Source organism: Cryptomeria japonica, chromosome 11 (assembly GCF_030272615.1).
Source record: "Cryptomeria japonica chromosome 11, Sugi_1.0, whole genome shotgun sequence".
Lineage (NCBI taxonomy): Eukaryota > Viridiplantae > Streptophyta > Pinopsida > Cupressales > Cupressaceae > Cryptomeria > Cryptomeria japonica.
The window spans coordinates 683685054-683757142 of record NC_081415.1 but is presented as its reverse complement, the minus strand read 5'-3'; positions in this window follow the sequence as shown (position 1 = coordinate 683757142).

The window sequence follows — 72089 nt, the reverse complement described above, 5'->3', positions numbered from 1 at the left end:
TCTCTTCATTGTCCTGATTTTGTATAAGTTCCTTCCTCCTAGATTCAACAGATGACAACTTCTCTTGTAGGATAAGAATTAATTCCTTGGCAAAATTCAATTCATCTTGTAATTTCAAGTTCTTCATCCTTTCAGCATCATAATATTCAAGTGCTACCTCAAGTTGCTTTTCCATAATCATATCCATGGATTTCAGAATTAGGATCTCCCTCAAGTTGTTAGACTTCCTCTAAGGCACAAGGCTCTAATACCAATTGTTGGAATCCAAGAACACTGTGGGGGTAGGGCAGGGGGGCTGAACCAATGTTCTACCAGAATGTTCAATTTTAACCTTATTATAACATGCATTCACCAATTGGTAAAGTGGTACATATAAAAGTGAAAGAAGTAAATAAAACAATAAGCCAATCACAAAACTGAATACCATAACACCGAGAATTATGTGTGGAAAATCTCAAAATGGAAAAACCATAGAGGGATTTATGACCCACAATATCAATCCACTGGCCATATGAAAAGATATTACATAATATGGGGGCCTGCACATGCAAGAAGGCTTACAACCTAGAGCACACTGCTCAACACAAAGGAGTCTCACTGACTACAGTCACTTTGAATAATAAAACATAAGACTGGACTCATTTAATGCATCTTCTATGCTTGATTGAGTTCCAGTTCAAGCTTTGAGTGTTCTGGTTCAAGCTCTGATTGTTCCAGTTCTGAAACCCTTACCAGAATAACCTTCACATCCAAAAATAGCTACAAATCATTACATAATATCCTCATTACATTCATATCTCTCATATCCTAATATATCACAAAATGACTTAATAAGCTGACCTAAATACCCTTATAATCCTTCATGACTCATGTCAGCTTACATAGATAATTACAAAATGATTATACATGTTTTCTCATTACATATATACATGAATAACAAAATGAATTGCCGATTGTTGGATCTCCTAATGATGTCAGCCTCCTATACTGGTATCATGTATGTGAATCATGTTGACCTTCAATGTCAGTACCCATAGAATCCTTCATACCAGTGTCGGTGAAGAACTAAACCAAAGAATGAAGCCGGAACATGTTGCCATCAATGACAACATATGAAACCAATCAAATGAGTGTCAATTAACAACATAGTCATTTTTCACGAGTGTTGCCATCAATGCCAAAGGGGGAGATTGTTGGCAATTGACACTCATCTAATGGATATTGATGCTTAATTAATGGTCTAGGGTTGTCATTGATGACAACTCTCCTTGGAAATCCTATCCGGTAATCACAGAGTTTGATATCTGGAAGTTATTGTGATCCAATGACAATCTACTGGCATTTCAGGATAAGTAGAGCAGTTTTGGTCTGGAAGCTTTCTGGTGATTGTGGTGGTGAAATTTGTGTATGGGGTGATAGGGATGACTTATTGAAATCATTTTATCATCTTTTGGGTGATTCACATATGTTGTTGATGATCTAGTTCAAGCTGACTCATGATTACATGTTACACTACAACTCAACTTGATAATTGTTTGTTTTATGATTGCAGATATATTAGACTGGTGTAGAAGATCTTTTTGGTGTGTGGTATAATATGGTATGAGTGAGTTGTTATAGAGAAATCCTTTTGGCATAGTTTCACATGTGCATTCTTGATCTGGTAGCTGACTGAGATAGAAACCAAAGCAGAGTAGCAAAGGTGGTACAATCAGACTTTATGCACTTAACCGAAACTCAATCCAGGCATTGTTTGATGATATTTTAGAGCTCAATAATTTTAATTCATCATTGTAAGTGATTTGTAAGATAGTTAGCCTTCCAGATTATTGTATCTTGAATTGTAAGTTTTGGGCAATGTGCTTGAATGCTAGTGCATTCTCCTTTTGTAATATTGTTTTTTTACTAGCCATAGTGGAATAATATTGTGGGTTCAAATCCCACCATGGTTTTTCCCATTTGGGTTTCCACATAAAAATCTTGGTGTTATGATTTTATGGTTGACTTTCTTATGTTTATGCACTTTACTTTCTTGCATATGCTTCCAATGGTTTAAGAGTAAGTCAAAAAAATTGTTTGCCAGTAGATCACTAATTCACCCCCCCTCTTAGCTCAGAATATACCTAACTCATTCGAGTTCATCAAAAATAAAAAAGTTAACAAACTAAATGAAACCCTTATCTTGCAAAGATTTGAAATATGGCTTGAGGTTTCCCATATCGTCAATCATGTGCTTGGTGTAAAGTGATAGCATTTCTACATTTCCAATCTCCTTAATATTGCAGTGGATATATGCCCTAATATCTTCGATATGCAATACCTCGTACGAAATGGATGAGAATGAACCATTTGGGTAATCTTCCATTGATTTGTATGGATGCTTCTTGAATTTTGGCCTTGCCCTATTGGTTATCTTGACAACCAATGGAGTTGCTACACCAGAACCAGATGATGCCATTATTGAAATCTAGGTTATGAACAAATAGCTTCGAACTTCTGAAAATACCTTTTTGACTTCAACCACATGCAAGAAATCTTCGTCGAATTCTCTCAAGCTTTGTTTTAGATACACAATTTTCTTTGCCACACTCCTCTATTCTTTCTCTTTGCATGGAATGTGAGAAATGAAAGTTAAAATTTCTTTTTGTCCTTCAAATACCTAACTTTAAGGTGCAATAAATTCTCAACCCTAAAGTTCTTTTGGATGCCCTGAAACTTATGAACATTGTATCAGAGCATCAAATCAGCATCAACTCTTTCAGATATCTCTCAAGATCATCTATACAACCATCGTCAACTGATTATAGATCTCATAAAGGGGGTTTTAAGGATCTGTTTGAAAAGCTTCCCTCTAAGGCTAGATGCCTTAGTTACCGGATGAAGATCCAACACTAGAATCAGGTGTGGACCCATTCTCTACATTTGAATCATCCTTCTTCACCCACATCTTATTGTGTTTCTCTTTGATCTCTTCAACCTTCATTTTTTCATTATTATCTTCTTTTTTCTTGTCTACCGGAGCATTCTTTATCATATTATTACTTATACAATATTTTGCAATATGATCAGTTTTGTTGTAAGTATAGCAAACAATGTTGTTTCTCTAATTAGGTCTAGAATTACCTTGATTTACTCTAGATATGCATTGGTTAACAATATTCAAAATCTTCCACAAGTATAACATCTTACATTTCTCCTATTTACCATACTTCTGCATTCAACTGACTTATGACCATATTTATGTTGGCATATGCGCAGAGTTTAATGACATGCATGATGATATTTTATGTTGTCATTGATGTCAATATGCTGAAGTATGAACTGTGTTGGAAAATACACACTCCAATGAGAAATTGTAGGTGATTTAAGGTATTTTCATTTATGGAAACCTTACAATCATATGACACTAGTAGGAAGATATAGGCACCGGCACCGACAGACTCTACATCGGCATACAGATCACCAACACCAAAAGGAAGATTACTAGCACCTTGGCCAACAAGAATTTTGTGTATATATATTTTTGTAATTAATTGTAAAATATTTTGTAAGCCAACTTGGTGGATTTTAACATGACTCATATAAGTATGAGATCATTATAGTTCATTTATAAGTGTGAGATATGAAAAGATAATAGAAAACCTAATGTGTGAATTATTGGGATAAGGGTTTATGTATATTGCAGAGCTTAAATCGGTACTGAATCTGGCATAGTAGATGTTGATTTGAAGTAGTACAAGACATTGGATTTGTATAATCCAATTTTGTAATTCAGTGTGACTTGTCTGTAACTGAGCAGTGAGCTCTAGGCACTTGGCCTTCCTGCATGTGCAGGCTCCTATTGTAAATAGTAATATTCCCTTATTGGCCAGTAAGCGAATATTATGGGTCACAAATCCCACTGAGGTTTTTCCCACATCGGGTTTCCTCGTTAAAATATTGTGTTATGGTGTGTCTCTTATGTTGTGGTTATTGTTCTTCTTTACTGCATTATTTTTAGTTTACCGGTACATAGTTTTGAAGTGCTTTTCATGCTATAATTCAAGTAAATTCTTTTATCAGTTAGATACTAATTCACCCCCCCTCTTAGTATCTTTGGGAATCCTAACAAACCAGTATATTGAAGAAAGAAAAATGGCAAGAGAATCGGTATGATGGTATGAAGTGAACCGGTATATGTGAAATGGTGAACTAGTATGTTGGAATGTGAACTAGTATATGCAAAGTTTATATCGGGGTTTCATTTGATATGACTACCGGTTGGTAGTCTCAGCTTCAGGGTTTCCGATTGATGCATTTCAAGTCTATGTGATTCAACCAATGACATCCTATGATGGGTTAGCATTGAAATGAAGATCAGATCATGTTGCCACATTAGCCTTGTGTGTGTGAAGGATTTCCTTGAGGATCTTGCATGAAGAAGATTGATCCTATCTACCTTGAGAATATGCGAAGTCTTAGTAAATGGTGGAGAGCACGTGATGGGTTATCAATTTCTGGAAGTGGCAAAGAATGAACAATGGAGAACATCTTGAGATTTGTTCAAGATTGTTTTACACTATGAAATGTGATTGAACGGTCAAGATTGGACCAACTGTATTAATAACCTAGATGCTTAGGGTTTTAGGTTTTGGCTACCGACCTAATTGTTGTCTATAAGGTCAACGATGATTTGCATTGTGTTGTTGTTGGCAAATGGTTGTGTGTGTATCCAAGTGAAGAGATACTTGATTCTTGCCAGACTGGTGCAGTGAGTAGAGATCTGCAGAGTATGATTGCAGGTGTGAAGGAACTAAAGTGGATCTACCTTGGCATTAAGTGCTATTATCAGATCAGTGTATTACTTGTTGACTTCTAACCATTTCAGCAGTTGGAAAATCCCTTAACCAGGTAGCTTTAAAAAGATTTTTATAAATCCTTTAACATGGAGACTCAAAATCATTGAGTTCTTCAAATCCTCTTATGAGGTAACCTTTAATAGGGTTCTAACCTTTAACCGGCTAATCCCTAGCAGGATTGGTTCCTAGCAGAACCTGTTGTAAGGTCCTTAACCAAACTAGGATCCTAATAGAGCAGACTTCGAAAGAGTTCAAAGAACAACTTGTGGGTATTCATCCCCACCGTGGTTTTTCCTAGTTGGGTTTCCACATGAAAAATCAGTGTGTTATGTGTGATGCTTTTTCATGTGATGTCTTAGGGTTTTCTGTTAAGTGGTAAAGCATGTTGATCTAGTGGTCATTATATTTCTGATGATGTATTACTTGTCTAGGCATATGGGTGAAGTGGAAATGAGATATTAGGTTGTGTGAAGATCTAAGTGTTACCAGTTTATGTCTTTCATAGTCCCATTGTGTTTTACTAGTAGTGCCATGTTTTAGATCAGTGATGCTGTTTACTAGTTAGTGCAGTCTTTGCAGTCAAAGTGGTTTAAGGAAGTTTTTGTCTATACTGATTCACCCCCCTCTCAGTATTTGTTGTGTACTTACTATTCATCATTATTCATCAATTGGTATCGGAGCGTCCTCTAGGTCCTCTATGTTGTAAGCTTAACCGCTTGAGGAAAAGATCCTATTCTAATGATGAAGAGGGAAGGTCCTAAGTTCAATAGAGATAACTTTAAGATATGGAAGGAAAAAATGAAGATATACATTTAAAGAATGGGTTCTCAACACTGGAGCTATGTTGAGAATAATTATGTTGTCCTTACCGGTACTCTCACCGATGATCAAAGAAGAGAAATTCAGGAGAATGGGAAAGTCATGGAAGCTCTTATCAGCAGTCTATCTAATGAGTTTATATATGTTCAGGAAAAAGACAATTTCAAAGATGTATGGGATGCTCTGGACTCTATCTATGGCGGTGATGAGCATGTGAAGCAAGCTAAGGAAGAAAGCCTTAGAGGAAAGTTTGAAGACATGTGGATGGTTGAAGGAGAGACCATTCAACAATATGGGATAAGGATTAAAACTATTGTTGGAGACATCAAGAGTGCAGGAGGTACAATGGATGATTCCATCATTGTTAGCAAATTTTTGAGAACCTTATTACTGGTCTGTGCAATAAGGGTTGACGCTATTCAGGAATTGCGATCTATTGACAAGACAAAGGTGTCCCTAGATTCCATCATTGCTAAGTTGACCACATATGACCTAAACAATTATGATGGCAGTGTTCAAAAGACTGATTCAGCCTTTAGAGCATCTGTTGCACTTACTAGATATGGATGATGAGGAGATTCTGATGGAATTTGAAGCTCTTGTGGCCAAGAGACTTCCTAAGGGAACTAGAAAATACAGAGGTAAGCTCCCTTTAAAATGCTTTTCTTGCAATAGGATAGGACACATTACTATCAACTATCCTAATAGTGATAATAAGGACAAACCAGAGAGGTTCAAAAAGTTAGAAGGAGGAAATAGGAGAAATTGTCTTGTTGCAGTTGATGAAGGTGTCGTTGATGATGAATCAGAAGACAAAGCAAGCGAAGACATAGTATTTGTAGCTATTAAGGAAGATATGTCACACAAGAATGCTCTTATCTCCTACTTTGATAATTCTAATGAGTGGATTATTGATAGAGGTTTTTCTCACCACATGACTAGTGACCGGAGAAATTTTCTATCTCTGGAAGAGTATGATGGAGGTGTAGTCCGATTTGGTAATGATGCACCTTGTATGGTAAAAGGAAAAGGGTCCATTTCTCTAAATGGAAAAAGTAGTGCTGATAATGTGTATTGGGTAGAAGGTCTCAAACATAACCTTTTGAGTGTTGCTCAGTTGAATGATAAAGGACTCACTCTAGAATTCAAAGATGGAGTGTGCAAAATAAAAGGAAAGAGTGGTGAACTAATGGCCACTGGTATGCAGACCAAAGGTAACCTATTTTAGTTAAATACAAATATCAATCAATGTCTGATGGCTAAGTTTGATGAAAGTTGGATATGGCATAGGAGACTCTGCCATGTAAATTTTGATAATATTGTGAAGGCTAGTAAGATCAAGGTAGATAGAGGATTGCCTATGCTAAACAAACCAGAGAATCCTTTGTGTAGAGAATGTCAACTGGGGAAAATGTCTTCCTCAAACTTCAAAGGTAAATCTTTCACAATAGATAGTTTACTTGATCTTGTGCATACTGATTTGTGTGGTCCTATGAAAACTAGGAATGTTCAAGGAGAAAGGTACTTTATGATTCTTGATTGCTCAACAATGATGTGGGTCACATTCTTGAAAGACAAGTCTAAAGCCTTTGGAAAGTTCAAAGCCTTCAGAGCACTAGTTGAAAAGGAAAGTGGTAAGAGGATCAAATGCCTTAGAACCGATCAAGGAGGTGAGTTCACCTCTAGAGAATTCACATCAAGAGGCAACTGTCTACCCCCCGGACTCCATAGCAGAATGGCCTAGCATAAAGGAACAACTGGACTATAGTTGAAGAAGCCAGAATGATGTGTATTCAAGGGAAGGTTGATCACACCTTTTGAAGAGAAGCGGTGAGCACTGCAGTCTACACTATGAACTGGGTACTCATTAAGAAAGGTAAGGATAAAACTCCTTATGAGTATTGGACTGGTAAGACTCCTATAGTAAGATACTTTAGAGTGTTTGGTAGCAAGTGTTATATCAAGAGGAGTGAACACCAGAGCAAGTTTGATGCAAAATGTGATGAGGGAATATTCCTAGGGTATTCCACCAAAAGAAAATCTCTCAAGTGTTTTAACAATAGGACTCAGAGAATTGTTGAAAGTATCAATGTTAGAGTTGATGAAACCTCTAAGAAACCTGAGGAAACCGACAGTAAGCAAGTGGTAGATGAACTAGTTGTAACCTTCTGGGAACTGGTTGTAAAACAACCAAGTACCACTATCAGTGCTCCTACACTAGTAGATGCTGATGAAGATGAGGATGAAGAAGAAAAGAAAGAGGAATCAATTAAGATCATTCCTAGGTATGCAGAGCTACATCATGATCCAAAGCAGATCATAGGAGATAAGGGTGCACGAATTCTTACAAGAAGAAAGGTCAGAGAAAATTCTTGCATGATCTTTGAATTTGAGCCTAAATCATTTAAAGAGGCACACAAAGATGAAGACTAGATTAAGGCTATGGAAGATGAACTTGACTAGATAGAAAAGAATGGTACATGGTCTTTGGTACCCAGACTTGAGCATAAAAATGTTATTGGCACCAAATGGGTTTTTAGAAACAAGCTGAATGAAGATGGCATAGTGGTAAGAAATAAAGCAAGACTGGTATGTAAGGGATATGCTCAAGAAGAAGGAGAAGACTATGGAGAAGCCTTTGCTCCAGTAGCTAGATTGGAAGGAGTTCGAATGCTTCTTGCATATGCAACCTTCAAGGGATTCAAAGTGTATCAAATGGATGTGAAATCTGCATTCCTGAAAGGAATACTTGAAGAGGAAGTGTATATCGAGCAACTAGATGGGTTTGCCCTATCAAAAGACAGTGATATGGTGTGTAGGCTACATAAAGCCTTGTATGGATTGAAGCAAGCACCTAGAGCATGGTATGAATGTTTACACTCCCATCTTATGAAGATTGGATTTGAAAGAACAAGTGAAGATAGCAATATCTATCTGAAGTCAGAAGGAGATCAGATTTTGATCAGTGAAGTGTTTGTTGATGACATAATTTTTGGTGGAGATGACAAGATGATCCATGCATTTGTAGATGAGATGAAGAAGGAATTTGAGATGTCACTAATCGAAGAGATTAAGTTCTTCATTGGACTAAAAATTCAACAAATGAAAGATGGTATCTTTATCACTCAGTCCAAGTATGTCAAAGAGGTGTTGAAGAACTTTGGCATGGAAGATAGCAAACCAGCTGGTACACCGAAGATGACTGGTTGTAAATTGTCAAAAGAAGATGAATCAACATTGGTGAATGAGAAGGAATACCAATAAATGATTGGTAAGTTGCACTATGTAGTACACAACAGACTAGACATAGCACATGCAGTGGGCATTGTTGCACGTTTCCAGAAAAGTCCAAGAGAATCGCACTTGGTAGCAGTCAAGCGGATTCTTAGATATCTGAAGGTAACTATAGATTATGGATTGTGGTATCCATATAGTAATGATTTCAATCTCAAAGTGTTTATAGATGCCGATTGGGCTGGTAATGTGGACGATTGGAAGAGCACAACCGGTGGTGCATTCTTTCTCAGTGGTAGACTAGTCTCATGGATGAGTAAGAAGCAGAGTTGTATCTCTCAGCCTACAGCAGAAGTAGAATATGTAGCAACATTTATGAGCTGTACTCAAACAATTTGGATGAAGCATGTATTAAGTTGTTTCAAATTCCATGTATCTGAACCAGTGAGTATATTTTGTGACAACACAAGTGCAATTAATATTTCCAAAAATCCGGTATTGCATGCTAGAACCAAGCACTTTGAGCTCAAGTATCATTTCTTGAGGGAGAAAGTTCAGAACAAACAAGTTGTATTGGAACATGTTTCAAGTAAGGAGCAGTTAGCAGATATATTCACCAATCCTCTACTGAAGGCTACATTTACCTATTTAAGAGGTGAATTAGGGGTGTTGCCCCTTCAAGAGGTGAACTAAAGGTATGTGCTCCACATTAGTCAAGTATTGCATTGTCAAATATTTTCAGGATTGATGTGTTGAAGGATGCTACTCCTTAGGGGGAGCAGCATAGTGGAACATGGATGTATGTGCCTCCACTTTGGCATTGTTGTCAAATGGGGAGAAGATGTGAAGCAAAGAATATATCTACGGTTTTGAAGACATAATGTTGAAGATATTGGGGAGAAGATGTGAAGCAGAGAGATACCTTTGTATATTGCCATCAATGCCAAAGGGGGAGATTGTTGGCATATGTGCAGAGTTTGATGACATGCATGATGATATTGTATGTTGTCATTGATGTCAATATGCTGAAGTATGAACTGGTATATTGAAGAAAGCAAACTAGAAAGAGAACTAGTATGATGGTATGAAGTGAACCGGTATATGTGAAATGGTGAACCGGTATGTTGGAATGTTAACCGGTATATCCAAAGTTTGTATTAGGGTTTCATTTGATATGACTACAGGTTGGTAGTCTCAGCTTCAGGGTTTCTTGTTGATGTATTTCAAGTCTATGTGATTCGACCGATGACATACTATGATGGGTTAGCATTGAAGTGAAGATCATATCATCTTGCCACATCAACCTTGTGCACGTGAAGGATTTCCTTGAGGATCTTGCATGAAGAAGATTGATCCTATCTACCTCAGGAATGTGCAAAGTCTTAGTAAACAGTGGAGAGTGCGTGATGGGTTATCAACTTCCAGAAGTGACAAAGAACAAACAATGGAGAACATGTTGAGATTTGTTCAAGATTGTTATACACTATACAATGTGATTGAACGGTTAGGATTGGACCGACTGTATTGATAACCTAGATGCTTAGGGTTTTAGGTTTTGGCTATTGACTTAATTGTTGTCTATAAGGTCGATGATGATTTGCATTGAGTTGTTGTTGGCAAATGGTTGTGTGTATCCAATGAAGAGATGCTTGATTCTTGCCAGACCGGTGCATTGAGTAGAGATCTGCAGATTGTGATTGCAGATGTGAAGGAACTAAAGTGGATCTTCCTTTGCATTAAGTGTTGTTATCAGATCAATGTATTACTTGTTGACTTCTAACCATTTCAGCAGTTGGAAAATCCCTTAACCAGGTAGCTTTAACAAGATTTTTGTAAATCCTTTAATAGGGTGACTCAAAATCATTGAGTTTTTCAAATCCTCTTGCGAGGTAAGCTTTAATAGGGTTCTAACCTTTAACTGGGTCTTTAGCAATCCCTTAACTAGGTGATCCCTAGCAGGATCGGTTCCTAGTAGAACCTGTTGTAAGGTCCTTAACCCAACTAGGCTCCTAACAGAGCGAACTTTAGAAGAGTTCACAGAACAACTTGTGGGTATTCATCCCCACCGTGGTTTTTCCTAATTGGGTTTCCATGTGAAAAATTAGTGTGTTATGTGTGTTTCTTTTTTATGTGATGTCTTAGTGTTTTCTATTAAGTGGTAAAGCATACTGATCCAATGGTCATTATATTTCTGATGATGTATTACTTGTCTAAGCATATGGGTGAAGTGGAAATGAGATATTAGGTTGTATGAAGATCTAAGTGTTACCGGTTTATGTCTTTCACACTCCCAATGTGTTTTACCGGTAGTGCTCTGGTTTAGATCAATGATGTTGTTTACCAGTTAGTGTAGTCTTTGCAATCAAAGTGGTTTAAGGAAGTTTTTGTCTATACTGATTCACTCCCCCCTCTCAGTATCTATTGTGTACTTACTGTTCATTATTATTCATCAATTTATTGCAATTGAAACATTATCTGGAGAATGATGTAGTATTATGATTAGCTCTATTTTTGTATTGACTTGCCATATGACCAAATTTATTGTAAACAAAACATTTACCATTGAATTTATAAGAATTAGGTTGTTTTATTGGAGATCTCTTTTTCTTCTGATGATTGCTTTGATAAGATCTAGAGCTTTCTCCTTTCTCAAATCCAAGTCTTCCCATATCACCTTTACTCTTCCGACTTTGTAGAATTTCATCCAGCCTGGTTGAGCTAGCATTGAATGTTTCTTTGTACTCATTAACAATGGTAAGTTCATCTCTCAAAATCATAATCTATCTCTCAAGATCTTGCTCATTATTCTTGGATTGTATCAATTCAAGCTTCTACGGGTCTTTTTCATGATTCAATCTGCAACATTGATCAGATCTATTCTTCAATGACTAAGTCAGACTTGCATTTCATTCTTCAAGACTGCATTATCTCTAGAAATTTTTTTGCATTCATCTATCTTGTCTTTCAGAACTTGATCATCAATGCTTTTCTCTTCTTTCTCCTTGAGTTTGTCCATCAGCTCATTTCCCTTCTCTTTGGATGTGTTCACTTGATCTTTCAATGACCCAATGAAATTTTTAACATCACACAGATTTATTCTCAAGTTATCCTTGCTGCATCTAGGTCTTCAAGCGATACAATAAGTTGCTTCTACAAATTGGAGCATTAACTCAATCTCTCGGATCTTCCTCAAGTTATTAGGATTCATCAGAGGAACTAGGCTCTGATACCAATTTTTGGAATCAATGAACACTAAGAGGAGGGGTGAATCAATGTTATACAATTAAAAACTTTCTTGAACTGATTCTTTAACCACCAGATACAAATGATTAAAGTAAAATGCAAAAACGGAATGCAAACAAGCACAAAACCATCAAACCGGAATTTTTACGTGGAAACCCGAAAAGGGAAAAAACCACGGTGGGAATGGAACCCACAATATTATAATACTGTGACCAAGAGTATAATAATATTACAATAAGGGAATGCACATGCATTTAGGCACATTGCCTAGAGCTCACTACTCAATTACAAAAGAGGGCTACAACCCGAAGGAAGGATCATTGCCTTACAAGTGATTACAAAGGATAAAAAGAATTTTTGAACTGGATAATAGCATCTACACAAGCCAAATTGCAATTTCGGTTGAGCGCAAAAGGTCTTATTTCTCTATTTTATCTATCTACTCTGTTATGTTGTTCTGTCATATACTAGAGCACCAAAACCTTCAATCACAAACACGAAACTTCACACAATCTTTGTACACTCATATCTCATACCAAAATGCTCAAATTAATTCATCTTATATATCCACATCAACAAAATAAATCTATTTCCATGTCGGCTCCAAAAATAGCATAACACACAACATGAAACATGTAGCCATAAGTTGGCTCAATCTAATTACCAATCTATATGTGGACCTAAACAAATTAATAATAAACTTCCCACATGTCAACTCGACCACCTTGAACTCAAAACCAATCACTGAAATCATCCCTAAGATTTCACACAACACATTATACCAAAATAACTCTATTCAACCTAAGTTACCAGATACTAGATATTCAATCTTGTACGAGAATCAATACCAAAGGCTAGGATTGCAAAGTAAGCTACCTTGAGTGTCCAATAAACTACCTCTATCACTGCAACCAAAACTATGGAATGAAAAATGGAGATCCTCACAATGTACTCATACTCTGCCACATATTGTATTCTACCTTCTAGACTTAACCATAAATGAACATCAAACTTCCAGTAGAACAAATCTGCATATACTGGATGTGATCTCTGATCTGAGTTGCCATCAATGTCAATCTCAAAACAATGTTCAAGTATAAATCTCCACCGGTACATTTTCTCTTGCCAACACAGATTTGGATCACATTTAGAAGATCATGAACTAAAAAATAACATCTCCTTAATGTCTGGTTACAGTTCTAGTTAAGCACATAAAAAACTTCTTCTTCTCACACTTCTTCTCTACCTCCAAAAGAGGTATACATTCAATGCACATACATTCTGATTCTCATCCATACACACACATTCAATTACAAAGATATTTCATTTATTTATACATGACATCAACCTTGTGAAGATCATCAAGGTCGACTAAACACTCACCACTTAATTATAAAAATATAACCACACACGCTACAATATCACATGCAGACTAAGCAATATTGGCTAAGACAACACACACCCAAATCTACCACCTCAAACATGCTACACCTCCAAGAATTATGCATCAAACATCTGCAACATGCTACAGGCATCTGGTCAACCAAAAACATGAAGAATAATAATACACAAAGAAAAATCATCAATTACTGTTAGACACAATGCACCACTGAGAGGGGAAGGGGGTGAATTAGTGGTTCTCAAATATTTCTTTTTACTAATCCTATGTGAGCCTAGATCTACCTCAATGCAAATGGACTCATTAGTGGAGAGACAAGCAAATACAATCACACAAGGGACATCACATAACACTAGTATATACGAGGAAAACCCAAGATGGGAAAAACCTCGGTGAGCAAATGCTATTGGAGGCTACTACTCCAATCCAGCCTCACAATGAAAACACAGTTACAAATTGATGGTACCAACCCTTGACTTTAGGGCACCAACCCAAGGAGCTACAACCCCTACCTAATTTATGGGATACAACCCCTACCTGATTTATGGGCTACAACCCAAAGGAGCTACAACCCCTGCCTTTAGGGAATCTACCCAAGGAGCACCAACCCCTACACTAAGCTACAACTCAGTATTCACAATATAAACATCAAATACACAAGTAGTTATCTTGTTACAAGTGAATCTTGCAACCTTATCATATGTCTTAGTCTATCGGTGAGATACCTTCTCTGCTACACTGACTCACTCTTATGTTGCTCTCTCCTGCTGCTTAATTGCTGATGAACTCTATTGGTACTCTTATCCTTTGTTGGATCTCCACCTTACTCTCTTCTCTTCACTGGTATAACACTTAGCCAGTTCTTTGTCTTCCTTCTCCACAGCCTCCTTCACTTCAGCTCTGCCAATATGAACACTATAGGTTCTTCTCTCCTACCAGTTGAATGCTTCACCCAGGTTCTCCCTCACTCTCACTCACTTCTCAGATGCTCATCAAGCACAAGGTTGATTTTCTCTTACCTATAGAAGTATCATACTTCGCAGTAGCACCAATATTCTTCTATTATAGCAGCACCTCATAATGTCTTTTGCCTTCATCTTTATAGATTGGTTTCCCGCCAAAAGACCATTTCAAAAATCAGGTGGTTAGGGTTTATTCACCACCCTTGAGGAAAACCAAATCTAATAAGATCTTGTCTAATCTGATCTTCCAGACTACCAACCTGCAAAAATCTATCATTAGTGCACCTTCTAGATAATGCTTTCCATCTTTGGCGATTTTTGTTTTACCCCATTGATGGTCTCTTGGTCAAACATCAAGATTTGGTTGTGTTGTTTCCTTCATCCACCTCGATCTTCACAATTGCTCTTAGCTAGCTCATAGTTGTCCTGTAGATCTCAAGCCATAAACCCTTGCAACAATCTGTAACATGTCCCATGATTTGTAGGACCTTTTATCATAGTCGACTAGTTCTACACCTACCCCATCGATTGTACATTTCATCTTTATCTGATGCAAGTTTTCCACCTCATGCATGTTTTCCATTTCATCCTCTAGTGGCATCATTGTTAGTATCCACTTCATCACATTGTTCTGTCGGTTTATGCCTAGTCACCAAACATTCAAACAACCGGTTCCATCTACCGATAAACAAACTCTACTGGCATATGACACCTTGCTAGTCGTTCTTCTTTTCATGACCTTCCTTAGTCTATCGGTGTAACCCTCAAACTGATATTTAGAGATGAATGACCTATGCATGCACAGTCCCATCAAGTATTTGCACCTTGTCCATATTAACGGTGGACTTACATACCGGTTACCACTCTTGATGACACCATGTCATCAACCTTCACAAGACTCCATCTTTAATCAGGTCAATCTATTTCTGATTGCATCTGCTTAGCCTTATCTTTTCCCTAATCAATTATGTTTATACCTCTACCAGTTTGTCAAGGTGACAAACACTTCTCACTTCCTCTGAACTGGTATCTCATCATGTCTTCTCTATCGGTCCTGATCTCATGTACTTAAGGTATTCCCTCAATTCAATAGTGGATCCGATGTGAGCCTTCAAGTAATTACCTTTACCTCTTCACACTTATACATAGAGTGCATAGTAGGAGATAATCTCCACTTATCGGTGGAGTGACACCTTATCTTCCACACCCTGCAATGTACTCATGTGGTTTCCCTATTTGTGAAACATTTCTTCAAATAGGCACATGTGATCTTATGTGAGCACATTCACTATCAGTCATTTCTTCTCATGATGACTGCATCTTCATCAGGTGGGAGTCCTCCTATTCTACAACCTCACGACATACTTGTGATTTGTTCATTCTTGTCCTCTAGTGTTGATGCAACTTAGGTAATAATCTACCTCTTCATCGCAAGAAACCTCTCAAACACTCCTCTATCTCATCACACAAGTTGAGCACTAACTTGTGTATAGGTGACTCCACTAGGCACTTTTTCTTGTCTTACCAATGTCCTACAACACAAGGTGATATCAAGGATATCACATCCTATACTCCTTAATAGCCCCGTTGTTCATTCATCTCTTCTACAGATGGTTATCCCATACCGGTTGACATCAATGACAACATAATGCCAACAATCTTCCTGGTGGAACCTAAAATTACAGGCAAAAACTTGGTAATTGATAATTGGATTGCTCAGGTTGGACAATCAAAAAATTATTCTACAGGGAGTATATCTTACCCAAGAATATTTTTTGCAATGTGATTATATTTGGCATATAAATGATTTAAAAATAAAATATATTTTTATAGAAGGGCAGGGAGAGGGAGTTGGACACTCAACCTCTCAACTCGACCTTCCTAACTACCCATACCTACCCTCCCCTTTTACCAATTGCTCTATTGTATTACTTGAAAATGTTTATTAGGGTAAATTACTATGGATAATAATTTGCAAATATTTCCACAAGATTTTAATTTATTAAAGTAATCTTGAAATGTGGAAATACATTTTGAAATATGTGATTTAAATAAATTATTTTTACCCTAAAACATTGGTAAAATATATATTAGGGTAAAATGTTATTTCATATTGTAGCATCGGAATTAGGAATCATCAAAGCAAGTATAAATCAATCAAAACATAAGACATGAATAGCTCAATCAAAAGAACTCTCATTGAAATGAACCTCATTCCAAAGCACATTCAATAGAGGCACAAAAACAAAGCATTTAAAAGAAAATGTCATGCAAACCATATAACAATTTGGATGCTTCTTCCATGCGGCTCCATTGTTGTTCTTTCCTCTTCAATGGGTTTGTGGATCTCACCTACAAGTGCTCACACAATTGAAAGCAAAAAGTTCAAGAGTACTAGAAACGAAAGTTCGGTAGTTTGATAGAAAATTCGGATTCATGAAGGATTCGAAGGGATTGAAGGGATTGAAGGGATTATTAGCTTTGATTCAAGAAAATCATCCAATTTATAGAAGAATTGGATAAGTGACAAGATTGGCATGATGCAATTCAAATAGAAATTGCAAATCAATATGACAAATTATGACAAATTATGCATTTCCATGCACAATTTGATTGATTGATTATGACACATTTCATGTCAAAATTGATTGATTAATCAATTATGACAATTTCATGACAAATTGAAATGCCACTCCCATAGAATTAGGAGATGAATTAGGAGGGAAAAGGAATTAGAAATTTGAAAAATAGGAAATTGAAATTGATGACAAATTAGGAAATTGGAATTAGAAATTGATGAAAAATAGGATTTAAGAATTAGTGAATTAATTAATAATTTTTCATTTATTAATCAATTCACAAAGAAGAATAATTAGCCAATTAAATAAAGATTTAATTGTAATGAGAAGACTTAGGATAAATAAGTAAATTATTTAATCCTAGAGGAAGAAATGGCAAATTAGGTTAAATGAATCAATCATAAAACCCTAGAAGACGAATTAGAAATGCGAAAAATGGCAATTAGGTCTTGATTAAAGATAATTAATGTCATGATTTTGAATTGATGAATGATCAATGCGATAAACGATTTGATTGAAAAATCCGCCAATTGACGAGGAACAATGACAAATTGATCCAAATTGACATAATCGAGACAAACAATGATCGATAGTGAAATGATCGCAAAATGACAAGATTGACAAAAGGACACGAATCGATGACAAAATGGATTGCAAGATGACAAGATAATGACCACGATCGATGACAAATCGATCGCAAAATGATAAAATTGATAACGACCACGATCAATGACAAATTGATCGCAAGATGACAAGATCGAACATGACAACGATCGATGACAAATCGATCGTAAAATGACAAGATTGAAGGATTGATGACAAATCGACAAGATTGATAAGAGGACAAAACCCTAATTAGGATTGACGATGTCCAAAATGATAAGATTGATGATACGATTGATAAGATTGACAGGATTGATGATAAGATTGATAAGATTGATAGGATTGACAGGAGGACAAAACCCTAATTAGGATTGAGGATGTCCAAAATGATGACAAATTAGCACGCACATTGATGCGACAAGATAAGATTGATCAAAATCATGATTGGATAGTGTTGTCAACAAGACCAAATTTGAGAGCGAGACGAATGAAGAATGTAGAAGAATGACTCGATGTTCGCAAATGATAAAGACCAAGTGCGTGACATAGGAGAAATGTTAATGCGACGCAAAAACCTAAAATGAGGCAATGCGCAAATGTTAAAGTATGACCTCGCAAGCGTTGACCATTTTTGGGTGTCTACATTTTGCCCCTCTTTGAGACAATGCGATTTTAAGCGTTGTTTCAAAGAACAATAACTAAATGCCCCAGACAATAATAATGACATATGCATGCCCCCTCGAGGAATTGGCCAGAAACATGGGGAAAAGAGGCCAATTGATCAATAAAGATGATAGGATCGAATGGACTGACAATCGGATATCAGATGCATGAAGGACAAGCAATTTAAGGTGCACAAGACTGCGACCAACATAAGATGGAGAAGACACACGTCCATGTATGTAGTGACAAAGAGCTATAAATGGGACCAAGAGGTTGAAAATGACTCATTTGCACTAGCTAAAGAGGAGGATTTGTTGCTCTGGACAAGGACACTTGCAGACAGATGGCAAACATTCCAACAGCGGATCACCTTGGAGAATGTGTACGCACATTCAGACGACCGGAGGACGCAGGAGCAGCGGTATGTATCTCGAAAACCCATGTTTGCAATTTGATGAATTTAACTTGTTTGCGGGACATTGCGGGGATGAGGAAGATAGAGGGAGCACCCAGTGACAGAGGCACGTACTCCTTATGACAGACAGTGGACATTATGTAGTTTGACATTTTGTAGTCAGCCTGCGGGCCATACTTAGGACAGACAGTCTGATTTTGTACTCCGATATTATTATGATATGTGATATGATATGCATCAATATGATGGATGCAATATGTTATGACTTATGGTTTTTTGCATGTATGGATGACTTTATGCACTGGTTTATGAACATGTATGGATGCATTTTTATGTATTTTGGATATGTTTATGAAAGGAAATGGATAAAAAATGCTTGATGTAATATACGTGATGGAATGCAAATGTACTAACCAAATGGATGTAGGATGCAGTATATGTGTTCGAATATCGGAGCACTAGATCGAACTGACTATCCGACCGAACGAAAGAAGTGTTAGTAAGAAGAAATGAGACAGAGGGAAATTAGAGATGAAGAAAAATTTGCTTTCAGTAATGCACTTTGTAGGTGAGAACCTTTATTTTTATTTAGCAAAATGGATGCGTAGCATCATGGCATTGAAGGCTAGAGCTGAAATGCAACCCTTTTTGCAAAAGACAGACACATCACAGACAAACGACAATCATAATCAAAAAAATAAAGGGATCATGAGCCATCCCAGTCGCTCTAAATCACTCAATGACATCATCGAGCAACATAGGAACATGATCAAAGCCAAAGATAAATCAACAAGAAGATAAGACTCACAAATTCAAGCAAATCAAACAAACATCTTGATCTTTATTGTCAAAAGTTGAACGTGCTGATAGGACGATCATGTTGTCTGGTTTCAGGATATGCGGTACCCCGTCCAAGACAGGACACAGTCTGGTTTCGAGTATACCACACCCTGTATAAGACCCATGATAATGTGACAAGGACAAATGATTTTTAATGCGGATATTTGATTGATAAGACAATTTTGATCAATTTGAATGTTTGGTTTGAGTTGAAAAAGTTCATTTGGTTAAAGCATGATTTCATTAAAGCACAATGTTTGATTGCGAGTCGTTGGAGGGATGCTCAGTGAGCTGTCGATGCACAAAGGGAATACTTTATTGCAAAAATGCTTGTTTTTTGTTTTTGAAGTTTTATAATTTTTTTTGTGTTCATTTTTTCAAGACTTTATTTGATTTTTATGAATTTTTTCAGGACATTATTCGATTTTTGTTTTTGGATTTTTTTCAGGACAATTTTCAATTTTTTTGAATTTTTTTTTTTTTTTTTTTTTAGGACTTTTTTGGATTTTTATGAGATTTTTTCAGGACTTTTTTCAATTTTTATGACTTTTTTCAGGACTTTATTCAATTTTTATGACTTTTTTCAGGACTTTTTAAATGTTTTTGGAAGATTTTTTTCAGGACATTTTGAAATTTTTATGTGATTATGCCCCCAGTGTCTAGCAAGGCAAGGAATATGACAAGTGAATAAATAGGCTTGCTGAAATAATGATGGATAGAGGAAAGACAAAGGCCTTTTATTATGGAGACAATATGGATGCAATTTCCAAGAGCTATTGCATGATGGGACCAGAGAATGGATATGACAATGTAAAGCAGTAACATGGCATGAGGGACATGTCAAGAGGTTTTTGAAACCATGTTTAAATTTTGTGTCCTTATGTCAGATCAAGATCAAGGAATGAAAAAGAATGTATGGATAGTGATAAGAGATGGATAGGATAAGCAAGACCAAGAATGGATAAAGGACATGGACTGAAGGTCGGGATAGGATATATGATGGTGGCAGAAAGTCGCAATAAGCTAGGGAATATGGATGAAAGGTGATAATAAGCAAATGGATAAATGACCAAAAGCTATGATAGACTGAAAGCTGCAAACAAGATACATGATGCTCATGATGATCCTCAGCCTTGTCAAGATCAAAGATGGAAAGGGAAAATGGACATGAGGGATGATAGGATAATGGAAGGGTATGACATGACATGATATGATAGGATAAGGAAGGGCAATGAGATATGAAGGAGGAAACCTGCCCCCAAGTGTAGTGTGCAAGAAGTTCATAGATTACGCATGACGCCTGTTTGCCAAGTTTTCATCATGGTACTTGCCCAAGGTGCCTGTTTGCCAGGTTTTCACCAGTGGACGAATTATTTTTTCTTTACTTTTTTTCTTTTTCTTTTGTCTTTTTTTTTTTTCAATTTTTTTTGATTTTTGACTTTTTCAATAGAAGACGGACACATGATAGGGGATGGAAGAAGGACTCGAGCGTCTTTTTGGTTGGATAGTAGCCTTAAAAAATTGGACCATGACCTTTAAAAGTATGCTCAAAGATGTTGGTAGGATAAGGACATGGACAATGAGATGAAACTAAGGCAATGATTTATGCAAAGGATTGGACGAGAGGGATGGAAGGATGGAAAATATGCATTGGATAATGGATAGGGTATTGGAAGAATTGGGCTTCAGTGGATGGAAATGAATGCAAGATCAACATTGGCACACACCTTGAGGGGTGATAGACTGATGGAGGAAAGACATATTTTGGATATTGAGATTTTGATGGAGGAAAGGCTATGGATTTTGGGACATAAGGACCCAAAATGGATGAAGGAGGTGATGGAGAAATAGACTTGGAAGGTTTGGATGGAGGAATAGCAATTTTGGATGCCAAGTTTGATGTTTCTCTTTGTGCTTCAAGGAGCTTCTTGGGGATCCACATGGTTTTTGATTTTTCATGCTTTTGTGGTTCCTTGGAGTGCATTGCTTGCACAAGGGATTTAGGAACCCATATATATTTTGACTTTGCTTTATTTTGCTCAGTGGGCCTTTGTGGCCTTTTGTATTTTTCTTTTTCTTTATAAATCATATTGTTCTTTGTTTTGACATGCCGATTAGATTGGACATGTTGATCCTTGAATACATGTGGATTTCTAGACTTACGAGTTTTATGCTTGACATCCAAATTGCTTGGAGGAGGGAATAAATGTTGGTGTGGACGGGAATGATATGGAGGCATGTGGGATGGATGGAAGGTTCTCCAAGATGTGTGCCTTTGTTGATGTTGCATAGGAGATGGAGGGATATAGGGACCTAGAATGGATGGAAGCGATGATGGGGAAGGTGGACATTTGGATTTTGACTTTGAAGGGATACCAACGCCTTGAGTGTGAGCTTTGTAAACATGACCATTAGTATTCTCTTTGATATGAAGGGATTCTTGCTTATGGTGATCTACCCCTTTGCCTTTATCAATATTTTGACTAATAGGACACTCTTTGCTTTGGGAAGAAGACGCGAGTCCATTATGAGGTGGATGTGATATGAGAGAAACAATGAGGTCTTGAAATGGATTGGATTGCACCAAAGTGGAAGAACCCATTATGCATGTCGAAGGTTCCTGAACATCTTGCACTGACACATTAGAATCATGAGGGGGATTAGGATCATGAGGGGGACTAGGATCATGTAGTGGACATGGTTCAATGATAGGATCTTCAAGAGATGGAGTGGGAGGAATAATGGGATCCTCAAAAGAAATGGGATCTTGGGGTGGACACAGAGGATTAGGACATGGAGATGGAGGAACAAGTGGATCTTGTGGAAGATATGAAGGAATAATTTGATCTTGACAAGGAGGAAGATCATTGGAATCCTCTTTAAAGGTTCTTTGCTCTTGACTTTCAATGGGATCATTGGAAAGGATGGAAGGGATATCTTGATCTTTTTGAGGAAGTGGAATGTCAATGGGATTTGAAAGGATATTGTGTTCTTGGAATGAAAGGGGATCATTTGGGATTGGATGGACTGGGATATCTTGATCTTGCTCGGGGAATGGAGTGTCAATAGGACTTTTGATAGGATGGACAAGAATAGGGGAATCATCATGAGTTTATAGGAAGATGGGGTCCTGGTCAACAATTGGATGGGATGATATGGTTTGATCTTGATCTTCATCTTCTTTAGGACTCATTTCTTCATGCTCTAAATTATCCTCTTGACATGAGGTTGGACTTTGGACATGCATGGAGGATTCTGACAAGGAATCAATGCTTGAACATGAGGAAGAGGGACTTCGAATGGGGTCCTCTAAAATAGGTAATGGCAATAAAGTGCATGGTGGCATTGGGTCTTGTATTTCTGAAACATGGCAAGGATGTGCATCATGAATTGGATTATCTTGGCAATCAATTATGGATAGCCCTTGGGTAATTGCATCCTTGGGTGTATTGTTTGATGAGGACAATATAGGAGGTTCTTGTGAAACTTCTAGAGGTGTAGGAATAGGTGCCACTGGAGAGTCAATTTGTTTATGGGGGGATGAGGCATTGCTAGACACAATTGTATTATTTTGATCTTCCTCAAATAACTCACTTTGTCGGTTCCTTAAGATCATTGCAAGAAAGCCACCTTTCTTTCGAGGTTTTGACATAGTTGTATTTGGAATTTGAACTTGTTTTTGATTTGATGTCATGTTTTGATATTGGACTTGGTTCAATTGTTCTGACATGTTTGAAACTTGGGTTGGTGTGTGCTGCAACCTTTGTTTTTGGATGTTTGGTTGGTGTTGTTGATATTGACATGTTGATTGAACTTGAACTTGTTGATATTCCACCATTGGTTGGACTATTTGTTGACATTGTATAGTGGGTTGGACATATTGTTGAAATTGGACCATTGGTTGTGTTGGTTGCATATGTTGGACCATTGGTTGCGATGGTTGCAAATCTGATTGATAATAAACACCTTGTTCTTGTTGTGGAGGCACATAATGTTGAAATTGATGTTTTCTCTTTTCTTGAAATTGTTTCATCATCTCTATTTGTGAGAGGAGAGCTGGTATGTCTGATCATTCAAGAAGAGATCTTACATCAATTGGCTCAAGATTTGGATTTTGACCTGGAAATTTTCGAAGCATTTTGGACATTTGTGATCTATTCTTCACAATGTTTTTCACTCTTTGTTCCAATATCTCATTTTCTTGAGCTAGTTTCGCCTCTAGTTTTTGTATTTGGACATTTACATCATCATGATAAGTTTGATCAAAGTTCTGAGACATGTAGAGATTGGATTGACATGATTGATTGCTCAATTGTGATGACATGGCTTCATAAGAAGGTTGAGACCTCATTTCAACAAACATGTCACTATGCAAATGCAATATTTTTGGAATTTTTTTTTTTGATTTTAAAAGGATGATGTATGATATGCAACTAAATGCAAACTAAATAAATGAAAATGCAATCTATGTTTTTGGTGTTTTTGAAGATTTTGACAAACTTTTGGAATGCAAATCTAAGAGAGACCCTTAGGATATTGGAATGATGTCTAGACCTCAAAGGACAAAAGGACTTAAATGGCAAAGGACAAGATGACAATGTCTCCCCTATATGCTTGGATACTAAGCTAGGTTTGACGAAATGATATTGATGACAAAAGGACAAAAGTTTGATAATGTCTAGACTTCCCAACAATGACTTAGGTTTATCAAAGATTTGGATTACTCAAGTATGACAAGATCTAGGTTTGACACTATATGCAAAGGACAATTGCTATGAAAATGACCCTAATATGATATGATAATGACTTAGGCTTAATGAAGAGACTTAGGGTATGGAAATATGAATGTATGACAATGGTATGACTTTAATGCAAGAGGACATATGCAAGTGGATGACTCTTATTGATATGCAAAAGAGTATGACTTAGATGAAACCTAACCTTGATACTTGACAATGACTTTGCAACATGCAACCTAGGATGAACCTAAATCCAAGTGACATGAATGTTGAGACAAATTTTTGAACAATGTTTGATAACCATGTTGGAAGATGTGCTTTGAACCTTGTTGAACTTTTGTTGGATGAATGTCTCTTGTGTGTAATCTTGTTATATCAATGTATTTGTTCTTGAAATGGGATTCAACTTTTGACAATCAAAGAATACAAGATGTTATAACTTAGACTCAAGGCAATCATGCTCATTTCCACATTCCTTAGGGTAGGCAAAGACATTAGGTACTTGAGAGGTAGACTCATTATGAGATTCAAGGAGAATACATAGATGCTTGACCCCACGGGCTCCCCTCCACGACACTCACTTCTCAGGGCAGCCAAGCATCAGTCCCCATGGAAATCTCCCCATGGCGAACTTAGTATCTCTTCCAATTATCCGAATTTGTCCTTCTCAAGCAACTAGAAGGGTTTTTGGCCTCTAAAAACAAGGTGTTTAGTAAGGATTTATGTTAAGCATTACTCCTTGATGTCATGCAAGCATGATTGAGACATTAAGCCCATCAAGATACCAAACAAATGTAGTCGCGCAAGCACGATTTAGACCAAGAGGCCCTACTTAGATGTTGATATGAGAAAGAGTCCAAGGGTCATCACTTCCCAAGTAACTGCAATTCCCATGTAACACTTCCTTCAAAGCTTTCGCCCATCAGGTATTTTTTATAGTGAGTTAGAATGCCAAGGAATTCTGGCCATACTCACTTTGGGTCATCCCCTTCTCACGATTATCACTCGCTTGCTAAAGCAAAGTGGTCGGGAAGGCAGGCCCTCTAATGGAGACAAACAATCAACAACACAAGCATGGTATTGAAGATCTGGATTTCTGATCACCCTATGAAGGATGAGAGCATACTCTCCTACTCCAATGTCATACTTAACAAACAAAGCAAACAAGGGTTCATTTCCAACCTATTTAAAAAAAATCACTAAGTGCCTAATTAGAAAACTCAAACACACAATTTGGTTGTTTCTCCAAGGCAACCTGCAAAAACACATGTCAGAAGTTTGATTTGTTGTCTTTGACCATCGACTCTGCATAACACATGTTAGTAGTTTGATTTTTAGCCTTTGTCATGCATATGCCAGGATCCTGCACAAATAATTAGTACCAAAATCCAAAGCATAGATGATCTGATTTATGAAAACTATCAAAATTTCAGTCCACTTTGAGAAGGCATAACTTTCTCATCCTAGCTCCGAATTACAAACCATTCGATGCGTTGGAAAGGTATTCAAATAATCTAGAACCAAATTTTGGAAACATCAATGATATCTCATCATGTTTCCAGGCACAATATTTGTCCAAAAATGCACCAAAGACCCTCAAAATTGCAATTTACTAAAACATAGAAAAATTTTCAAGCAAAAACTGCATTTTTCACCTCTGATCTGGACTTTACACAGGCGCAGAAGACAGAACACAAGCGCAGGATGTATAACACAAGCACAAAATGCTTTAACACAGGTGCAAGACTCTTCAACATAGGCGCAAGATGCTTCACACAAGCGCAGAAGTCTCCAGAATACCCTGCACGGCACTGTTTTTGAGTTTTTGACCTCCAAATCAACTTAGAAGCACTCCAAAACACAGTAAGATGGTTAGAAGGTTAGTATTCATGTCGGGTTCACCATTTAATGTAGCATCGGAATTAGGAATCATCAAAGCAAGTATAAATCAATCAAAACATAAGACATGAATAGCTCAATCAAAAGAACTCTCATTGAAATGAACCTAATTCCAAAGCACATTCAATAGAGGCACAAAAACAAAGCATTTAAAAGAAAATTTCATGCAAACCATATAACAATTTGGATGCTTCTTCCATGCGGCTCCATTGTTGTTCTTTCCTCTTCAATGGGTTTGTGGATCTCACCTACAAGTGCTCACACAATTGAAAGCAAAAAGTTCAAGAGTACTAGAAACAAAAGTTCGGTAGTTTGATAGAAAATTCGGATTCATGAAGGATTCGAAGGGATTGAAGGGATTGAAGGGATTATTAGCTTTGATTCAAGAAAATCATCCAATTTATAGAAGAATTGGATAAGTGACAAGATTGGCATGATGCAATTCAAATAGAAATTGCAAATCAATATGACAAATTATGACAAATTATGCATTTCCATGCACAATTTGATTGATTGATTATGACACATTTCATGTCAAAATTGATTGATTAATCAATTATGACAATTTCATGACAAATTGAAATGCCACTCCCATAGAATTAGGAGATGAATTAGGAGGGAAAAGGAATTAGAAATTTGAAAAATAGGAAATTGAAATTGATGACAAATTAGGAAATTGGAATTAGAAATTGATGAAAAATAGGATTTAAGAATTAGTGAATTAATTAATAATTTTTCATTTATTAATCAATTCACAAAGAAGAATAATTAGCCAATTAAATAAAGATTTAATTGTAATGAGAAGACTTAGGATAAATAAGTAAATTATTTAATCCTAGAGGAAGAAATGGCAAATTAGGTTAAATGAATAAATCATAAAACCCTAGAAGACGAATTAGAAATGCGAAAAATGGCAATTAGGTCTTGATTAAAGATAATTAATGTCGTGATTTTGAATTGATGAATGATCAATGCGATAAACGATTTGACTGAAAAATGCGCCAATTGACGAGGAACAATGACAAATTGATCCAAATTGACATAATCGAGACAAACAATGATCGATAGTGAAATGATCGCAAAATGACAAGATTGACAAAAGGACACGAATCGATGACAAAATGGATTGCAAGATGACAAGATAATGACCACGATCGATGACAAATCGATTGCAAAATGATAAAATTGATAACGACCATGATCAATGACAAATTGATCGCAAGATGACAAGATCGAACATGACAACGATCGATGACAAATCGAAAATAAAACGACAAGATTGAAGGATTGATGACAAATCGACAAGATTGATAAGAGGACAAAACCCTAATTAGGATTGACGATGTCCAAAATGATAAGATTGATGATACGATTGATAAGATTGACAGGATTGATGATAAGATTGATAAGATTGATAGGATTGACAGGAGGCCAAAACCCTAATTAGGATTGACGATGTCCAAATTGATGACAAATTAGCATGCACATTGATGCGACAAGATAAGATTGATCAAAATCATGATTGGATAGTGTTGTCAACAAGACCAAATTTGAGACCGAGACGAATGAAGAATGTAGAAGAATGACTCGATGTTCGCAAATGATAAAGACCAAGTGCGTGACATAGGAGAAATGTTAATGCGACGCAAAAACCTAAAATGAGGCAATGCGCAAATGTTAAAGTATGACCTCGCAAGCGTTGACCATTTTTGGGTGTCTACACATATAAATGGATCTTATTTTGAAAAATGTGTTAAAAGGTATGAAATGTACTAATGAAGAAAATTGAATTTTGATATTGTTATTACATTTTCTACTCTTTTGTAAATTATTTTTGCCCTTAATCACTAAATTAAATACTTTAGGGTGAATTTTATTTATTAAGAGAATAATTAAATGATAAATATTTATTACAATGTTGTTTTATGTGCAGAAAGCTAAAATTCTTGGGCAAACATTAAAAGGGAGTATTCTTCATCCAAGATTACATTTTGACATTTTTTTGTGATATACTATTTCTAATTATTACTTGCAAAAGGAATTTTGATATTTATAGCATCTTGATATACTTATGCAAGTAGTATTTTCTTTTTGCCTTTTAAGAAATTATAATTGTAATATTTTTTATCAAAAGGGAAAATATATGTGGTATTGGATGACCTAAATAGGGTTTGATATATTACTATGTCATCTTATATTCTCTTAATATTATTTTCACCCTAGATAAATAATTTGAACATATTCATTAGGGTGAGTCATTTAATGCTTGATTGGTTTTTGCAAAGGTTACTTCATATGATATAATATTTCCGACCCAAATTAAAGATTACCAAAAGGTGAGAAAGTATTGTAACATTATCGGATGGGAAGTATTTTCTTTTACTTACTATACAAAATCTTTTACCGTATGTTATTTAATAAAAACTATTATTGGAATAAATATTTACAAGTGTTTAATACTTTGATTTAAGTGAATTATTGTAAATAAGTATTTTACATAGGGTAAAATGATTATTGCCTAATCTAAAGTGGAATATATTTAATCTTTAATTAATAAGGGATTTGATTGGTTTATTTTATGTGTAGGAGATATTGAATATTTACAGGAAGTATTATCAAAGCGGAGGATAAAGGATATATTATTAAAGCTTTATTTAGTGTGTTTGTTAAGGATTCAAATGTAATTATCTCTGTAAACCAAAGGGTGTGTCCTTTGGAAAAACAACTGTCTATAACTCCCTCCTATATGCAAAAGGGTCTGTCCTTTCACATATGTCTTTTGGATCAGGTATTTATAGGGAGTCTTTTTCAATTAAAAAAGGAGGAGACAATTCACAATCTATGATGCTGCCAGTAGGCGCTATGGGATGTCTATATTGGAGAAGTCTGTAGGAATGGAAGTATCATTTTGAGCAATCACTGTGTAATGGAGTATATGTAAGTGTAGCTATTGCATGCATTCACTCTCTAGAAATTAATATACAAGATTCGATGTTTCAATTACAGAATTCGTGTATACTTTTGTGTTGATGAATTTCATTTTGTCCTCTTGATAAATCTGATAAAGGGTTTAATACAGTGTGCCACCACAAGTTGTTATAATTGAATATAAGATTTGTTTCTTCATGTTCTTATAGCACTTAATGGAACCTCTGTATTAATAGTCTTGTGTTACAAGTTGCCTGAAAACTATCTCAAGAGTTTAATCAAATTATTTGTCCACAAAACATCATGCATATTCCTGGATAGAGGCACTGGTCTGTCATTTATATCTAAGATTTTGATTTGTATGCATAAGGTCCTTACAGAGAAACATTCTTCCATATCCTATTTGAACTAATCCTTGCAGATTTCATTCAAGTCTTGAAAGCATTTCATTTTCAATATACAATATCTTTAACATACACTTTTATTCATATTCAGTTTTAAGTTTTCAAAGTATTCAGCTAAAGCACATGATATAGCATAGTTGCAGAACACTAATTTGCCAATTGTGTAAACTTGCTTAGAGGCTTAAATCCACATTTAAATAACTCTTTTGTGCTTGAGAGGGAAGGGTACACCCACCTAGGTCTTATGGAGCTTGAAGTACAGAGGGATTTGTTCTTTGACCATCCCTGTTCGTTGGCCAAGGCTGATTGGATTTCCTAAGGAGTTGGCAAGTCTTTGGGTTTTCCAATCTGTGGTTTTGGGCACCAGCACTTCCACTTTGGCATTGATGTCAACACATGTAGTATCCAAAATACTACATAGTCTTTCTTCCCCTTTGCTGTGATCCATGGATTCACTCACATGTAGTATGCAGTATACTACAAAATCCTTCTCCCCCTTTGACAACAATGACAAAGGATATTGTTAGGATATCATTCCTCCCTATGTTTACTGGTCACTGACAAAATTCTTTCTCCCCCCTTGTCTTCATTGGATGTAACACTTCTATTGATACCACTTGTTATCTTTGTACCGATTGTTACATCTTCTCAATTCATAGCACTTGAGATGGGGAACTTAACCATAAGCTGACACCAATTGAGCATGCAAGTCTCAAGCAATTTGAACTCAATTTGTAGAAAGACTATTACTAATTTCTGATGTGTAAATGAATACTACTCATCTACCGGTCAACCTACAACACCTTTGCATCATGAGCACTTGAACTCCCCCTGATTCATACACATCAGGTTCTTATCTCCAGTCAGGTACACTACCAAGATTCTGATCTTCTCCATATACGATCTTAGCTATGCATATGTGATCATCTGATGATCCTTTAATTCCATTATATCCACCACAACTTATGACCTGATCCTAGATCTACACAATGCCAGATAATGTTATCATCATGCTAGGAGTCAGACCAGTTAGCCCAAAGGTATGCATGTCTACACGAACAACCACAGGGCCAAAAAATGTCATTTAGGTTTTCATCAACACCACCTAAGACACAACTTCACACCATGTTACCGTGGCTAATGCAATGGTCTCCAACTTCATTGTCTTACAAAACCTGCAAGTACTTATTAGTATATAAGCTAGTAACATCCTTCATGAACTGGTTAACACCTGAAACTAATTGTTAACCTTTACTCATTGAAATGTGCAGTGGTGATCCAACACTGATCAATAGGTGTGTAGTTAATGCAGCCTCTACACACACTTATTAGTTCCTTCCTTTTCATCGGCAATAGTATGTTCTTCCATGTTGCCTTCTTTACTGGGGGGATGAATAATAAATTAAATGTGCTACTTCCCCTAAGATCCTGCATCTCCTTTAGGCCTTAGGAGATATCTTTTGTGTGCTGAGTGCACAGTGCTAGTCCATGGTCTTCTTCCTCCATACCTGCTTTGTCTCATCCTTCTTCCCATTTTTAGACTTGGGAGCAAGTCCATTTCCTGATTCTCCATCACAGCTAGAAGTAGTGCTATAGTAGCACACAATATCCATCTCAACTTCATGATTGGGAAATCTCTTGATATACCGGTTTGACCAACTTCTACTGGTCATGTTGCTATGACTGGCAGCCAAAATTGGTGGACCTCTTGCTCCCGCAGGGAGAATTCTCCTTTGGTACCATGCAGGTCTCTGCTTTCCATATACTCTATTTTCACTTTTGTGTAGGGCATAGCCATTTTATTGGCCTCCATGTGATTGCAAGTTCCTATTACTGCATTCAAACTCTCTATGCCCAAAACCTTTGTAGTTATGACAAAGAACATTTGCATAACTGGAAGAGGGGACATTCATGTATCTCTTCCTGGATACATTTTTCTCATATGCATGTTGTCCATGAGATCCTAGATTATTCCTTCTAGATCTCTTTCTACATTCTTCTTCCCTATGGCCATAGGCATTACATGCAAAATAGTACCCGGTAAAGGATGGCATATGACTTATAAATTTATTTTTCCATGCATGAGGAGATCTTACCAGTTTTGCATCTCTATTTCTTCTTCTTTGAGAATGGATCCTTGGTTGTCCATTCTGTGCAGCTCTTCCGTCTGGTCTTTTCTTCTCCCATATTTTCTTTCCCCTATGGGTAATAGAATTTCTCTTTCCTTTGCTGGTAGGAGGTCTTCTTTGCTGCTTCCTCATTTTCTTGCTTCCAGTGAAGCTTTCTACTCTCATCTTCCCCTTTCTTTTGGGATCTTGAGTGTTCCTTCTTCTTGCAACACCGGTCTTCTTTCTTGACCGCAAGTCCTCACCAGTTGTATCTAGATCAATCTTCTTTTGGGGAGCATTTCTCACTAAGAAGGTTTGGCCTTTGTTTTCTCCATTGGAAGAGACAAACAAAATGTCATTGTGGGGGACATTCTTGCTCATGGAGCATTCACTGACACTATTTCCTAAACCTTCAGTATCCTTGGCATGCTTTTGATTCTTTAGTATATTATCCAAGGCATCTTTTCTATCATCAAATCAAACTCTTACCTTGAGCTCATTTTGACACTTCTCAAGGTTATTTTAGAGAATCTTCATTTCTCCAAGAAACTGTTGATTTTCTTCATTCTTCATTTCTAGCCTAGATGCTAGATCTTCACACCAAAACTCCTTGGTGTCTCTTGCTTGAGACATCAACTCTAAGAGGCTTTTCTTAGATTCCTCAAGGCATTTTGATAGACGGTTCTGCTCTACTATGGAAGCACTCTTGAATAGCTTGTATTCCCTTCTAACTCTATTGAGTTCTTCAAGTGCATTTACAAGCTCTCCTTCAAGGTCAACTTTTGCTTCTTCTTCATTATCAAATGGATCTTGATGGCTAGATCTATCTACCATGTCTTCATCTTCATCCTCATCACTGTCCAACACATCTTGTTGAGGGGAACTATTTTCCCAGCCACTTTCAGATTCTTGAGCCACGAAGAGGTGAGCTCCTTCTTCATCACTGCTATGGCTGCTAGTAGATCTATCTTCATCATCGAGACAAATATGAGAAGTATTTCTCATATTTGCTTCAATTGCTAGTTCTACAGTTGAGGGTTCATTTCCATAGAGCTTCTTCAATCTTTCCCATAAGCTCTTTGTTGTTTTACACTTGTCCACCTATGAGGAGACTATTGGGACCTATAAAATCTTGAGGGTTTGGGGTTTTTGATTTTTCAGGAAAACATTTAGAAAAAATGAAACCTTTGTAGCACATTATCGTAATTCATATTGAACTTGAACCCTTGGTTCAAGGTTCAAGGTTCAACCGTTTCTCTTGCATGAGTCGTGGCTTTGTAATGTTTTTTAATAAGCAAGTGAGAATGCATTATGTTAGTTTTGAACCATTTGTAAATCGGTTCAAGGTTCAAGGTTCAAGCTATTGGGACTCTTAAAAAATTGAGTATTTTGGGAGGCCCATTTCAAAATTTTGCATGTGCATTTCCTCCTGGCGTGTTTCTGGCAATTTTGAATTTTTGCCTTATTGACAAGACCTACCCCAATCGGCAGGACTCACCCTGATGAGGTTGCAGGCAGTGTGTGTTGTGTTATTAGATATTGGGTGGAGTGGTTTCATGCTATATCGACCACCTGATGACATGGTGCAAGAGGGGGACATATACATCAATGACATCGGCCATCAGAATAGCGCAATGTAATGTTATCCCGATGACCCGATGGAACATCATCCTATGCACGGTAAGTCATCAGCCATCGGAGGTCAAGTTCTAAAGTTATCCCGATGACTTGATGGATAGTGCAAAGAGGTGCAAAGCGCGAAGTTTGTCATCGGCCATCAAGTTAGCATGTTTGGAGAGGTCTCGATGACCCAATGGAAAGGCCCAGGCATGGTCCATTTATACCACATTAGCCGCGTGGAGGAGCATTTCAGTATTTAAAGGCAAAGCCTCATACATATTAAGTCTCAAAGCTTATGAGATTTTGGAAAGTAGCAGCTCAAAAGTGGTGGGCCCCCCACGTGCATCTCAAAGCACCCAAATTTTGCAAAGAAAGGCAAAATAACCAGCGAGCAAGTCAGGCATATCAAAGGTGATCACAAAAGATCCAACTGCTATCGCTATGTCGTGACATAAAGATGCTTGCCAGATATCACCCCAACTTGGAGACAAAGCATGTTCTGAAAGGGGTGAGTGGTTGAGGTTAAGGGTCTAGTAGGTTTGAGCCGATCGAATGGCCATCGCTATACTGCCATGTGAAAGTGCTTGAATGTTAATAGTCATGACTTGGTGACTGATGAGGTGGCAGACAAGTGGCGAACACATGGTGACACTGTGGCACAATAGAGAGTCACTTAGGAGAGGCTAACAATTGAGCAGATTGCTGAAATCCAATGACAAATCAATGGTGGGGTGAAATTATGGGGCTAACCATGACTGTCATTGTACCGTGGTTGTGAAATGCCCAGAATGAATACCCTTGCGACAGGTGGCACCGAGGTGGACTCTAAGAAAATCATGAGGTGCCACATGGTGAAACACATCCAATGAGGTGTAAGGACCAGTGGTAACATGAGGAAGATAGGTGGCATATCATCAAAATGAATATCGATGAGACCTTGGCTTCGATGGATCACTATAGGGACTCACCGAAGGCATCAGTTTCATCAACATAAAAGGTGTCGATGAAACTAGGGTTTTGATAAGACAAGAAAGCATCTTGTCGAAGGGGAGGTTTGGCCTAAAAAATGAGACCTAACAAACCAAAATAGGTGGTGGGTCTGGTGGCGCTGAGGTGGCAAATGAGGCCGTGCTTAGGTGGATCCAATGGCCAGTCACATATTGACACGTAGCACAAATGGATGAAGAGGTAAAGACCGAGCAGGATTGTGCCAATCTAACGGTTCTCACTATACCTCTATACGAAGGTGCCTGATGGTTATCCCTTGTAACATGGTGACTAATGATGTGGCAATTGTAGTGGTGGTTTAGGCTGGCTTAGAGCAAACTAGGAAGTGACACATGGCAGGCCCGCCAGAGGAGAGAGTAGCCTAGGTGAACTAATCGGTGGGCATGTCAAGAGGGATCTGATGGTTGGATGGATGATTTGACGGTGGTCGCCATGTTGTGATGGAAAGATGCTTGATGGCTAAGAGGCATGACTTGGTGACTAAGCGGTGGGACTTGTAGGAAGAACAGTTCAGAGGAAGTAAATAATAAGCAAGTTCAAGGAAGATCTACAGTTGTTGCCATACTACAAGATGGAGGTGCTTGAATGTTAATGGCCGCAACTTGGTGACTAGTGAGGTGGTAAGACAGGTGGAGTCTAGAGGGACTCATGAGTGAACCATGAGGTGACATGTGGCTGAAACCTGCATGGGAAAGTGAGGTTAAAATATAGTTTCAGACTGTGGTGAAAAGGCAAAAGCTTAAATGACCAACTTGCAGAGGGATTGATGGTTGAGGGTTGAATTTTTGCCCAAATATGTGTTAGAGTAAAGTAATTAATTAACTTTACTCTCCTCTTAAGATTTCACTTTATGCATATATTAGTCATTTAATAATTAATATTTAATTATTAAATGCTCTCACCTTAGGGTTAGGTTTTCCTTTCGGTGTTGATCTCCTTTATAAGGATTGATCTCTTGTATTATTGTCATATTCTTGATTCATTTTTTCTCTGATAATAAATCTTTTCACTTTGTCAGAGCCAAAACCCTTGTTTCGTTCTCTCTCTTTCTCTGTGATAATTTTCTTGCATGCAGGTTTCTTTGGGATCTATGGATTTGTATTTCTCAAATCCTACATGGTGTCAGAGCCATATCTGTTGTAGCTTGTTCAGACTTTTGAAAGATTTTGAGATCTCCAGTTTTGGCTGCATCAGATCTGTGTTTGTCTTTTGTTTTTTATTTTGGAATAGGGGGTACTTTTTTTTTGGTGCACTTTGAGCCCAAACAGACCTCATCGTTGAGCTCGCAGTGCCCAAAAACCCCTATTTTCATATAAAATTTGTCCGATTTGGACACAGTTGCTCTAGAAGGCAAAAAAAATTTTGCCCCAAGGCCGTACGACCCCAGGGCACGCAGTTCGAGGCACAATCAAGAAAAAAAATACAAAATCAACACACAGCATAGTTTTTTTTTTAAAAAAACAAAGAGTGCCGTTGTTTGAAGCGTGCACCACTGGTGAGCAGCCTGGTGGCCACTGCCCGGCCACCGCCGCCGGCGGTAACAACCAGTCGCGGCCCGGCAGCCACCGCTGCGCCGCCCAGCGGCCCACCGCTCCCTGCGCCGCTCATAGCGCCTCCCACCCTTTGCTAGGACCAGCGGTGCCGCCCCCATGCCACCAGCCCCTTTGTGCTAGCTCCTGGTCGCCTAGCGGACCAGGGGCTTCTTTTTTTAAGCCCTTGAGGGCTATAAGGGCCCATCTGGGCCTTTTTGGAGCTATTTTACAAAATCGGGCATAAATCAGGCGTCCGATCTCCATTTTTCAAAAATGAATAGGTGTTGGAAAGATGACTCCGAGCCCATTCTAATGGTGTAGGAATTTTTTCATATTTCTCTAGTTTGATTGCATTTTTTCGTAGTCAAAGTCTGATGAGCCTTTTTGCACTCCGAGGGACATAACTTGCTCGTTTTTGCTCCGTTTTTCAAAAGCGAATAGGCGTCAGAAAGGTGGTTCTATGCTCTTTCCAGATCTGCAGTCTATTTCATTAGTAAATTCTTCAGGTGCTCATAATTTTGTCTCAACTAGTTACTACTTTCTATCATTTTCAGGCTTTCAGTTTGTACTGGGGATTGGTTTTTTGCATTGTGGGGGGGTGTTTTTCTTGCTTTCTGTTATTTACATCAGAAAAATAGAATCTAAAAACACTAAAACAAAACAACCAAACCCCTTGTGCATCTTCTATCTAGTTCTGAAAGACCACTTAATAATAATTAAAAAATTCAGAGCAGTTGAGGCACAGTTCACAGGATGGCCGACAGACCTATTGAATCTCTCACACCGCATAATTACCACACTTGGAAGGGTCGCATGATGACTCTTCTCTAGTCTCGAGGGTTATGGTTTTGTTTGGATGAGGTTCAACCTCAGCTGACACGTCCCTTTGAGGTTATGCAGCATAGGAACAATATGGATCAGGCTATGGGATTGATGGCTTTACACATTTCTGACAGTCTCTAGTTTCATTTTGAGGGTTGTCTCACTCCTTGAGCCATTTGGACCAAGTTTGATGGACTTTTTGGTACTGTCAACGAGTTCAGAGCTTTGCAGCTTGAGGCAGAGTTAACTTCCTTGGTACTTGATTTGTTTCCCTCTATTGAGGACTTTCTGATGAAGTTCAAACAGCAAAGATCTATCTTGCAGGGTTGTGGTAAGATTAAGACTGATACAGAGTGCATTTTCCTGATCCTCTCCAAGCTTCAGGATCCATTTTAGATCTTCTCTTCGACCTTCTATTCCACCATGGATGCCTTGGGTGCTCGACATGTCATGCCTTCTTTTGAGGTCTTTTGTGATCGTCTGACTCATGAGCAAGCTAAGCTTAAGTAGTTGGATTCACTTTCAGGTTCACAGAACCAAGCATTGGTAGCCTAGTCCTCCAAAGGAAAATACAAGCAGAAACCAAAGCCTAAGAAAGATTCAGAGGCTAGTGAGAATCCCTCCAAGCCACCACCTAAGTTTGATTCAAAACCACAGTCCAATTCTAAACAGGGTAAATCTTCAAAGTCTGGTGAGTCTTCCTCCAAGACTAAGAAGAAATCTGGTGATCCTTGTAGTTTTTGTGGCAAGGAAGGACATCTCATTTCTAGGTGTTGGAAATGTTTAGAGGCTTTGGAGGAAGCCATGCAGCAGCATAATATCAGTGCACCTTAGCCTCCTTCACAGCTCACAGGGAAAGGTCATGCTCTTTCTGCACAAGCATTGTCCTCAGCATCCACTTGGATTCTAGATTCTGGTGCCTTTCACCATATGACACACATAGAGGATTTAGTCACCGCTCTTGCTCCTATAGGCACTAGACATATTGCAGTTGGTGACTCAGCACAACTTTCCGTTCAGGGTTCCGGTACTGTTTCATTGGATGGTGGTTGTCTATAGGATGTGCTTTTAGTTTCTGACATTTCGACAAACCTTCTATCTGTTTATCATATTTGCCACTCTGGCTCTGGTAAGACAGTTGAGTTCTCACCTTATGATGTGGTTATTAGAGATCTTCATGATCCTGACTTGGTTGTGGCTATTGGGAGTGTGGATTCTGCATCTCACTTATATAGTTTTGATGGCTTTGAGAGTTCAGACACTGTTGGTTCCTCTCTTATAGCACATGCAGATTCAGTGAGCAGGCTTTGGCATGAACGTTTTGGCCATGTCAATCACAGATATCTACAGCAGATAAGTACACAAGCACTTGTGATTGGGCTTCAATAGATTTCTTGTACGGATGGTGTATGTCGTGGTTGTGTCTTTGGCAAACATCATCAAGATCCTTTTCCTAAGGGTCGTGCCTCTCGTGCTAGGGCAGCCCTAGAGGTGGTATACAGTGATCTTATGTCCTTTCTGACTCCTTCCTTTTTAGGGGCCCGTTATGTGCTCACTTTTATTGATGACTTCTCCAGACGTACATGGGTGTACTTTCTTAAGTACAAGTCTGATGTCTTTGACTCATTCAGGATTTTTAAGACATTTGTGGAGGAGCAATCTGGACTTTCTATCAAGAGGATACACACAAATAATGGGGGGGAGTATGTTAATCAGGCTTTCAGAGATTTTTGCACTGAGCATGGTTTACAGCATCAGTTTACAGTTCCTTACACCTCTTAGTAGAATGGTGTTGTTGAGAGAAAGAACAAAACCTTATGGGAGATGGAAAATTGTATGATACAGTCACGAGCTATGAGTTCTTCATTTTGGGCTAAGGTAGTCAATTGTGCCAATTATATTTAGAATCAGATGCCTCATAAGGCATTGTGACATATGACTCCTAAGGAGGCTTGGACCCATGTCAAGCCTGATGTTTCTACATTCTGAGTTTTTGGTAGTGAGGCTTGGGCATTTATTCCTGATGCTCAGCAGAAAGCCATGGAGAGGAAGAGTCGACCACTCATATTTGTTGGCTACTGTGAGGATGTTAAGGCATACAGGTTGTTTGATCCTGATTCCAGAGAGGTCTTGTTTTGGCGGGATGTCCAGTTTGATGAGCTCTATCCTCAGATGGATTCTCCATCACCAACTTCTCCCTCATTGCCTACTCCTTCCTCTTCATCTGTTGAGGATTACTTATCTCTTGAGGATGATGTAGATGATGATCCACCTTCTCCACCACCACCAGTTGCTCCATCTTTGCCGAGGTGGGCCCGTGATACTGTTGATGTAGTTGGTTCTTTGGTAGGTGATCCTTTAGATACTCGTCGCACTCATGCTCAGACATCTGGTTCTAGTCTTTTGAGTCATGCCATTTCAGATGATCCTCAAAAGTTTTTAGAGGTAACAGGACACCTTGAGTGGGATAGGGCCATGGATGAGGAGTATTCTTTTTTGATGAAGAATCATACTTGGGATCTTTGTCCTCTTCCTAAGGGAAGAAAGTTGGTTCGGTGCAAGTGGGTGTATCATGCCAAGTATGCTACAGATGGTTCTATTGATAAGTATAAGGCCCGCCTCATTGCGAAGGGGTTTTCTCAGGTAGAGGGTATTGACTACTCTGAGACCTTTGCTCCTATCGCCAAGATGAATTCTATATGCCTGGTACTTTCACTTGCAGCTTCACAGGGATGGACAGTGTTTTAGATGGATGTGAAGAGTGCCTTCCTGCATGGAGACCTACATGAGGAGATCTATATGGAGTAGCCTTAGGGATTTGTGCAAGACACTTCTTTGGTTTGCAAACTTCGTCGTTCATTGTATGGTCTCAAACAAGCCCCCAGGGCTTGGTATGAGAAGATGGACTCTTTCCTGCTTTCCTCTCACTTCACACATTGTCATTCCAATCACATAGTGTATATTTAGCGTCAGGAGGGTGATCTTTTGATTCTTGTGCTATATGTAGATGATCTCATCCTTACAGGTAGCTCATCCTCCATGATTCATAGTGTTCAGAGAGCTTTGATGGAGCAGTTTGAGATGACAAATCTTGGTCTCTTGCACTTTTTTCTGGGTCTACAGGTTATTCAGTCTTCAGATGGTATTTCCATATTTCAAGAGAAGTATGCTCTTGATATGCTTCAGCGATTTGGCATGCTTGATTGCAAGTCTTCCCCCACTCCATTTCAGTTAGGTGTTGTTTTGTCTTCCACTTGCTCTACTCCTTCAGTAGACCCCACTTTATACAGGCAGTTGGTTGGCAGTTTGTTGTACCTGACACATTTTCATTCTGATCTTTCCTTTGTGGTTGGCCTTGTCTCTTGGTTCTCCCATGATCCTCATGAGAGCCATTGGCAAGCAGCCAAACGTATTTTGAGGTACATTCGGGGCACCACTCATTATGGCATTCACTACACTTCAGGATCCCCTCACATCATTGGCTTCACTGACTCCGATTGGGCTGGTGATGTCAATGATCGGAAGTCTACTTTTGGCTTTGTTTTTTGCCTTGGTTCTGGTCCTATCACATGGTCTTGCAAGAAGCAGTCTGCTATTGCATTATCATCTACAGAGGCTGAGTACCGAGCAGCAGTGTTAGCCAGTCAGGAGGTTTTATGGCTTCGGCAGTTGATGACAGAGTTTGGGTTTCCTCCAGATTATCCCACTATTCTTTGGTGTGACAATCAGAGTGCCATTCACCTTTCTCGCAACCCAGTGGAGCATCAGTGGACAAAGCTCATTGAAATCCACATGCACTTCATCAGGCAGTTGATTCAGGATGGTTCTCTCATCTTGGAGTACATTCCTACAAAGGAGCAGGTTGCAGACATCTTCACTAATCCTTTGGCATCTCCGCGCTATCTACAATTGTGCTCCATGCTTGGGGTGAAGGAAGTTGTCCTTGGGGGGTCTCAGTGAGGCCTTCCTTCCTTCATGTTTTCTTTTTAGCATGATTCTTTATCTCTTTTTGGAGAGGAGTTTTTTCCCACTGGGTTTTCTCCTTTACTCCGCTTTATAGAGATTTTTTTGTATTCAGGTACCTGATCAGGCCTTGTTGTCGGGACCCTTTATTGCATTGTAGTTCCTTTTCTTTCTTCTGCATTGTTTGTAGCTGCATTGTAGCTCATCTTAAGGGGGGGGTGTTAGAGTAAAGTAATTAATTAACTTTACTCTCCTCTTAAGATTTCACTTTATGCATATATTAGTCATTTAATAATTAATATTTAATTATTAAATGCTCTCACCTTAGGGTTAGGTTTTCCTTTCGGTGTTGATCTCCTTTATAAGGATTGATCTCTTGTATTATTGTCATATTCTTGATTCTTTTTTTCTCTGCTAATAAATCTTTTCACTTTGTCAGAGCCAAAACCCTTGTTTCATTCTCTCTCTTTCTCTGTGACAGGTTTCTTTGGGTTCTATGGATTTGTATTTTTCAAATCCTACAATATGGATTTGTCATATATCATTGGAAAGCTCTCAATCCGAAGAATCTGATTTTGTAGTCAAGTGTAGCCTACGACAAGTATTTTTGGAGCAGTGACCTCTAGATCTCAAAAGTTATTTCTCAGACAGAAGGTGATAATTTTCTGCAGGCCAAGTATGACAACGGTTAATGCCAGGAGTTAAGGTAAGCGGTTATGGCAGAAAACTAGTGGTAGAAGTTAAGTTTTTAATAGCTAGAGACCAAGTGGTGGGGCCTGTTTCTAAGAAGATTACTCAGGAAGGTTAAGGGGCGCCTTAGTTTTCCATGATCGGATGGTTGTCGCTATACCGCAATGGAAATACGTCCGAACTTTAAAAGTCATGACATAGTGACTAGAGGAAAAGTGCTCACAAGGGATTGCCTTCCTGGTCCGTTGGTGCCAAAATTTGAAAGAATTAATGGCAGAGGTGTAACAGTTCCATCCGATGCAAATTTGAAGTGAAAAGTTGGTGAGACATATCTAGGGAGATTTGCAGAGAACATAATGGTGCGTCGCTATGTGTTTTCTTAGGTGGAACTCATAAATGCTCTGGCACAAGATGATCTACAAGAATTATGAGGCCGATGGTGGTTGTAACCAATTTTGTGTAATAGGAATCTACCATTTCGGCCATGCCTAGTGAATTAATGAAGCACGCACCCCAGAAAGAATGTTAGATTTCTCCCTCAACTGCAATGGCACAAAAATATATCTTTTGCAATAAATGACTGTTAGGGTTAAAAAAATTTCTTCTAGGTAGTCTGAAGCTTATTGTATCTTGATTTCTATAAAAGGATTCCAGGGCTACCTAGAAAAAGGGGACACAAATTTTTGTAGCTAACTTCTGGCAAAATTAATATAGGCCTTTGTCTTAGTAGTTTTTGAGTCAAATATGAAGTACTTGTAACCTTTTGATAGAGGAATGAAATATACAGTGCAAAGAATTTAAATTCAAATTTGTATTGTCTCTATGTCATTGTACTGGTGTTCATTTCATTTAAGTAATCAAGGATTGCTTATTTGAATGATTTTCTAGGCATCTAATGAAGCTGTTTTGAGTCTTTTCCTTAAGGAGAAAAATGCAAATATACTTTGAACAAAGTCATCAGTATTAGTATTTCTGGTGTAGATTAGGAGTTTGTGTATGTTAGGCATATTCAAAGTTGATAGATCAGGAACTTGTGATTTGTGTACTAGTTTCTCTTGTCAGGTTGTAGTTTGTTGTAGATGACTCTGTTGCCTAGATAAGGCACTGGTTTATCTATTCATTTTTGTTGCATTTTGTGATACTTTTTTAAAAAGTCAAATCAATTTTCCTTTTAGGTTAGTTGTATTGGTCAATAAGGAAAGTTTGCAGGAATTTACACTAGTTTTCTATAAACCATTTACTATTTTTGTGAGACAATAGTCTTTAAAAGGGTTCACCTGCTCAAGCTTCTATAAGCTTAAAGTGTAGGAGGTTTCCTAATTCTAGAACCTCATATTGTTGTCTTTATTTCAAACTTTTGTTATTCTCTTCCATTGTAGCATAGAGGCAGTAATTTTCACTTTTAAATAGAAGAAACAAAAGTTTTCAAAATGGAGAACAACAAAATTGGCGACTTTGTTGGGGAGTAATCTAAAGATCTCTAGTATAGATTGTTGAATCAGATTGTAAGTGAGTTTTCCCATCCGAGTCACCACAACAAAATTGGTGAATCTATTGGGGAAGGAGAGTGTCTTGTAATTGCATTTTTAGTAAAGTTGGGAGAAGTTTTATTCACCTTGTTGATTGCAGACAAACCCATGAGTCTAGCCAAAATTCATTTGGGGAAGAGTCTCAGAAGTTTAGAAATTTAAAATTCATTTTCAAATTTGAAAGTGTATATCCTGGAAGGTTTTGTTGATATGAAATATGAAAAATATTATGTGACTCTGTTGTGTGTCAAGTACCCAGAAATTTGAAAGTGTTTCAGAGTGAAGATCAGTGGTTAAATTTTATTCCTCTTTAGGGAGGTGGTGACTCTGTAAGAACGAACCTGAGATTTGGAGGAGTTCTTCAAATTTTCAGTCAAAAGTAAAGTGAACAACAACAACAAATATACCCAGGTATTACTCAAATTTTTGTAAGATAACTTAGCTCCTTATAAGGTGAACCAAGTCACCACGAAAAGGAATGTTGTTTTTAAGGTTACATACTTCATTGGAATAAATTTCAGTCAGAAATATTGTGAGAAGTATGTCAGGTTATCAAGTTAATGATTGCATGTGTTTTGCAAAGTATTTCTAAAACAGTAAGATGCATTGTCCAAGTAATGGTTCAATAGATGTTTCAAATTTGATGGATCTAGATGTGGTTCCTAGATCTAAAATTTCTTTGTCAAATTTGAAAGACATTGATAGGGAGATTGAAATACATCTTCAAAAGATCCAAGAAAAGTGCATTTTGTTTCTAAGAAAGAAAGTAGGGAAGAGGAATGAAGAATAATCATATGTTTTTTATGAAAGATTTATTGCTGCATTAAATGAGCTCCCAGTTGATGTTAGACCCCATGAGTCTGTTTGGATTCAATTATTCTTAGAGCTTGATGAGCTTGACTCTATTGATTTGTCTACAACCTTGACAGAAGAAAGTGTTGCATGTATTAAAGAATGGATAGATGAGATTGAAGTGACCAAATCTGAAAATGTACACAGTATTGAGTATAGTGATGGAGATAAATTAATGACTGGATATATTTCTTAAGATGTTGAAGGTGACTCTTATTCTCAGCATGATAGTGCAGATGTGTATTCAGAGCAAGAAGAAAATTGTGAGAACATAAGTTGTTGTTCAAATAATCATGAGCCTGTTGAGGTTTCATATTTGAATAATATAGATGGCCTTGCTGTCAACCTCAATCCACAAAGTGTTTGCAACCAAGGTAATGAAACTATGTTGCAATATATAACAACACTTTATGATCAGCAAAATAAAAGTAATGATGCAGATGAAAGTTGTTGTAATGACAAAATAAATGTGCACAAAGACATGAGAACTACAAATTTAATGCATGCATCAAATTGGGACAATGTTTACAAGACAGAAGATAAAGCCAAGGAAAATGAGAATGAAGGAGAAGGTTTACTAAGTAATGAACAAATCTCATAACTATTAATTGCTGATCTTAAGAGGTATGCATCCAGAAATGTCCCCAATCTCTCATACCCAATCGGTATACATTTTGATACTAATGATATTTTTTAGGGTGTGAAGTATGATAGGTATGCTATTGATTCTTTCCCTACATTTGATTTGAAAAGTAGACAAAGTGAAAATGCATATAAGATCGATAGATGTGATGATGTAGATTCATATGTTGATATGAACTCAAAATTTGATATGCATTGTGTGGATCTTGGTGTTAAAGAGAAAGATAAATCTGATGTGGTTTTCTTGGATTCGCAAGTGGCAAATGAACTATTGACAAGTGATGATACTTTTTCATGTTTGCAAGAGGCTGATAGAAATTGTGATCAGCATATTGAAGTGCAGTCATTTTATGTTGAAATGTTTCTCTCTAGTTTGCAAGCTAGTATTATGGATGAGTGTTTTCCATTTATGCAAACTAGCAATCAACATGTGCCTGATGTTCCCAACTTTAAGAGGGAGTTGGATTACCTTTTTGTTCAGCAAGGGATTAATTGTAAAGAATATGATAGTTATATGTCACATAGTGATCAACACTTTAAGCATTTGTTTGATTTCCAATTGTTTGGTGATTACCAGTATGTTGATTTTTCTCTATATGAGCTTATGAGAAGTTGCAGGGTTTGTGAACTGGCAGATGTAGATGAAATCTTTAGCTTACCCTTGATTCATGGAAATGAGAATCATGTGTTTGATAGGGGTAATAATTGACTTCAATTTTGATGTCCCGAGGCCATTTTGTAAATAATCTCTATATTGTATAGTCGCTTTGCTTTCAGTTGTGTGGTTTTGAATAAGGAGCCCTTGTTTTTGAGAAGAAGAGAAGTGATTTATTTTTGGGTGGTCTACTTAACCAAAGACTCTAGATTCTTGTGTTAATCTTGCAATCAACCATCCCCAGTCAGAGCCATTGTTGGGACCTATAAAATCTTGAAGGTTTAGGGTTTTCATTTTTTCATGAAAACATTTAGAAAAAAATAAACCTTTGTAGCGCATTATTGTAATTCATATTGAACTTGAACCCTTGAACCTTTTTGGTTCAAGGTTCAACCATTTCTCTTACATGAGTTGTGGCTTTGTAATGTTTTTTAATAAGCAAGTGAGAATGCGTTATGCTAGTTTTGAACCATTTGCATATCGGTTCAAGGTTCAAGGTTCAAGCTATTGGGACTCATAAAAATTTGAGTATTTTGGGAGGCCCATTTCAAAATTTTGCATGTGCACTTCCTCTTGGCGTGTTTCTAGTAGTTTTAAATTTTTGCCTTATCGACAAGACCTACCCTGATCGATAGGACTCACCCCAATGAGGTCACATGTAGTGTGTGTGGTGTTATCGGGTATCGAGTGGAGTGGTTTCATGCTATCCCAACCACCTGATGACATGGTGCAAGTGAGGGAGATATACATCGGTGACATCGGCCATTGGAATAGTGCAATGTAATGTTAACCCGATGACTCGATGGAACATCATCCGGTGTGCAATAAGTCATTGGCCATCGAAGGTCAAGTTTTGAAGCTATCTTGTTGACCTAATCAATAGTGCAAAGAGGTGTGGAGTGCAAAGTTTTTCATCGGCCATCGGGTTAGCATGTTTGGAGAGGTCTCGATGACCCGATGGAAAGGCCCAGGCATGGTCCATATATCCCACATTGGGTGTGGGGAAGAGCATTTCAGTATTTAAAGGAAAAGCCCCATACATATTAAGTGTCAAAGCTTACAGGCTTTTGGCAAGTAGTAGCTTAGAAGTGTTGGGCCCCCCATGCGCATCTCAAAGCACCCAAATTTTGCAGCAGAAAGGCAAGATAACCAACGAGAAAGTCAGGCAAATCAACGGTGATCACAAAAGATCCAACTGTTGTCGCTATGTTGTGACATAAATATGCTCGTCAGATATCACCATGACTTGGCGACAAACCACATGCCAAAAAAGGGTGAGCGGTTCAGGTTAAGCATCAAGCAGGTTTGAGCCAATCAAATGACTATCGCTATACCACCATGTGAAAGTGCTCACATGTTAATAGCCGTGACTTGGCGACTGATGAGGTAGAAGACAAGTGGCAAACACATGGTGACATCATGGCACAAGAGATAGCTACTCAGGAGAGGCTAATGATCGAGCAGATCGTTGAAATCCAATGGTCAATCTGAGGCAGATCAACAGTGGGCTAAAATTTTAGGGCTAACCATGATTGTCATTGTACCATGGTTGTGAAGTGCCTAGAATAAATACCCTCATGACAGGTGACACCAAGGTGGACTCTAAGAAAATCATGAGGTGCCACGTGGTGACATGCAGTTGATGAGGTGAAAGGTCCAGTGGTAACATAAGGAAGACAGGTGGTGTGTCATCAAAATGAACATCAATGAGACCTTGGCTTCGATGGATCACTATAGGGACTCACCAAAGGCATCAGTTTCATCGACATAAAAGGTGTCGATGAAACTAAGGTTTTGATAAGACAAGAAAGTGGCTTGCCAAAGGGGAGGTTTGGCTGAAAGACTAAGGCCTAACAAACCAAAATAGGTGGTGGTTCCAGTGGCGCTGAGGCAGAAAATGAGGTCATTCTTAGGTGGATCCGGTGGCCGGTCACAGACTGACATGTAGCACGGATGGATGAAGAGGTAAAGACCAAGCGGGTTTGTGCCAATCTAATGGTTATCGCTATATCGCTATGTGAAGGTGCCTGATGGTTATCCCCTGTGACATGGTGACTGATGACATGGCAGTTGCGGTGGTGGTCTAGGTGGGCTTGGAGCAAACTAGGAAGTGACACATGGCAGGCCCACCAGAGGAGAGAGTAGCCCAAGTGAATTAACCGGTGGGCATGTCAAGAGGGATCTAATGGTGGTCGCCATGTCGCGATGGAAATATACTCGATGGCTAAGAGGTGTGACTTGGAGACTAAGCAGTGGGACCCATAGGAAGAATAGTTCAGAGGAAGTAAAGAATAAGCAAGTTCAAGGAAGATCTATGGTTGTCACCATACCGCAAGATGGAGGTGCTCGAATGTTAATGGCAGCGACTTGGTGACTAGTGAGGTGGCAAGACTGGTGGAGTCCAGAGAGACTCATGAGCGAACTAGGAGGTGACATGTGGCTGAAACCTGTGCGGGAAAGTGAGGTTAAAATATAGTTTTAGACTGTGGTGATAAGGCAAAAACTTAAATGACCGACCTACTAAGGGATTGATGGTTGAGGGTTGAATTTTTACCCAAATATGGATTTGTCATATATCATTGGAAAGATCTCAATCCGAGGAATTTGATTCTGTAGTCAAGTGTAACCTACGACAAGTATTTTTGTTGCAGTGACCTTGGGATCTTAGAAGTCATTTCTTAGATAAAAGGTGATGATTTTCTCTAGGCCAAGTGTGACAGCAGTTAATGCCAGTAGTTAAGGTAAGTAGTAATGACGGCAAACTAGTGGTAGCAGTTAAGTTTTTAATAGCTAGAGACCAAGTGGTGGGGCCCGTTTCTAAGCGGATTACTTAGGAAAGTTAAGGGGCGCGTTAGTTTTCTATGATCAGATGGTTGTCACTATAGCGAAGTGGAAACATGCCTGAACTTTAAAATTCGTGACATAGCGACTAAAGGGAAAGTGCTCACAAGGGATTTCTTTCTTGGTCCATTGGCGCCAAAATTTGAAAGAATTAATGGCAGAGGTGTGCAAGTTCCATTCGATGTAGATCTGAAGTGAAAAGTTGGTGAGACGTATCCAAGGAGATTTGTAGAGAACATAATGCTACGTCGTTGTGTGTTTTCTTAGGTGGAACTCATCAATGCTCTGACACAAGATGATCTACAGGCATTATGAAGCTAACGTTGGTTGTAACCAATTTTGGGTAATAGGAATCTACCCTTTCGGCCATGCCCAGTGAAATAATGATGCACGCATCCCAGAAAGAGTGTTACACTAATACATTTGCCTTAAAATTCCGATGGAGAAGGTATATTGTGAACGAATTTGTTTCTTTTTGAAAAATTGCCCACATTCATCGGAATTCCGACGATAATTCAATATATGTTTATGATAGAGAAGGAATTGGCAATGACATTTATGTTTTTTTACAAAAAGTGCCCATGTTTGTCGAAATTCCTACGACAACAAACATTACTTAAAAAAAAAAAAGACCAAGACATTTCAAATTATTTTCATGGCCTCTTCCCATTCTCTCATTGCCACCCCAGTAGCATGTTGGGACTCATTAAAATTAAGTCAAGTTTAGAGGCCCATTTCAAAATTTTGCTTTGCATTTCCAAATGAGTCAGTTTGAATGGCCTAGTTAGAGAGAGGGTAAAATGGAGCCGGTTGATTTTCAGGGGGTAAGGCTTGGGAAATGTGTCCTACACCTTTCATTTGACCTATGTAGTGTGCTAGGTCCCAGAGACAACTGAGAGGGGGGGGGTGAATCAGTTGTCTAATAAATTTAAACCAAAAACCATTTAACCAGCTTAATGCTTAATACCGGTAAACCAGTTAAGTATGCCGGTAGATAGTGTTAAAAGTAAATTTCTATACCAGTAAGGATTAATGCATGAAACATAAACATAAAGTCATCCACAACACATAACACCAATATTTGTATGTGGAAACCCTGTAAGGGGAAAAACCATAGTGGGACACCTTACCCATAATCAGAGGATACTACAACAGATAGTAAGTGTACATAAATGGGGTCTGCACATGCAGAAAGGCCAACGACCTAGAGCTCACTTCTCAAACACAAAATGGGAGTCACACTGACTACAGTTGGATGGTTAAATCCAATAAGAATGTACTACACAAAATAGCATCTTTGTATGCTGGATTCAGTACTGGTGTAATGCTAATATGCTTCTACAAAAACCTAGCTTCACCTTCAAATGATGTCTTCATGTATACCTCTGCTTAATCTCGCATATACCTTCACACAATTATTTTTCGCATTCCACACTTGATCTTACAAATAAGATCTTACATTTATACCATAACCTAAGACCAATTTTAGTAGGTTGGCTCTACAAGATATTACAAAAAAACATTTTACATACAATATAATATCCGATGCAATAATCAATTGAACATGTCATCTTAATGCATTTACAACAATAATAAATCATCTCCATAGCGTGCCATGCTGATCTGGAAAAGATAAACCTACCGGTGTAACCCTAGATAACCCTGGACCTATTTGCCGGTAAAAACAAATATGCAAATATGAATATACCAATGATTAATTCTTCAAAACAAAGTATCCACATGATGTCTTTGACATTATCAAGTGTCTTCCATATCATTCCAGGTATCGGTGAACATTATATCTTGTCGGTGAACCATATACCAGTAATTGTGCAATAGTTACTTGCCTGCCGGTGAATGTTGCTGGATCTCCAAAGTGCTAGTTTTCAATAAGTGTTGACATCAATGACAAAACCATACCAAAATACCAACAATCTCCCCCTTTGTCATTGATGGCAATACAAGATGGAAAAACCATGAAAGTGCCAAATACCAAAAACCAACAATCTTCTTTAAACAATAATTTCTCCCTCTGGGAGCAACATGTGTTTATCCAAAGATTTATTTTCATACCAATCTCTACTCAAAAAGATAATGTGTTTTTCCATAGATATCTCTCCCCCTTTGACATCAAATGCCAAAGTTACAAAAATCAGGTTCATACAAAATACCAACTACTCCCCCTGAGAAGTAGCTTCCTCATCAAAGACCGGAGTAAAAGATTTGTCTTTCAATTCTGTTGGTTGATGACAATCATCAACTATCTAAGTCTCTACCGGTGGTGGTATGACTCCAAGATGATATCTGAGATATTCAAAAGTCTCCTTAGGCAAAGGTTTTGTGAAAATATCTGCAAACTATTCTTTAGCATTCACATAAACTAGTTTTATCTCTTTTTCTTCAACTTTTTCCCTTAGAAAATTAAGTTTGATAGAAACATGTTTTGTTTTAGAATGTAATACCGGATTCTTAGATATACCAATTGTTGTAGTGTTATCACAATATATAGTAATGGGTTCCTTGCATTTTACCTTTATGTCTTTCAATATTTGTTTAAGCCATAGTACCTGTGTACAGTTAGTTGCTGCTGCAATATATTTTGATTCTGCTATTGATAAAGATGTACAACTATGTTTCTTACTCAACCAAGAAACTAATCTTTTTCCAAGAAAGAATGCTCCTCCAGTGGTGCTTTTTCTATCATCCATATCTCCTGCCCAATTTGCATCTGAGTATGCACATAGGTCAAAATTTTCATCTCTAGAATACCATAATCCAAGATTTGATGTGCCTTGTAAGTACCAAAAAAGGCTTTTTACAGCTGATTCATGATTTTCCCTAGGATTACTTTGAAATATAGAAACAATACATACTGCATTCATAATATCAGGCCTAGTTTGTGTCAAATACAGTAAACCTCTTATCATAGATTTGTATCTAGTTGGATTAACAGGTGTAGATTCATCCCTTTGAGATAATTTGTCATTTATAGTCATAGGTGTGCTTACCGGTTTAGAGTTCTCCATCCCAAATTTCTTTAGTAATTATTTCAAGTATTTGGATTGACTCAAAAATATACCTTTATCAGTCTGTGAAATCTGCAATCCTAAAAAGAATTTTATTTCTCCACTCATAGACATTTCAAATTCTTGCTGCATTTTAATAGAAAATTATATACATAATCCATCTTCTCCTCCAAAGATTATATCATCAACAAATACTTCAATAATCAAGATGTCATCATTAGTTATTTTATAATATAAATTGCTATCTTTATTTCCTTTAGTAAAACCAATCTTTAAAAGATACTTATCCAACCTTGCATACCAAGCTCTTGGGGCTTGTTTTAATCCATATAGAGCTTTTCTTAACCTGCAAACCATATCATTGTCATCTGTTAAAGAAAATCCATCAGGTTGTTCAATATATACTTCTTCTTCAAGATCTCCATTAAAAAATGCACATTTAATATCCATTTGATAAACTTTGTAGTCCTTGTGAGCTGCAAAAGGCAAGAATAATCTAACTGCCTCAATTTTGGCTACCGGTGCAAAGGTTTCATTGTAATCAACTCCTTCTTTCTGAGAATATCCCTTACACACTAGTCTTGCTTTATTTCTGACAACCTTACCATCTTCAGTAAGTTTTTTTCTAAATACCCATTTGTTTCCAATTACATTTTTATCTTTAGGCCGGGGAACTAATGTCCAAGTATTATTTTTCTTAATTTGTCCTAATTCTTCTTCCATAGCTTTAATCCAAAATTTATCTTCACATGCCTCATTGATAGATGATGGTTCAATTTGAGAAATAAAACATACCTCTTCATTTTCCAATCTTCCTCTTGTCATAACTCCTTTAAATTTGTTTCCAATTATCTGATCTTCAGAATGATTCAATCTTACATACCGGGGTGTCTTAGTTGTTGTTGTTCTTCAATTACTGTGGAATCCTCTGATGATACCGAGGTAACTAGATCTTCATTCTGTACTGGTGGATTTGGTATAGGTTCATTTGTCACAATTTCTATTGCCGGTTCAGAGTTTATATACCTTGAAGTTCCTTTGAATTGTTCATCAATCTTTACATTTGTACTCTCAACAATTTTCTGCAATCTCTTGTTAAAACATCTATATGCCTTTCTCTTAGATGAATAACCAAGAAATATTCCTTCATCACTTCTAGGATCAAATTTGCCAATATACTCATCTCTTCTAATATAACATTTACTTCCAAAAATTTTGAAATACTTAAGAGTAGGAGTATTACCAAACCATAGTTCATGAGGGGTCTTACCGGTTTCACCTTTGATGTGAACTTTGTTGAATGTATAGATAGTAGTGCTAACTGCCTCTCTCCAATACACATGTGGTAGATTTGCTTCTGATAACATAGTTCTTGTTGCATCCAAGATAGTTCTATTTTTCCTTTCAACAACTCCATTCTACTATGGTGTCCGAGGTGCTAATAACTATCTTCTGATTCCATTCACTTCACAGAATGTATTAAAGTCCTTAGATGTGAATTCTCCTCCTTGATCTGATCTTAAACATTTGATTTTTTTACCGATTTCATTTTCAACCATTGCTTTGAATAGTTTGAACTTTCCAAGTGCTTCTGATTTTTCTCTGAGAAAAGTAACCCAACACATTCTAGAATAATCATCAATAATTAGCATGAAATATCTATCACCTTGTAAGCTTTTAGTTCTAGCTAGACCACATAAATCAGTGTGAATTAAATCAAGAGCATTATTGGATTTTTTTGGAATACTTTTGAAACTAGCTCTAACTTGTTTTCCAAATTGACATTCCTTACAAATTGTATTCTGAGGTTTCACAATTTTAGGTAGATCTCTAACTGCCTTAGAAGTACTGATTTTTACCATGCAATCAAAGTTTACATGACATAGTCTCTTATGCCATAACCAACTTTCATCTATATGTACAATCAAGCATGCCTTTTCACTGTTATTCAAATGAAAGATATTACCTCTAATCTGATTACCGGTTGCAATTTCCAAACCAGTTCTATTCATGATTTTGCATTTTCCATTTTTAAATTGTAACTGAAATCCCTTCTCAACTAATTGACCAACACTTAAAAGATTATGCTTTAATCCTTCAACATAGTAGACATTGTCAATGTTATGCTTACCATCAAGAGATATTGAACCCTTACCTTTGATTGAACAGACTTTGTCATCTCCAAATCTTACTAAACCTCCATTGTATTCTTGAAAGTTCAAGAATTTGCCTTTGTCTCCTGTCATATGATGTGAGCATCCTGAGTCAATGATCCATTCATCCTTTGTTTCAACTTTAGCTGCTAGGGCTTGTTCTACCAGTTGAGCAGTAGGGGCCGGTTGATCCTCTGTTATAGCAACAAAAACCCATCCATTGTCTGTTGGATCCTCATCAGAATCATCAATCACACTTTCATCAACAATGTAACAAGATTTGTCTTTGTTCTTCTTAAATCTGTATCTCTAATATTCAAGATTAGGCTTGTATGTTCTTCTTGCTTCTTCTCTTAGTCTAGCATGTCTATTAGGGCATCGCGAAGCCATATGACCAATCTTATTGCAGTTAAAACATTTAAAGGGGGCTTTACCTTCATACTTACTTCCAGCTGGACCTTTTGGCATTTTCCTTGCAAATAATGCTTCAAGTTCTTCAAGCTCTTCATTCTCCTTCCTGGTTTCTTCAAGTTCTCTTGCATAAAAGGCTTTCTAGTCTTATTTGTCAAATGATGGAGTAGATGATGTTGATTCTTTAAAGGCCAAATCTATCTTTATAGTAGCAACAGGACCAAATTCCTCAATTTGAAAGGCTGAAAGTTTTCCAATCAATGTATCCCTAGTTACTGATGTATCAGGCATTGTTCTCAACTCATTTATAGTAGTAACCTTCATTTTATATGCCAGTGGCAAACCTCTTAAGACTTTTGAAACAATTTCATCTTCACTCAGGGTTCCTCCACAACATTTAATACCCAAAACAATTTCATTTACTCTTTCCATAAATGCAGCAATCCTTTTATCTTCTTCCATTTTCAGATGTTCATACCTAACTCGGAAGCTTTCAAGTTTTGCAATCTTAACTATGGAATCTCCTTCATTTAGTGTTTCCGAATGATCCCAAATAGCTTTAGCAGTAGACCTATCTGATAATCCCATGATTTGTTGATCTGATAATGCGCTCAAAAGTGCTTCTCTTGCTTTGCAATCATTCTCTTCATCTTTAGCTAAGGTAGTTGGAGCAGTCTGACCAGCTACAACAACAATATAACCATTCTTTGTAACTTCTCAGATGTCTTTACCGATGCAATTCAGATGTGTCTCCATCCTGATCTTCCATATCCCATAGTTGGTTCCATCAAGTTTAGGACTGTCCTTCTTGAAATAATTTGTAGACATTGGATCTCCTCAAGTTGTTAAACTTCTACAAAAGAGGACTAGGATCTGATACCAATTGTTAGGTCCCAGAGACAACTGAGGAGGGGGGGGGGGTGAATCAGTTGTCTAATAAATTTAAACCAAAAACCATTTAACCAACTTAATGCTTAATACTGGTAAACTAGTTAAGTATACCGGTAGATAGTGTTAATAGTAAATTTCTATACTGGTAAGGATTAATGCATGAAACATAAACATAAAGTCATCCACAACAAATAACACCAATATTTGTACGTGGAAACCCTGTAAGGGGAAAAACCACGGTGGGAAACCTTACCCACAATCAGATGATACTACTGCAGATAGTAAGTGTACATAAATGGGGTCTGCACATGTAAAAAGGCCAACAACCTAGAGCTCACTGCTCAAACACAAAATGGGAGTCACACTGACTACAGTTGGATGGTTAAATCCAATAAGAATGTACTGCACACAATAACATCTTCATATGTTGGATTTAGTACCAGTGTAATGCTGATATGCTTCTACAAAAACCTACCTTCACCTTCAAATGATGTCTTCATGTATACCTTTGCTTAATCTCGCATATACCTTCACACAATTCTTTTTCACATTCCACACTTGATCTTACAAATAAGATCTTACATTTATACCATAACCTAAGACCAATTTTAGTAGGTCGGCTCTACAAGATATTACAAAAAAATATTTTACATACAATATAATATCTGATACAATAACTGATTGAACATGTCAGCTTAATGTATTTACAACAATAATAAATCATCTCCATAGTGTGCCATGCTGATCTGGAAAAGATAAACCGGTCGGTGTAACCCTAGATAACCTTGGACCTATTTGCCGGTAAAAGAAAATATGCAAATATGAATATACCAATGATTAATTCTTCAAAAAAAAGTATCCACATGATGTCTTTGACATTACCAAGTGTCTTGCATATCATTCCAAGTACTAGTGAACATTATATCCTACCCGTAAACCATATACCAGTAATTGTGCAATAGTTACTTGCTTGCCGGTGAATGTTGCTAGATCTCCAAAGTGCTAGTTTTCAGTAGGTGTTGACATCAATGACAAAACCATACCAAAATACCAACATAGTGATGTGCAATTTTCAGAATTCAATTTGGATAAGTTTATCAAGTTCCCATTTCGAGGGGTGAGCTGAAAGTGCATTTTAGGGACAAATGCAGATTTTACTAAGTAGCCTACTTTGAGTGCTCATATCTTTTGCCCTGTTAATCATCATGAATAATTTCAAAATGGATTGAATTTTATGTATAAATGTGTGTCAACATGCAAAATTTCAAGTCTTCGTGAATCCATTTGCTCAGTTTACCAAGCTCAAACTTTTTGCAGTTTGAATGTTTTGACAAGTCCCTGTTTCAGGACCTAGTCGAAACCCTGTTTTGCATAAGTGTAAAAGTTGCCTCATTTAATGTCATGTCAGAATGTTTGTTTCAGTTTATTTTTGGTATAAATGAAAAGCTATGTTTCAAGTTTCAAGCCTCTGTCAATTCGTTTGATCGGTTTTCAAAAGGGTTTCTTGAGCCATCTTTTTCAATGGTCTGTACTTTCATTGCCATATCAGTTGATGTAGCTATTTTCAGGAGCGCACCATTTGTACCCAGTCAGAATTTTGATCAAACTAAGAATTCAAAGATTTAATATGTACTTCAAGGTACCTGTGTTTCAAATTTGAGGGTCTATGGAGGTCGTTTGATATTTTTGAGAAAGGCATCATGTGTTGCTAGAACATTGACTTCATCAGGTCCGCAGTGTCGACAAAGCCAGTTGGTCATTTTTGATAATTAATATCTCTTTGCTTCATCTTGAGAAACCATTTGGTAGAGTTAATTCTTGTATATTAGAGTACACGCTTGTTAGATGACGAGGTCCAGAAAGGTGTTTTGACCAGTTTGAAAAATATGTCTTCGCGATTAAATGCGAGAAATGTGGCGCAAGCGCCTGAAAGTTGCAAAACTCAGTCTGATGATCCGAAAATGGTGCTGATCGATTCCAGAGATAAGTTTAAGGTTCCTGAGGTATTTTAGAGGTTAGTTGCATGAAAATGGATTTTTTTTTTAGTCGGACCCACTTTGAGGGCCGACTTGGCTCATGCCTGTGCATTAAATTTTACAGTGAAATGGTCTTAAATTCATGGTAATGTATATCAATGTTAGCTCGACTGCTATTCATTATTAGGATGGGAGAATTTGACTGAAGGAATGATAGAGATGAATAATGAGGTCAAATTCTGAAATTAATAGTTGAACCTGAATTACATAAGGGAAAATATAACAACCAGTGAAGTTCTGAGTTAGACTTAGGACAGTCATCAAGCTTCGAGAGCTATGGAAAATACAAGTGTTAGGAGCTAAAAGCGTTAATAGCATTGTTAAATTTTGAGGGCAAGTCAAAATGTATAAACTTAGCTTCACTGTCTCAGTCTGGAGAAGGATACTCCAATGCAGTGATTAAGCACATAAGTCTTAAAGAGCCATAGAAGACCCTTAGCAAGGAGCAAAGATATCATAATTGTAGCAGCTCACAAACCACTGGCAAAGAAACCATCAAGCAAATGCAATATGGTATATTATGTGGGCTATGATAGCCTCCAAACTCCAGTAGTAACTCCTCCCTCACGTGCCCTCCTATCTCCCTCCAAGCTGGACGTTGTGTTGGTAGAAGGCTGCCAGAAATAGGGGAAATGCAAATTGGCTGGTTCAAAGCCATCTTCCCCTCTCTCAAGTGCAGAAAATGAAACACATCCCTCATGTGGTGTTGGTAGGGAATAGGTTAAGAAGTTTTCAAGCCAATACAATGCAAAATCCAAGCTTCACGTGATGGTTTTAGCAGCAGCATGTTAAATAAAAACAAATGCAAATAGCAGGTGTAAAGCCGTAATTTCTTGGTGTTGGTTGGGCGTTGAAATGTAGCAGAAAAGAACCATAAAAAAAATAAAAATTTCCATGAAAACACTTAGGTGCCATTAAAACTCAAAAAACCTTTCAGTTCCAAGCATAAGGCATTAGTCCCACATTGGTTGGGCGATGCAATTTTGTGGTATTTATATGTAAGGTTTCACACATCCATAGTGTGAAAGCCTTAAGGGCTTTTGATGGATGGTTTTGCCACCACCCGCATGGCCGTGAAAAACAAGGAGTTCGACCCACCTCTCCTGCTAAATAAATTGGAAAAGGAAATCGCAGTGCGCCCAAGTGGAACACATGCGTGCGAGCATGCTTCCCGAGGTGACCAAGGAGGTTAGCTAGGAAACGACAAGGTGGACCCCACACAGGCATAGATCCCAAGGTGAGTGAATTTTGTAGACAAAGGGCAGATTAACCAGTGAGTAGGTTCTAAGGAGATCAATGGTCGGCATGATTTCACAAACCGAAGATGCACACCGGTTACCCTCTATGAAATGGCAAAAAGCTTAGGCCGAAAACAAAGTGTTAAAGACCCTGCAGGTTTCGCGAGATTTGACAGTTGACGTGATCTCGCGAAGGAAAGGTGCTCGAAGGTTAGCTATTGCGAAATGGCCAAAGCCAGGTGGTAGGTCCAGTTGGTGGTCCAAGTGGAAAGATAGCTCGTGGGTCCCACTGACATGGCAGTGAGGTGGCGATGACGTGTCACTGAGGTGGCATACAAGCAAGTAACCCAGTGGCGGTGACGAGGCGGCCACATGGCAGAGTAATGAGGTGTCATCCAAGGTGGTGCCTAGTGGATCCTATCGGTGAATCAGAGACTGCCACGTGGCAAGATGTCAAGGCAAAAATCAGGTGAAAAATTAAAGTTAAATATATAGTTGAGACTATGAAAAAATGAAAAATTTAAATGATGTGCACATATGCAAGTTTAATTAGCCCAGAGGTCCATTTTTGTTCAAAATACCAAGTATTATATATCATCGGAAATATCTCAAGACGAAGAATGCAGTTATGAAGTTTGTTTCAACAAAGATCAGATATTTTGAGAGCAATTTCCATGGGAAAGAAGAAATTGGAATTGAAATTTAGTTGGAAAAATAGACACTTGGCTTGTTCTGATGAAATCTGATCTTTTTCCCTCTCCTTCTTATTCCAATTTCTTCTCAATTGTAAGGGTTCCAGAATTTTGTGAGGAAGTGCTCCAGTTTTCATGGCTTCCATTTTCTAAAATTCTTGACCCAAATGTGTACAATTCTATGGATCTTTTCAGGGTATAGAGATTACATTGCAGGATAGTAGATGGTTTTCTAGTTGCAAACCTTACTTGTGTCAGGCATGAGTAACTTCTCACAATATTGTCTTTGTATATGTATTTCATTATTATGAATTCAAACCTCAAGGAGGATGAAATTTGTCAATTTCAAGGAGGTTGTGTGATTGCTTGTGGTTATCCTTCAATGAAGGTTTTAAACTCTATGATCAGTCATGAATAATGGAATGTGTCCTAGATCTGATGATCTTGTGAATGGATTGAGTAATGCATTAGTATAAGGTATTAATGCAGGAATATCATTTAAGGAGAACCAATTTGTGACTAGGATGCACATTTACAGTTCTGTGTGTGACTCTGTTGCCCAATGAACAAGGCACTGGTCTTGCAGATTTGGGGATAATTTTAAATTAATTCAAATTAAAGACAAATCTATTTCCCTTTATGTTTAGGGGTGTTTTCTTTTCATTCCAAGATCTTTTTTCATCTATGATTTATACAAATCTAGCCAATTTGTAGTGTGTTTCTAAATTGGGTGAGTTTGTGGAATGATCTATCTGCTTATTGTTGATGTAGTCATATGTTTGTGATTGTTGTATTTAATGCATCAAAAGGGTGTCCCCCCTAGGTCTAGCAGAACCTAAAGTGCAGGAGGATCAATTAGGGTCCTATGTTATGTTGTCCAAGCCATGATGTGTTTTGTAGACTGAAATTGGCTATTTCATAGAAGGATTGCAGGTGTTGTTGGGTTAACCAGATTTGGTGAACAACAAAAGTGGAGACTTTGCTAGGGAATCTAATGGATTTGAATGTTTGATTGATAAGGTTATAAATTGAATGTATTCCTCATCCGGTCAATTTCATATTCAACCAGTCTGTCCATTGTATATGCACAAAGTTTGAGATTGATTTTATGGTGAAGAGAGTGTTTAGTGTTCTGGATCTATAAAATGATATGTTTTCTCATGTCATATATTATGAAGGAGTAACAGTAAATTCATGTTGCTGAGTTGTGAGCAAGTCCTTGCAGCAGTACGAAATTGTTTCCCAAATTCCTTATTGGGTGGCGACTCTATGGTTCATACTAGTGCTAAATGTCTATGCAATTAGTATTGCATAAGGTTTTATGTTTTGATGTATAGTGCAGAGATATGAGCTATCACTACTAATGCAAATTTACAAATTAATTTCTTCATCATAAGAGTTTTATAGAAAGTGCAGTAGTAAGATATACATAGATGTGGTGTTGATTATTCCCAAATCTATGTGTTTGTGGCCTGGAAGAATGTTTATTGCAGCAATATTGAAGGAAATAGTAAAGAATTTGAATATGTGTTGAATGGCATTCTATTGTTCAAAATGTCCTCTATGCAAGTGGTGGCGACTCTAAGGTAAAAGACAATGCTAAAAGTGGAAGTTAATCTTTAGATCTATATGAGTTTACAGCTGCAAACACCCATATATTTTTCAGAAGTTCCAATGCTATATGTTTGTTCTGAAAATTTGAATGAGTAATGTGGTTTTCCCATTAAGTGAATAACACTAATAAAGAGGGAAAGAGAGGAATCACAAACTTAGTTGCATATCTATTCTGCTGAAATGTCCAATGTATATGTTCTTTCGTAGTATGCAAATTTGGAAAACTTTATGTCAAGCAATGTTACGAATGGATTTGAATAAGGATATGTGCTTAAAGTGTTTCATTATTCATCCAAGGTTATATAATCATTTGTGGGAGTAAGAAGGAAAATGAGTAGTGAAGTTTTTCAGCCTTGTGTATTTCCACATAGAGCCATGCCTAGTGAAATGTCACAACCGTGTAATAAGAAAAGTTTCAGTATGAAGTATTATGCTGCTCTGGACTTTAAAGATATTTTGAGTTACCCAAATCCCATACCCATAGAAATTAGAAAGTATTTGTCAATATTTAGTGGAAAAAAATCAGAATTAGCATGTCAACATTTGAAGAGATTTTCAGATTTGATGGGAGAGTTTGAAATTTGTTAAGAAGATGTGTGCATGAAGTTATTAGTGCAATCACTGAAAGAGGATGCAAGGTATTGGTTTTCCTTTTTGTCAGTAGATTGTATTTCCTCATGGGAAGAATTAGTTTCAAATTTCATAGACCAATTTGATGAAAAAATGAGTGATTATGATTTGTTAAAAGAGTTCACGTACATACAAATTAGGGAAGATGAATTGGTACCAACATTTAATATCAAGTTTTCACAAGCATTGACTAAAATTTCCAAAAAGTATAAGTTTGATGATAAAGTAAGTCTGGATATCTATATGAGTGCATTTGACAAGAAGATGGGTTTCTTATTGAGAAACAAAGAACCCAAAACCTTGTATGAAGCTTTTAACATAGCTAGTGACATTGAAAATAATTTGAAATTTGGGATCTCCAAGAGGTTTGTGTCTGTTGTGGTTTTTTGTCAAAGCACCTCCAATGGTGAAATACCATTTGAAACTGATCAAAACATTCTGTGTCGAAACATGTCAAACTCTGCTTTTCCAGATGGTTTTGCTGATGCATGTGATTTAGATTTAAATGAGAGTCAAGAATCTCTGTTGCTAATGTCGGTTGTCTCTCACTATAATGACAGAATGATCAGTGGGAAATGTTGTGATAATTCTGATACAGAGGTAGATTTGTATAAAGGATATATACCATTTGATTTGTATGCCAGTTATGTTGATTATTTGACTGCAAATTATGAAGTAAATCATGCATCTCCTAAGGTTAACAATAATGAAATTAATGAAGATGATGACCATCAATCTTTGTATGTTGCTAATGTATTTGATGTTGAAATGCCAAATACTGAGGGATCACCAAATGTTTCCGATTATGCAAGTGAAAATGTGCAATATGATGTACATCAGATTTTGTTTAAGTCTGATAAGTCAGAAAATGAAATTGCGGATGATGATGATAGTGTTTTCAGTGCAAGTATACCTAGTGATGAATGTGTTTTAGAATGGAGTGGTGCTGTAGATTATGAGGATAATGAGTTCAATTTTCAGCACCTTGAAGGTATATAGAGGAACAATGAAGAGCAATTTCAGAATAGGAATGATCTTGACACAAGTTTTTCACTTTCTTTTGATCAGCAAATGAATGCCAGTTAAGCAGCTAATGATGGTTATGAGAATTCTTATTATTCATCTTGTGAAGATGATATAGGAGGAGACCAAGTTATATACCTCAATCAGAAATATGAAAATGAAAGTGTTTTTGAAGATAAAAATATGTGTGAAAGTGCTGATAATGTTCTATTTTCAGATTTAAATGAACCCATATTTGAATGCTTTCAGAATTTGAAGTACCATGAAGAGAACGTGAATGTTGATAGTATGCTTGAACCGAATATGGAGTTCTTTTCTTTTGGTATAAATGTTCATAGTGCTGATTTCATTGATGAAAATGTTGAGGTTTCCCCTTGTGTTGAACAAGTTTGTAATGCTCATGAAGTTCCTAACAGCAGTAGAATATGTGGCAAAATTTTACTTCATGATGAAGATAAGAGGCATGGGTTATGTGATGACTTCTTCAGACCACAAATGGAAGTTTTTCGGGTGGATATAAGTTTGAGTGAAGAAGATTTAGCTGAGGATTTGCTTCAGGCAGAGGTATGCATTATTTTCCATGAATGGGATATTGAGAATGTAGAGGTTTTGAGTTTGATAAACAAGGATAGTATGGAGTATGATCAGCATAGTGAAGTATCACATCCAGATTGTAACATTTATGTTCCTTGTTTGCATCAATTGGTTAGTAATGTCCCTCATTTTATGAATTTAAATGGTAATAAGGCATGTGCTAATGGGAATTATAATGTTGAGATTGAATGCTTTATTTTTGAAGTTTGGCATGATGATGCCTTTGCAAATGGTAGAATTGATTGGGATAGTGAAGTGTATTGCAGCTTGTGGGAAGGCCTCTATAGTGAGTTGTCTCATGGTTTTACTTTTGTTGAGATAGTGTGTGATTACAAAGTTCAGAATCAGACAAAAGGTATGCACACCAGTTGTTATAGTAATGAGATGAAAGAGGTTTATTATAAGGAGTATGCTCAGTTGTTGTTGAAAGGTACCTTTGTTTGGATCATGATGTCAGATGATGAGAATCAGATTTTTGACAGAGGTAAATGCCAAGGAAAGTGGGACAGCCTATAATCAGTTGTAAGTATGTTTGTATCTATTGTATAGTTTCTTTGCTACAATTGTGTGGTTTTCAATAAAGTGCCCTGTTGTTTGGGTAGAATGAAGAAGCCCTGTTTTTGAGAAGAGAAGAGAAGTGATGTATTCATTTTTGGGTGGTCTGCTTAACCATAGATTCTAGATTCTTGTGTTGATCTTGCAATCAACCATCCCCAGTTAGAACCATTGTTGGGACTCATTAAAATTGAGTCAAGTTTAGAGGCCCATTTCAAAATTTTGCTCTGCATTTCCAAATGAGTTAGTTTGAATGGCTAGTTAGAGAAAGGGTAAAATGGAGCCAGTTAATTTTTAGGGGGTAAGTCTTGGAAAATGTGTCCTACACCTTTCATTTGACCTATGTACTGATGTGCAACTTTCAGAATTCAATTTGGATAAGTTTATCAAGTACCCATTTCGAGGGGTGAGTTGAAAGTGTATTTTAGGCACAAATGCAGATTTTAATAAGTAGCCTACTTTGAGTGCTCATATGTTTTGCCCTGTTAATTGTCCTGAAGAATTTCAAAATGAATTGAATTGTATGTACACATGTGAGTCAGCATGCAAAATTTCAAGTCTTCATGAATCCATTTGCTTAGTTTACCAAGCTCAAACTGTTTGCAGTTTGAATGTTTTGACAAGTCCCTGTTTCAAGACCTAGTCGGAGCCCTGTTTTGCATGTGTAAAAGTTGCCTCATTTAATATCATGTTAGAATGTTTGTTCCAGTTTATTTTTGGTATAAATGAAAAGATATGTTTCAAGTTTCAAGCCTCTGCCAATCCGTTTGATCGGTTTTCAAAAGGGTTTCTTGAGCCATCTTTTTTAGTGGTCCATACTTTTATTGCCATATCAGTTAATGTAGCTATTTTCAGGAGCGCACCATTTGTACCCAGTCAGACTTTTGATCAAACTGAGAATTCAAAGATTTAATATGTACTTCAAGGGTTTCAAATTTGAGGGTCTACGGAAGTCGTTTGATATTTTTGAGAAAGGCATCATGTGTTGCTAGAACATTGACTTCATCAGGTCCGCAGTGTCGACAAAGCCAGTTGGTCATTTTCGGTAATTAATATCTCTTCACTCAAGATTCGTCTTTAGAAATCATTGGGTAGAGTTCATGCTTGTATATCAGAGTACACGCCTGTTAGATGGCGAGGTCTAGAAAGGTGTTTTGACCAGTTTGAAAAATATGTCTTCGCGATTCAATGCGAAAATGTGGCGCAAGCACCTGAAAGTTGCAAAACTCAGTATGATGATCCGAAAATGGTGCCGATTGATTCCAGAGATAAGTTTAAGGTTCCTGAGGTATTTCAGAGGTCATTTGCATGAAAACAAATTTTTTTTTTAGTTGGACCCACTTTGAGGCCCGACCTGGCTCATGCCTGTGCATTAAATTTTACGGCAAAATGGTCTTAAATACATGGTAATGCATATTATGTCAGCTCAACTACTATTCATTATTAGGATGGGATAAGTTAAATGAAGGAATGATAGAGATGAATAATGAGGTCGAATTCTGAAATTAATAGTTGAACTTGAATTACATAAGGGAAAATATAACAACCAGTGAAGTTCTGAATCAGACTTAGGACAGTCATCAAGCTTCAAGAGCTAAGGAAAATACAAGTGTTAGGAGCTAAAAGCGTTAATAGCATTGTTAAAGTTTGAGGGAAAGTCAAAATGTATAAACTTAGCTTCACTATCTCAGTCTCAAGAAGGATACTCCAATGCAGTGATTAAGCACATAAGTCTTAAAGAGCCATAGAAGACCCTTAGCAAGGAGTAAAGATATCATAATTGTAGCAGCTCACAAACCAGTGGCAAAGAAACCATGAAGAAAATGCAATATGGTATATTACGTGGGCTATGATAGCCTCCAAACTCCAGCAGTAACTCCTCCCTCATGTGCCCTCCCATCTCCCTCCAAGTTGGATGTGGTGTTGGTAGAAGGCTGCTAGAAATAGGGGAAATGAAAATTGGCTGGTTCAAAACCATCTTCCCCTCTCTCTAGTGCAAAAAATGAAACACATCCCTCATGTGGTGTTGGTAGGGAACAGGTTAAGAAGTTTTCAAACCAATACAATACAGAATCCAAGCTTCACGTGATGGTTTTAGCAGCAGCATGTTAAATACAAACAAATGCAAATAGCAGGTGTAAAGCTGTAGTTTCTCGATGCTAGTTGGGCGTTGAAATGTAGCAAAAAAGAACCATAAAAAAAAAAATTCCATGAAAACACTTAGGCGCCATTAAAACTCAGAAAAAATTTTAGTTCTAGGCATAAGGCATTAGTCCCACATTGGCTGGGCGATGCACTTTTGTGGTATTTATATGTAAGGCTTCACACATCCATAGTGTGAAAGCCTTAAGGGCTTTTGACGAATGGTTCTGATAGGCACCCAAGTGGAAAACATGCAGATAAGTGGGCTTCCCGAGGCAACTAAGGAGGTCGGTTGAGCAACAACAAGGCAAACCCCACGCAGGCATGGATCTCGAGGTAGGCAAATTTTGCAGACAAAGGGCAGATTAACCAGTGAGCAGGTTCCAAGGAGATCAACTATCGGCATGATTTCACAAGCTGAAGATGCACACCGGTTACCATCTGCGAAATGGCGAAAAGCTCAAGCCGAAAATGAAGTGTTAAAGACCCTACAGGTTCAGTGAGATCCGATGGTCAGCGTGATTTCACGAAGGAAAGGTGCTCGAAGGTTAGCTATCACGAAATGGCGAAAGCCAGGTGGTAGGTCTAGTTGGCGGTCCAGGTGGAAAGACAACTCACTGGTCCCATTGACATGGCAGTGAGGTGGCGATGATGTGTCACTGAGTTAGCATACAAGCAAGTAACCCAGTGGCGGCCACGTGGTGGAGTGATGAGGTGTCATCCGAGGTGGTGCCCAGTAGATCCTATCAGTGAATCAAAGACTACCACGTGGCAGGACATTAGGGAAAAAATTAGGTGAAAAATTAAAGTTAAATATATAGTTTAGACTATATGAAAAAATGAAAAATTTAAATGATGTGCACATATCCAAGTTTAATTCGCCCAGAGGTCCATTTTTGCTCAAAATACCAAGTATTATATATCACTAGAAAGCTCTTGAGATGAGGAATATAGTTATGAAGTTTGTTTCAACAAAGATCAGATATGTAGAGAGAAGTTTCCATGGGAAAGAAGAAATTGGAATTGAAATTCAGTTGGAAAAAGAGACACTTGGCTTGTTCTGATGAAATCTGATCTTTTTCCCTCTCCTTCTTATACCAATTTCTTCTCAATTGTAAGGGTTCCATAATTCTATGAGGAAGTGCTCCATTTTTCATGGCTTCCATTTTCTGAAATTCTTGACCCAAATGTGTACAATTCTATGGATCTTTTCAGGGTGTAGAGATTACATTGTAGGATAGTAGATGGTTTTCTAGTTGCAGACCTTACTTGTGTCAGGAATGAGTAACTTCTCACAATATTGTGTATGTATATGTATTTCATTATTATGAATTCAATCCTCAAGGAGGATGAAATTTGTCAATTTCCAAGAGGTTGTGTGATTGCTTGTGGGTATCCTTCTATGACAGTTTTAAACTCTATGATCAGTCATGAATAATGGAATGTGTCCCAGATCTGATGATTTTGTGAATGGATTGAGTAATGCATTAGTATAAGATATTAATGCAGGAATATCATTTAAGGAGAACCAATTTGTGACTAGGATGCACATTTACAGTTCTGTGTGTGACTCTGTTGCCCAATGAACAAGGCACTGGTCTTGCAGATTTGGGGATAGTTTTAGATTAATTCAAATTAAAGACAAATTTATTTTCCTTTATGTTTAGGGGTGTGTTTTTTTCATTCCAATCTTATTTTCATCTATGATTTATACAGATCTAGCCAATTTGTAGTGTGTTTCTAAATTGGGTGAGTTTGTGGAATGATCTATCTGCTTATTGTTGATGTAGTCATATGTTTGTGATTGTTGTATTTAATGAATCAAAAGGGTGTCCCCCCTAGGTCTAGCAGAGCCTAAAGTGCACGAGGATCAATTAGGGTCCTATGTTATGTTGTCCAAGCCATGATGTGTTTTGTAGACTGAAATTGGCTATTTTATAGAAGGATTGCATGTGTTCTTGGGTTAACTAGATTTGGTGAACAACATAGCATATTCCCGCCTACAGTTCCACCTCGGTTTGCTAGAATCCCCCAGCCTTGCTTCTGCCACTACTCATTGCTTGTTCCTGGTCATAGCTGTTTAGGTGGGAACCACTGGTCAAATGGTTAACTTGGCCGCAGAAGGAACTCAAACAAGGATTGAAGGCCCCCCACTTTGTGGTCATCGTGTGGTTGACTATCTATACAATAGACAATATAGTGACAAACCCCAGCCACGACCAATTTTTTCTAGGTAGAGGAAGCAACATAATATATAAATAAGTTGGTTGTCGAAGCATTGTTGGGGGTAATTGCCGAGTCTAAACCCAACATTCCTAGGGCCCCCCACCCCCAAGTGGTGGGCAATGGCATTTACCAATAGCGATCATCCGACATTTACCAATAGTGATCATTCGAGCGTTAAAGTGGACCCACAGGGAGAGGTACGGTTTTTTTTATCTCAACACTTTTTATTTTCATGACATTTGAGTGAAGTAGACCACAACTGCAATTGTTATGGAACCCGGGAAGATGCTTGAAATTTCATATTGATCAACCTTGTGAGTAAACCATGGCTCCATTGGGTTTGTCGTAACAATTTCAGCACCATCCATGATTAGTCCATCATCTTTGATGATTCACAGTAGAGAACTTATCCAATGTCACATAACACCATGCAATGAAACTTAAGACATAAATCATTATTCTTCTGTATGACATTTTTTAACCAAGATTATCATATTTCAGCTTGTGTGATAAGTTTTGGCATGGGATTCAACTAATAGACAACATATATATTTATCATCAACCTCCTTTTTTTTCACCAAAGGGATAAAAATTTATTAAACACAACAAGAATTATAGAGCAAGAAAGTAGATAGATAACCTAATCTAATCTCCATTTGCATAACCTAAGAAGGTAGATACAACTAAATAATCTTGAAATAATTGCATATGAAGGGCACTATTAGAAAAGAACTTATGTACCATGCTAGTCTATGTAGCTACTACTAATTATTGCATAGAAATAGATACATGTGTTAGAATGTGTTGAAATAGTAGCTAGCTCGAATACCTATCTATTGTATTTTAATGTTGTCAATGACAATTAAAATACACATGTATTATCTATTATGTAAATTGAACTTAGGGCTGGGCCCAAATACATGTAACTTGTAATTATGTCTTGCTTGGGCAAGACCTATATATAATGTAACTTGTGGATAGGAAAGGCCCTATAAATGTAACTTGTAATTTGGTCTGACTCTAATTGGGTGATGTAACTTGTGGTCTTATATTGAATGTAACTAAAGATAAATATTCAAAAAGTATAATAATTACACTACTACATATATCAATCTCATGTCTTCCTTAATTTTATATAAGAGATAAATGAAGTCTCTCATTCAATCATCTATCCTATCGATAAACTATGATGAAGACTTCAAGCTATTGTTCCTTCATTTGATCGATGATCATTCTTAAATTTGTATATATTCAACCATACTTGCAAAGTTAGATCAATTCTTAACTACCGATAATCATCGGTTGTAAATCTCATAGCATAGAATACCGATTGGTATCAGTTTACATTAAAACCAATGCACTCTGATTAATATCATTTAACATATTAACTATGAACATCGATTTTTATCGGGCTTAACCAATGCACTCCGATTAATATCGGTTAATATATTAACTGTGAACATTGATTGTTATCAGGCTTAACTAATACATATCGATTAGTATCAGTTGTCTTGCATATGATAGATACATCAATTAAGTATTAGGTGGTTTGTTAAGTTATATACACCAATTTAGGTTTCTATCCTCCTCTTTTGTTGACATCCCCTCCCCCATTGTCTAATATATCTATGACTTTTCCAACAACTTTTAATATCACAACAAGAGATAATTTTGTATGAGTTTCTCAAAGCCAACTTTATTACTCTCCCCTTGAAAAATTGAAGAAAAAACCACAAACAAAATTAGGACATTCCTTTTTTCAAGCATCATCAACTATTCCACTAATGAATGTCATGATTTGGAGATTAAAATTCAACAACTTATTGTAGTTCTAGTAACATTTAAATAGTAGGTGACAATGAGTTATACACTCATCATATCCCTTATAAATGACATTTATAACCTATTATGTTTTTATCTTGCTATATGACATTGGTAGCTTAATCACCTATTAGGGGCTCATTGTCATTCATGGTACTACGATTTCATGTGCAATCATACTTGGGAGGCAACGTAATAGCCTAGTTCTTCTTGTCTCTACATTGTGGAGCAAGAATAATAGTTGTCAAATATTCCTCTTTTTTAAGGATCCACTTTACCTTTGTTGATTTTTATCTTTTATAACTTGATATCCTTTCTTGCATAGAATTGTCTTGAATCCAAATTCTCTCCTTGCTTGGACATGTGTGTTCCTTGATTAGGACCTCTTTCATTGTTTTGTAGGAAAATAAACAAAGACATCAACCTCTCCTCTCTACTTATACACAAAATGGCTAATTGAAACCACTTCATATACACAAAATGTCTCCTTGCACTGATCGCGCCTCAAAAATGTGACACCCTTGTTCAACAAGGGTTGATACTCTACAACACAATGCCTATCATTCATGAGCTCAAGGTGGTTGCTTTCATGCTCAATAAAAATATGATCAAATTTTTTTGTAGTTTCACCACCATCGTAATATCATTTTGCTATTGTTAAAATCATACATCCTCATGCTACACTGGCAATTCATCGGGCTCTTCAATTTATTCACTCTTTATATGTTAGTGACTACCTTTAACTTATGAACCTTCAAATAAATCATCATAATGACCCCTTCACTATCTTGTGTTTAATGAAAATCCTTCAACCGGATTGCATTGTATAATAATTTGGTGTGGATATTTCATTCTTTCCTTGATTTGCCATTTTTTATTGTTCCACCCTACAATTTTGTATTTCAGGTATGTAAAATAGTTGCTCTATAGATTTTTTTATCTCTCTGCATTCTTTTGGTTGCCTTCATTTAAATTATGTAATGTTTCCATAATATCTCTTTTACAACTATCTCTTCCTTTCTTTTCCAATTAACAGATCGCTTGAATTGTAGGTAGGCCCCTTCAAATGATAGGGTAGGCTTCCTTTTATACCTAATTAATGTCTCGAAAGCATTTTATCCTAATGGCATTAAATTAATGTACTTTCTCTTCTGTTTGGTATTGGTGGAGCAGAGGTTGCATTGCATCGCCTAGGATACATATTTCCATAGACACAACACAATTTAAATGTATCCCAGGTCGATGCAAAGAAACCTCTGCTCCAGAGATCACCATAAAATAGAGAAACAACTTTAATTTAATGCCATCAGGATAAAAGGCTTTCAAGACAGATAAAATTTGAGTCTGATTGTCATCATTTACTTTGCCAAATTCTTCACACGTAACTCTTGAATCAATTTCCTACACACAAAATTACAAAAAATAGGTTTGTTGATGGGGGATTTCCTAGGTCAAACCTCGGGTTGTGAATTAACCTTGAAGTATAATGTTTTCCTTTTGAGGGAAAGGATAGATCTAATCTAAAAATGCTTAAAATTGAACATGATGCCTTGATGAATCTTTCTTGAATCCTCACACAAGGTTTTAGGATGTCATGCAGACTTTTGATCATGAATGTTGTGCTTTAACTTGTGATGTAGAGGAAGGGTGTGATAAATGAACCTTTAATATTTATAAGGGAAATACAAGGTCCAAACCCCTAGGCCTACTAGCACCCAAATGGCTCAAATAGGTCAAATGCAAACCAACACTTTTTCAAATGATTCCAAAGGTATGGAATGTTTGTACTACATCCAAATAAGTTTTTTTAATTGGTTTTGTGGTTCCCAGAACCTTTTTAAGTGCAAAGCCCTCTTTTTAGCCTTCTAGGTGTAGTTGCCTAATTAACCCTCCAACGAGGAAAATGAATTGTTTTCTCTCAACTTTCCCAAACAAATAAACAAAAAATTTGGATCTTTAGACACCCATTTTTCTTCTCTTCAACATACCAGAAGATTGCATATGGTTGCTTCAGAAATTATATGCTGTCCTATAACTATGCACTGTTTTTGGACTCCAAAAATGATAGTTTTACAAAGGAAGTATATAATGTTTTAACTCCCTAACTCCCAAACTCTCAAAAATAATCCAATATGATTCAAAACTAAGGAAAATGCAATTATTTACAAGGTTTAACCTTCTTAGATGCAAAATCCCTTATTTAGCCTCTCACAAACCCTTAAAAGTGGGGTTTCTCATATACCCCTCTTCCAAACACTATACCATCCAAATGATGATGGACTCACCTTTCATTTGAAATGTGTAAACACTATCAATCATAAAATTTTCCCCTCGTTAAGGCGGATTTGCTACTGCTAGTCCTTAGCAAGCAATTTCTCCACTCTTACATTCATTGTTTTGGTGATCACCCCGGTTCTCCACCCAATCTGCACATCAACCTATTAGTAAATTAGTGTACATGTTATAGGAGTGCCATCCCATGAATATTAGGCCTTTTACATTCATGGAATGACCATTCTCATTTTAAATCAACCAAATAAAATGCCAAATTGCACAAATCTATTAGAACAGTCAATGCAACTAGTCTAAAGTCTGAGACAAATGGATTATCAGTGCATATTCCCTGCAAATAATATTTTTAAGGTCTCTTCAATGCATTAGGAATTCTAATAAACACTCAAGACAAAGTTACCATAATCCAAAACACCAAAAAATTTCAAGAAAATAAAAATTTGTTGTTATTGCTTGTCCCAGTCCGTACACTAACATTCTCTGTCGTACAAATAATTACATCAACCATTTGATCAAACACTCTTAATTGCTGACACACAAGGTCAAGAAATGATTTATTGAACTTGCCTAAACTCTTCTAGACTCCCTAAGCCATAAATTCCTATTACATCTTTTTGTTGGTCCTAAGGTCCTTACCAGGCCCTTTAGGACAAATTACAAACTTATTACAATTTTCATCATTAAAGTCCATAATGGACCTAAAGACATCATAATTGATTGGCTCTTCACTCCTAAGACCTTCAAAATTATTTAATGGCTTCATTGAGTCCTTTGGTCTTCCAAATGCATCTGCACCAACTTGAATTCTCCTTCAATGCTTGATGAATACTTGATTGCTTGTTCACTTGGAATTGAATTGATTTAATAATTAAGAGATCACTTGAATTGTAGGTAGACCCCTTCAAATGATAGGGTAGG